We start from the raw sequence: 70168 nt of genomic DNA on the forward strand, positions 1-70168 counted from the left end.
TAATTTTACTTCGGTGTTTCAGTTTATTTAAAACCTAAAATAAAGAAATTGAAATGTTTACAGTAAATACATTTAATTTAGGTTTATTGTTACTTTTAGTGGTTCTATGACATTCAATACTTCAGTTTAATAAGTCACTTTTAATATTCAGTGTAAATCAGTCCCAAGCGTCACTGATAAGTTGACTTGAATACCATTTCAGATCATAAACCACAGATGGGTGAAAACATAGCTGGTGTCTAAAAGGATGCAGCACAGACCACTGCAGCGCAGAACCAATGTTCCTGTGAATAAATGCAAAAACATGCAAAAACTTTACATTGACACATCAAATAGCATGAAAAGAGCACAAAAATAATATAATCTGACATAGAAGTCCAATCACGAATGTATCAAAATACTTTAAAAAAATATACAGAACAACTTTCTTCAGGGTTTAAGTTTGGAATCAGATTATTGTGACTGGTTGAGTTGACATCGTAGCTCCAGCAGGTGGCGGTGTGGATTCATACTGCGAGCAAAGCTGCTGCGACCAGTAGAAGAAGGAGGCGGAAGAGGAAAGATGGCGGAGCGCAGCAGCCGGGACATGACAACATGCGCATGTAAAGGCATCAGGACGTGTTTAATCTGCGAGAGCTTCAAGGAGGCGGTTCAGCCGGCGTCGTGTGAACCAAAGGTATCAGATGTGACTGAGAAGTGTGTTTTATATGTCCGTTTTCAGCTGTTTATGAGCACAGCCTTTTACGAAGCGACTCTGGGCGAGCTACGGAAGCTCTGATGGGACAGTTCGTTCTCATGTTGACAGTCGGCATTGCACATGATATTTTGATATGTATGTTCATTAAAATTCCTCTTTACTAAACCATTATAAAACGTGTAGTGCTGTGAATGAGAGTGAGCAATAGGAAAACATACATAAAATAAGGAAAAAGAGCAACAGGAAAGATATTCCACCTAATGATATTGCTGATATGATATTTATTAACAGGGTATGTTGAGAACTACACGTCCGAAGACAGGAGTACAATTATAAACTAGAGTCCTTTAAAAAGTATTACTTCACACAACATTGTCAGCATTTTATTTTTTTGTTTACATTTATTCATTTCTGAATCTGCTGTTGTTCTTCTGGCTGTTTCAGCACATTATTGTTGTGGCTTTTGAGGATTATTGTTTCGTGCGTGCGTGTGTGTGTGTGTGTGTGTGTGTGTGTGTGTGTGTGTGTGTGTGTGTGTGTGTGTGTGTGTGTGTGTGTGTGTGTGTGTGTGTGTGTGTGTGTGTGTGTGTTTTCTATGAAGAAGGTGCATCATTTTGTCTACGATCCTGAAACAAGACTTGCCTCCAGCGACCATGACCAGGCCGCGTCCTTTCTCTTTCCTGGTGTCTTTTTATGGGACAACTTCATCACAGAGGAGGAAGAGAATGAGCTGATCAGCTGGATGGACCGGGAGGTGTGGAATCCGTCGCAGTCTGGTCGAAGGAAACAGGTCAGACCAAACATATAGCATCATTTTTAGACTGGAAAATTCTAATTTGTTGTCACAGGAAGGATTTTGGATAGCGCCCTCTGCTGTCAGCTGTGAGCTCACTGAGCCTTCTGTCCATCCAGCCTCTTATTATTATTATTATTATTATAGGAAAAACACAGGGACAGTCACGGACTCTCAGCTTTAGAATCAGCACCTGCGTTGGACAAATGAAGGAATGTGCCAAAGTGCACACAGTTATCCCTCAGTGCAGTCGGCTCGCTCTTTGTTGGGAAAAACACTTTTGCCTGGATTGATTGTGGACTGATGAATCAAAAGGCAACAGACAATCTGTTTCAGCAGCAGAAGCATGTACGCTCATGTCAGTAACATCGAGGAGAATCTCAGACCGTTTATTGACCCCTTAAAAATCATACACATATCAGAAATTTCAATGAATGCAGATAAAAGAAATATTGAATTTTTAACTGAATAGTTATGAACTGAAGTTTATATGTCAATATTGATCGCTGGTCTCTGATGTCGTTTCAGGATTTTGGTCCGAAGGTGAACTTTAAGAAAAGAAAAGTGCGTTTGGGAAGCTTCAGCGGGCTCCCCGCTTTGAGCCGGGCCCTGGTAGTGAGGATGCAGCGCGAGCCGAGCCTGGCGGGCTTCGAGCCGGTGGAGCAGTGTAACCTGGACTACCACCCGGAGCGAGGCGCGGCCATCGAGCCGCACCTGGACGACTCCTGGCTGTGGGGGGAGCGTCTGGTCACCGTCAACATGCTGTCCGACACCACGCTCACCATGTCGCTCCCCGCCGAGGGGGAGGGAGCGGGGGAGGGGGAGGTCCGCGTCGCCGTTCGCCTGCCTCGCAGGTGTTTGGTCATGCTGCACGGTGAGGCGCGGCACCGGTGGAAACACGCCATTCACAGGGAGGACATTCAGCGGCGCAGGGTGTGCAGCACCTACAGGGAGCTGTCTGCAGAGTTCCTCCCTGGAGGGGGGCAGGCCCAGCTGGGCACCCAGCTGCTGGACATCGCTTCGGGCTTTAATGGGACTCCGGTGTGAAGGCTCAGCCGGGGGGTCAGCCCGGCGCTCTGGAGGCTGGAGTATTCACTGATGCCTTGCTTCACCATAAGCCTCCAGAGCTACAAACTTTAAAAGATCTCTTTTTAGATAAAAATAACAGTATTTAACACTATTTTCTCAATAAAATTCTTTCAGTGGAGATTTGATGAAGCTGAAGATCTCATTCGTTTCAGCTCTTGTCTTGATTCCAAACCTTTTTCTTTTGCCGTTGGCGACCTGCTGCACCAGCTGATCCACAGCCCCCCTAAAACTAAAACACTCCTCGCTTCCTCGCTGTCTCACACCATAAAGTAAAAAAACTGATTGTTCATAAAGCTTCACTTCACTGTTTGCAGACACTTTTACAACAGAGTCACTGCTTGTGATTAATAATTAACTGGCAGCTGTTGAGGTGTGAGAACTGTGCTGATCGGACTGTCACTTTAACTGTCTTCTGCTCTCTTTAAATATGCACTTCTGTAATTTGTAGTTGCTCAGGTTTAAAAGTCTTTCTGCTAAGTATTTAAAAAAGTGAACCATTCTCTTCCTGTGTGACTTTCTGGCTGCATCACTCCTTTCAGTGTCAGCACTGCACTGAGAGAGATACAGTGGCCACCACCATCGGTCGACCATGATCGATCAGATCCAAGGCACAGGCAGCGCCTTTACTTTGATTTCAACAGCACTTTTACCTAGTCATGTTAATAACATGTTGCAAAATACTCCTCCAGTTGTTGTTGGTGTTTAGGTTTTTTTTTTTGGGTTGTTTATAATAAAAAAAAAATGACAATGAAAATTAAATTGCAAAGGAGTGCATCCTTATATTTGAGGAATGTGGAATTGTGATTGAAAGCCACAAAATTTTCCATTGTCGAAAATCTGTCTTCACTACTGACAGGATTTGCTCTAAAAATCCTTTTTTTATACCCAGTATTCTACTAACATCTTGCCAATTGGCTAAAATAAGAAAAAAAAAACACTATTCCTGCTTGATATTTTAGTCCCATAAATTTTAAATTCATCAATACATTTTCACCATAATGACAAAATGCCTCTGCTTTCCTGTAAATAAAATGTTTTAAGTGATTGCATCCTTTATTTACAGATTTGAACAGAAAACGGTGACTTTTATTGTCACGGCCTCTCACTTCCGGTTAGGAGCTTTTACTGTGAAGGCGGCAGCCGGACATCCGGTTCCGCTTGCACTCAACCTGTTTGTTTTTCCTCCCTGTGAGGCTCATTAAGTGTCTCCCAAAAGCTCCGGGAGGGCTGCTGAGAACCGTCCCCGGGAGGAGTGAGGCGGCTTCGGCTCCAGGAACACCGAGTACGTCCCGTCGTCGCTTTTTTCCGGTCGGTTAAAACAGCGGAGAGGCTTTTTTTTTTTTTCTTGTCATGTCGCTCGCTAGCTTAGCCGCCGCTGCGACGTCCAGTTTTCACACAGCAGCCTTTTTGTTCAGACGCTCTGTTAACTCCGCTCTGTCCGTCCAGACCGCGTTCAGACACCCGTCCGGAACCCCGTGTGCTTGTCCATTCACCGGCCGCTCTCTCTGTGTGTCGCCCCCCCGCTCCTCGCCTCCAGCTCCGGGGCTAACCCCCGGTCACCGACCGACTTAATGGCCGGAAATCCGAGGAGGGGCGCCGGTCTGATCGGCCTGATGAAGGACGCCTTTCAGCCCCACCAGCAGCCTCTGCAGCCGCACCAGCCCGCCGTGGTTGACAAGAAGATGGTGGAGAAATGCTGGAAGCTCATGGATAAGGTACTGACCCTGTTCCTTCACGTGAACCAGCTGAACGGGGCTCTCTGCTCTTTTGCAAAACCTTGAACAGGTGCAGATGAAGCTAGTGGTTCTGCACTCCAAGCAGTGACACATTCAGATGCTCCTCCGCCGGTCCCCACCAGTGATCCCCAATATCTTTTAATACGTCATTAATATGTGATGTGTTCTTCCATGCAGTTCATGAATCAGCTATAACCTTACCAGCCTTTATTCTTTTAATCTGCAATGTCCCTCCCCATTTTACACAATGCTGAAGATCCCTGTATTGATCATGATATGCTGAGCATGTTTACCTAATGGTTTTCGTGTGTGTGTGTGTGTGTGTGTGTGTGTACACACTGATGATGGTGCACAAACCTGCTCCAGTGTTTTTAAAGCGTTCCGATCGCTGCGTCTGCCAGAGATTGTCTTGTGATTGCCACGGTGACACACTCTTTGTCCAGAAGAGGAGACATGTCAGACAGCTCTATAAAAATGTACATTTGCCTGATTGTGGATTTGTTAGACTCCTGGAATAGATCAGTGCCCCCGATGCTTCATCTAATTGGGATCGTTCCCAGTGAATTGGGTCACATTCGTGTCCCTGGGAGGACACTCTATATTTAGTGTGAGAGATCAGAAAAGCCGTGCATTAGAAAACGCTCCGGTCAGTGTGTTTTCTCCTCCGCAGTCGGTTTTAACGGAGACAGGCGTGACGGAGCGAAGAGATGGAGAGACAAGAGCTCACGACATATTAAATCAGAGGTGCTGTGGCTAGAAGAGAGGCGGCATCAGATAAAGAGTGCAATATAACCGCGGCGTGATGGAGCATGCCGAGATGAGGCTGCCTGCTGCGCACCTGTAATATCCGTCCCAGTGTCATATAGAACATGACGGTCAGTCCAGCTTTTCAATCTAAATCCAACAGTGGTGGTTCTGTGTGTACCGGTACTTTTCGCTCATACACTTCTCACATAATCTCTTATTAAATGATGCATACATTATGAAATGCATGTGATCATTGGTTAAGTCATGTCAATACTGTTCAAGGGCTGCCACAGCTAACATCCTCCACCACCTCCTCACCCTAACCCTCATTCTCTGCTGCCACATCAGAGCCACCTCCCTGTCCTCCTCCCTTCTATCCTGAAGCCCCCTCCCAGCTCGCCCTGTCCTCCCGCCTGACCGCTGGTCCATTATCTCTCCTCAGCACACCTCTAAACCATCTCAACCTGGCTTCTGTCGGTCAGTCTGAAGATCGGTTCCACTTTAGCCGTCCTTCTGTGTCCATTTTTAATCTCGCCCAGCCTGCGGCCTCTCAAAGAGGATCTCGGCATCTTCGTCCTCCAGCAGAGAAGCATGTCAGCAGTCCTCAGATGTTCAGGAAGGAGTGTGTGAACTAAAAGCTTTTCCACCTGCTTTCTTCTGACTCTGGGAACATTTAGCAAACCTCTTTCCGAGGACCTCAGAAAAAAATAAATCAGTCTTTATGCTCGAGAGCATTCAAAGCTTCACAGAAGTGGGTCATCTGCAGGACGATGGTAGGAGAAGTTGGAATGTTCCATGGTCTGAGCTGCAGGGAGCGTGGAGATGTGAAATAAGAGGCTCCAGGATGGAGCTTTGAGGAACCTCACAAGGGATTTTCATTCGCTCAGATTAAATTTTTTTTAATCAGTTTAATGCAGCGCGAGAAATTCCCGGACCAGTCTTTTGGGGAAGTATGTTGTTGACAGCAGCACTCTGTTCCAGCAACACGTGAACTCCAGACGTGTCTCTGCTCATGTACATCCTGACACTCTGCCAAGAATTTGAAAACATTTGTTTTCTGTGGTTTTAAGCGACTTCTGCAACAGCAACTCCTACATTTACACAGTTAGAAATAAGCAGAGTAAATCCACTTTATTCCAGCAAAACCTGCTCCTGGACGTCAGGTGGGATCAAACTAGAGCAGAGTGTCGCTGTGTGTGTGTGAAGCTTTAAACGAGCCTTCGGGCTGTAAACCACAGCCGGAGCCGTCGCAGTAAAGTTAATACCGCTGCTGTTCGTCTGATAAACCACTTCTCAGAAGCATGAGTTACAATAACCAGTAAAGTTGTGATGATTCTGTTATAGTGGATATGTTCTCCGTCTGCTCGTCAGCCTCCGGTTTACCGGTCGCTCGGTGTGTTGTTTGAAGGACGGACTCGGTTTTCTGGTGTCTGGAAGCTCAGAATGGGCCGACGGTTTTTTTGAGTGGCCTCTGAAGAAGTACGACTTTCACTTCCTGTGAGGAGATCTATTATTAAAGCCGTGTCGCACAGCGTGGAAGAGCCTCTATTCTGAGCATGGCTTATGAAGCAGTTTATACTGATGATCATTTTCTTATCTTTCCGGCCCCAACCAGAGCAGCCGGGATCAGTAGTCCCAGTCTAAACGGAGTGTAGGTGACGGTGACGAGCGGCCACATTCATCACCGATCCTCCATAATCACACCTGCACCGTCTGACCCGTTGTTGTGAAATGTGTGAGGCATTGTTAATCCCGAGGGTGAGAGTGTTTTTGGATTAACGCCCTGCCGTGCGGCGGCACCTCGGCAGTGTGTGGCCTCCGCCGGGGCTCAGCTGACGCTTATCTGCTGTCCTGCCACCTTGCCAGCCGTTCTGAGTGTTCTGTGGTTTTGTTTCTTGCTTCCCGTCCAGGTGGTGCGTCTGTGCCAGAACCCGAAGGTGGCGCTGAAGAACAGCCCGCCCTACATCCTGGACCTGCTGCCCGACACCTACCAGCACCTGCGCACCATCCTGTCCAGGTACGAGGGCAAGATGGAGATCCTGGGCGAGAACGAGTACTTCCGGGTCGTCGTGGAGAACCTGACCAACAAGACCAAGCAGACCATGAGCCTGTTCAAGGAGGCCAAGGAGCGGATGTACGAGGAGAACTCGCAGCCCAGGTAGAGTCCAGAGCGCCTCTCTCTCGCCCTCTCTCTCTCTCGCCCTCTCTCTCTCTCGCCCTCTTTCTCAGCGGCGTCAGGCATCTCAGAGTGTGTTTGATCAGGAACTGATTAAGCTGTTGCAGAGCGGCCCACTTCCTCTGTTTCTCAGAAAGTCCTTACGAGGCGAAAGCTCTTCCTTTTGACGCACCGATTGTAATCAGGAGCTTCCTCATTCGCTGCTCTGCATCGTCAAAGAGGCGCCAGATCACTGTTCAATCTTCCAGATCAAATCTCTGGACGAAGCCTGGCGCTGCAGCTTGAGAACCCCCTCAGGTTCGGTAGAAAGGCGGCGTCCTGGAGGGCCTGTGGCGCCGGCTCTGACCGTCCGAGCCTCACTCCTCCACTCCTGTGTTCTGTCTCTCAGGCGGAACCTCACCAAGCTCTCCCTGATCTTCAGTCACATGCTGGCAGAGCTGAAGGCCATCTTCCCCAACGGCCTGTTTCAGGGCGACAACTTCAGGATCACCAAAGCTGACGCCGCAGAATTTTGGAGAAGGTCGTTCGGGGACAAGTGAGTTTCAGCGTCGGTGCAAACTGAGCACAACACGTGGCATCAGAGTGAAAACACACACTGACACAAACTCCGCCTTGTGTCCAGGACCATCGTGCCGTGGCGGACGTTCCGTCAGGCCCTCCACGAGTTCCACCCCATCAGCTCGGGCCTGGAGGCCATGGCCCTGAAGTCCACCATCGACCTCACCTGCAACGACTACATCTCCGTGTTCGAGTTCGACATCTTCACCCGCCTCTTCCAGGTGAGCCCGGAGCGCCGCCGACACGGGACCGGCGTCACCGACCCGTTCACACCCCAGCCGCAGCGCGACTGGAGCCAGAAGATCAAATACAGCGTTTCTTTTAACAAACCTGGCAATTCTTCTCTGTGTGTGTGTCTGTGTGTGTGTCTGTGTGTGTCTGTGTGTGTGTCTGTGTGTGTCTGTGTGTGTCTGTGTGTGTGTGTGTGTAGCCTTGGTCGTCTCTCTTGAGGAACTGGAACAGCCTGGCCGTCACACACCCGGGCTACATGGCCTTCCTGACCTACGACGAGGTCAAAGCTCGACTTCACAGGTTCATCCACAAACCTGGAAGGTGAGACGCACGCCACGCACGCACGCGCACACACACACACAGTTTGACTGACCCCCACCCGTCCTCCCTCTCAGCTACATCTTCAGGCTGAGCTGCACCCGGCTGGGCCAGTGGGCCATCGGCTACGTGACGGCGGACGGGAACATCCTGCAGACCATCCCCCACAACAAGCCGCTGTTCCAGGCGCTCATCGACGGCTACAGGGAGGGATTGTGAGTCCAGTATCAGCACACTGCTCACACACACACACGTCACGCAGAGCTTCAGTCCGACGCTGCCGTTACACACCGCCGCCTCCAGGTCGGACACACACACACGCACGCACAGGTCGCAACAGGGCTATTGATCTGTGTCCTCTTTACAGAGTGAGCTTGTCGTCCAGAGGTCATTTATGCTTATTTAACTTTTACTTTCTGTTGGAAATCTTCGTGTTTTAACTTGATTTAATTTACATTTTTATCCAGAAAACTTCTCTGCTTCTGCTTTTCATCACACACCACACCCGGTGATATGAAAACGAACTACACCCAACACTGCTGTCGCGATGTGAAGCCTTTTGTTTGGCTGGATTTGTGTGTTTTTCTATCTTTACATGAAGGTCTATTTGTTCTCCCTTGCTTTATTGATTGGTGTTGATGAACCTCCTGCTGCAGCATCAAGATAAGACCCTGTTTATGGAGCGTTTCCAGTGAAAACACGTTTTTTTTATTCTTATTTCAGAAAAAAAAAAGTCACATTGAAACGTTTTGAACACTAAAGAAATGAGGGAAACGGTGTGTTTGTCCTGTCGAGCCACTAGTGGGCGCTGTCTTCACCTGTAATCTTTCTGCATGTTTTGGTCCAGTCGGACCTCGTTTCCACGGCGGCCAGGAGCCACTGAGAACGCTGTGTGTGGAATTCTGGGAGAAAACACAACTTTCTGACTTGGTAGTTTTACCGTTGACAGCCACTCGCTTTAATATTTACATCGTATAGTTCTCTTATTTCACAGCACAAACGGCACCCTCTAGTGGCCCGTCATGAGAACTACATCGCTTTCTTGCGTTTCTGCTTAACAGACAGAATGTATAAACGTGAATCGGCGTGTTTTCTCTGGAACGCTGTCCCCTCGCCGCCACACGGGGGCAGCAGCAGCTGATGGAGCTGGCCTCACCGCTGTGTTCTCTCCTAGCTACCTGTTCCCCGACGGCCGCGCCCAGAACCCGGACCTGACGGGGCTGTGCGAGCCGTCGCCGCAGGACCACATCAAAGTCACGCAGGTCGGCGCTCTTCCCGCTCAGCCAGCCTGGGCAGCGTGTCGGAGTGGATCCAGCTGTTCACGCCTCCTGCTTCCTCTGTCTAACTCCACCCCTCCGCCCGTCCTCCCTGCAGGAGCAGTACGAGCTGTACTGCGAGATGGGCTCCACCTTCCAGCTCTGCAAGATCTGCGCCGAGAACGACAAGGACGTGAAGATCGAGCCGTGCAGACACCTGATGTGCACCTCGTGTCTGACCGCCTGGCAGGTGACGGCCTCCGCCGCCGATGGTTCTCTTCATGTCTCTTCATGTTCTGTCTGAAGTTGGGGCTGTCATTAGAGAACCAGCAGCTCCCTCTAGTGGCATCGCAGCGACGTTCACTTCTACGGCTCAGTTCCTACTGAAGGCACTGAAACCTGCTGGGATTATGAGACGCTCCCTGTGTTTCGGGTGTGTGTGTGCGTGTGTGTCTCAGGAGTCGGAGGGTCAGGGCTGCCCGTTCTGCCGCTGTGAGATCAAAGGCACGGAGCCCATCGTGGTGGACCCCTTCCACCCGAAGGCGGGCGGCGCCTCCTTCGCCGGGTTCCAGGCAGCGGGCAGAGCGGAGGCGGCGGGCGGCGAGGAGGACGAGGACGAGCGGCTGGAGGACCAGAGCCTGGTCATGAGCAGGCTGGCCTGCTCCAAGGTCGGTTCCCGTCGCCGCGCGGCGCCCGTTACCCGTTCTGACGGCCGGGGTCACTGACTGTCTGGGCGGTGCAGGTGGAGCGGCCCCCGTCTCCGGTGTCCCAGCTGCCCCCGGTGCCCCCGCGGCTCGACCTGCTGCAGCAGAGGGCGTCCGGCTCCCAGGGCGCCGCGGCCAAGGTGAGCGGGACGGGAGGCTCCCCGGGTTTGAGGGTGGAGGTCTGGATCTCCGTCCTCTGCTCTGCTTCCTCGCAGATGGGCGCCACGCACCGGGACAAGCCGCTGCCGCTGCCCCCCGCCCTGAGGGAGCTGCCCCCGCCCCCGCCCCCGGAGCGCCCCTCGCTGGCCGGCCCGGACTCCCGGCTCCAGAGGAGGCCGCTGCCCTCCACCCCCGACCAGCCCGCCTGGGCCTCCAACTACATGGTGCCGCGCCCCCCCACCAAGGCCCCGGGGGGTCCCGGGGGCCCCGCGGCCCCGGCCTCCAGCCCGCAGGGCAACGGGGCCGTCGGGGACCCGGCCAAGCCGCAGGCGGCCACCAACGCCATCTACTGCCTGGCTGCGAGGTACGGGGCGGGGAGGGGGCGGGGAGGGGGCGGGGCTGGGACCCCCGGCGCCGCTGGGCTCCTCTGACCCGTCGCCTTGTGACCGGCAGGTCTCTGTCGGCGTCCGCGGAGAAGGCGCCGTCCGACTGCGAGGAGAACGAGTACATGAGCCCCACCTCGCTGCCGGCCCCCGGCGGCCCCTGGGCCGGCACGGGCGCCGCGGTGCCGCCGCCGCCACCGGGGGGCCACCCGGACACCAGGTAGGCCCCGCCCCCTCACCTCTGACCTCTGTCTGCTGAGCCGAGCCGTTTGGAGCCGCAGCGCCTCAGGAAGACGTCCGAGTTCAGATTAAGGCGCCACCATTAATCGATTTTGAACCGTAACCGACTTTTTGGGTTAAGACCATGTTAAAAACGCTGATATCGTTCGTGAACGAGTTCGGCTTTTCACATGAACGCGTCCTTTTTGGAGCCTCTAGGCCACCGTAGTTTCTCCGGCCCGTCTCATCACGTCATAACAGAAGTGTGTGCTGCCTTCGCTCAGCGTCTGGTAACCAACAACAACAAGCATGGCTGCTGCCGGAGAAGTTACGTTTGCTCAGGGAAGTGAAGTTTTAGGCTGAGTTCATACCGACTTGGGCATCCAGATCGACCTCGGACCTCCTCAAAGCGGCCCCGGCTCCACCCAAAAGTAGATCAACCCAATGTGAAAAAGGTGTTCACACTGTGGCTCCCGGCTCGACCGTGGGCCGCTACGTCAGGTCGAGCCAAATACCTTCGGTGTGACACAGTTTCTGCTGTTCATTGATTTTTGTTCAGGTAAGGCCAGAGGGAAACTGACTGCAGCATGTTACCTGAACCTGCCTGCCTCCCTCACCTGACCGGCTGGCTGACAAACTAACTGACTGAGATTTATTTTACGTTGCAGGGAATTTTTCTTTTGCAAAAAGTGACTTTATTCATTCTATTTTTTGTTTAAAGTAAGAACAGGGACCTGGAGTGTGTTAAGATGAGGCGCTCTTAATCCCAGGGGATTCTTGTTTATTTGCAACAGAATTAAGTTGACTGGCAATAAGGATGCATATTTGAGACTGATTGTTCACTTTGGATTTTATATTTGACAGTTTTGCACTATTCAGTCAGTAACGTGACCAGGGACCAGGGATTTGTTGAATCCAAACAGAGAAAATAAGGTTCAGTAAAAGACATTCAAAGTACTTTATTCACTTTTTTTTTTTTTACAAAAATTCGTAATCGTAATGGAAAAATCGGGTTTAAGAGAAAATAATCGGGATTATATTTTTAGGCACAATGGAGCAGCCCTGCTGCAGACCCTCAATGTCTCTGTAGTGGTTTCACCTGTGAGCCGCTGGAGCTGTGGAAGTATCGACGACCAATGTTTGATCAGTTTTACCCGTTTTTACACTTTTGACTTCTAGTTATTTCTCGTTTTTAGTTTTTTACTGTGAGAATTTTTCAGCTTTGTGGTTATTGGAAGTGTTATTCCTCTTAGGTATGTTTGATTCTGTTCTTCCCTTTTTCACACCGATTGGAGACATTTTAGCATTTTTTGGGGCATTTTTGCCATTTTAGTTTGAACCGTATTACCTGCTTCTACCTTCTGTCAGCCATTTTTAACCATGAGAAATTAATTATTTTGTAAAAAGTACAAGAAAAATAAACGTTTTTTTTTTAAATACATTAAATTTTCTGAAAGCTGTTAGAGCAGCTCAAGGAAGTCACCTATTTGAAGCATTAATTTTTTTCATCCAGTAGGAGGCGCCACAGTCTCATCCAGCTCCTGGCCTCAGACTCTTCCTCCTTGGTTTTTTTCCTGTTTGAATAATTGAGGGGCTGTAGTGGCGAGGAGACGAAGGCGGCTGGTTCAAAGCCCGGAGAAGTGATGAAATGCAGAATAAAAATACATCTGAGCTCCAGCGAGCCGCGATCCGGAGCGCTCTGCAGACCCGAGTCATTCCTGTGCGATGTGGAGCAGCGCTGAGCAGGGCGTGTTTAGATCTGGGTCTGTAGTGAATAGTTACAGGACCACTTCCTGTCTGCTGACCACTTCCTGTCTGGGCCCACAGCGAGGCGGGGGACAGTGACTCGGAGGACCCCCAGGTGTACGAGTCCATGTGTAACATCCAGAGCCAGGCCGCCTCCTCGGACACCGCGCAGGCCTCGGATTACGGTAACGCTCCTCCACACCGGGGGTGTCCAACATGAAGCCCGTGGGCCCAAACGGGCCTGCAGGACGCTCGACTTCGGCCCGCCAAGCAAACGGCGAGGATTCAAACTGAGCTGTGTTTTTCAGACCACCCTCCCCCTCCTCTGGCGGCGGCGGCCTCTCAGGACAGGCAGGAGGACGCCATCCTGGAGGACGTGTACGAATACGACTGTCCCAGACCGGCGGCCCCCCCGGCCCCCACCAGGAGGACGCTGTCCGACATGAGCGGCCCGTCGGCAGCCTTCAGCGGCCTCAGCGTGGACGCGGCGCTGGACTCCAGTGAGTACGCCTCGTCCTGACCGGCGGACGAGTCCAGATGGTCAGCCGTCTCAGGGCGGACGCAGGCCACACTCAGATGTCCTCCAGCGTGGACACGACCAGCCGCATCCAAGCAGCTCTTGGCAGAGATTCCCCCAAACGTTCCAAGGAAGGAGGAAAAAAAAGGGAAACGTGGTTTTGGCATCAAAAAACAGCTAAAGTAACAGATTGGAGAGAAATGTAGAAACGGTTTCAGAGGCGAGTCGAGGCCCCGATTCAGCCGGTTCTCCAGAGGTTCCCCCCCTGACTCCGCTGTCCTCTGCTTCCAGGTCTGTTTGTGGCGGGCGTCGACCCCGAGCGCCCCCCCAAGCCCCTCCCCCGTCGAGCCAACTCGGACCGCCGGCCCCGGCCCCTGAACCGGGACCTCTCCGCCCCGCTGCCGGAGCTGCCGGGCCCCTCCTCCCCCGTGCTCCCCCCTCACCCCCCGCCGGCCCCCCTGGTTGCCGCCGCCGCCACCGCCGGGGGGAGCCCCGCCCTGAACGGCGAGATCGAGTGCCTGATGTCTCAGGGCTACTCCATCCAGGACATCCAGAAGGCGCTGATGATCGCCCAGAACAACCTGGAGACGGCCAAGAACATCCTGCGAGAGTTCGTGTCCATCCCGCCGGCGCCGCACATCGCCACATAGTCGCTCCAGCCCGGCTCCGCGGCACGCCCCCCCGCGGGGGCCCCGGTGTCCAGGTCATACCACCACAGCCACAGTCAGCAGAGCGAACAGCGGCCGGCAGGAGTTGGCGTTGGTCCGTCTCCTGCCTGATATGACCTGAACGCCAGGAGAGCCAGAAGCCCCCCCCCCCCCCCCGGCTCCTGTCCCCGCCGCTGCTGTGCAGCCGCCCCACCCCCGGTGCTTTTATCAGCTTCTCGCTAAACCTGGCGGCGTCGGGAAACGTAGCTTCGGGAGCCGGCGGGCCGAGCGGCGCTCTGTGAACGTGGAGTGGACAGCGTGGCAGCGTCTCCTCCAGTGAAATAACCAGTTTGATGTTTAACGTGTCGTGCCGTGTGTCAGACTAACATGAACTAACGTTTCATCAGGAGGCGCGCTCTCTCTCTCTCTCTCTCTCTCTCTCGATGTCTCTCTCTTTTCCGCCGGCTCAGACGGGAGGTCAGTCAGACTGGAGGGACGGGCGCTGAGACGGAGGCGGGACTCGGACTCAGGTACTCACTAACCCGGGACGCCGCAGACGCGCTCCACTGAGCGTCTCGGGTTTCAGCCTCTCAGCAGCTCCTCAGCTGGAAACCCAGAGTTAGAATGAACACATGAACGGAGCTCTGAGGGACCGCGGGACGGGCGGAGTCCCTCCAGTCCGCCGGAACGGAGGGTCGGCCAGTTAAAGGACGGGCGAGACTAACGGTCGGTCGTCCTCCCGGTCCGCGCCGCCGCCTGATGACTCCTGCAGTAGTAAACGTGCCTTCTGTCCATCAAAACCAAAACGCAGCTCTGACCTTCCCTCTGTCAGAAAGGTCAAGGGTCAGGTCACCGGTTAGCTGAACGTGACTCCCGGATTCCTTCAGAGGAGCTAGAAGCTCCCGGCGTTAAATGGATTCCGGTTTACTCCACTAACGACGCTCATGCTGATACTAATGTGTTTACAGCAGGAGTCGGACTGAATGCTGGGAGACGCGGCTCGTCTTCACTCGTCTGGAGTTTCCTGACCGCCGTAGCTTCTCTAACACCCCGGAAACACCCGCTCTCACACACCCTTCCCCTGACCGGACACTGGGCCGCTCAGTCCGCCGTGGCAGGTTCACTTCCTGAGCACTTTAGCGGCCGGTGGGCGTGGCCAGAGCGGCGAGCCGGCTCGGCGTCGCCAGCGCGTGGTGAAAACAGAGCCGAGCGGCCGGTAGACGTGGCCTCAGGTTCCCGTTTCCGCAGCTTTAACCCCCCATCCCGAACCCAAAGCCGAGGCTTCGTCTCAGAGCCGAGTGGACGCTCCTCTTCCTCTTCCTCCACTTTAATCTCATTAACTTGCCTTTTTTCCAGCAGGAACTTGCCTACTACTAAAAAAAACAACTTGTCTCCATTGCTTTGTTGTTGCCAGTGTAGATATGATTTATTTATTGTCTTTTTAATATCCTCTGCATTCATTGTGTTGCCATGTTTTCATGCCTAAGCCATTAAGATTTTTAATTAAACAGTATTTTCTTTAACGTCTGGCCCGCCTTGCTTCCTTCCTTCACGTTCGGGAGCGTCGCCTCCACCTGTGAGCGGAGGCAGGGCGGAGCGCCGGTACCGGCTGGATCCTGCGCCGCTTCCTGTCCGCTCACCGTCACACCAACTCAACACTCAAACTTTTTTTTTTCTCTTTTTTTATTTGGCATTATTTTCTTGCAAAAAATATATAAAAAAAAAAAATGCAAGCATTCAAGAATCACATGTACAGGACTTAATTTACACACATTTAGAAAAGAACCGAACGTAACAGCAGTGTTTGGAGCCGCCTTCTCACAGTCTGGGAGGAAAATGGCGCCCAGCATGGAGCAGGTTCATGACGGAGTCCGACCTGACCTCAAAACCTCAACAGTACTCCTGAGGAAGGAAAAACCAAACCACTGGCTGCCACGTTCACGCTGCAAGTCATCGGGGCAACGTCGCAGTCAACAATATTCACAGAGTGGCCCTGAACGCAGCGTCCCAGTGTCCCTTTGGCCTGATCGGTCTGAAGAAACGGCAGCGAGGAGCTGGACAGAATCAGTGGAAATGCAGTAAAACTGAGGCGCAGGTTGTGGAAAAGCAGTGATACGCTGACGATACAATATTAAATGTTTCAGGCGTCTCACAAAGACTTCAGTCCCAAAACAGATTAAGACTTTCACCCTGAAGGTTTCTCTCAAAAACATTTTAAGACATGGGAAACTTTTATTTACAACAAAGAAAAGGAAAAAAAAAACATTTGGAATTTCTGAATGTGTAATTTTTTTGTCTAATGTAGCTGTTGATGAGAATATAAGGATGAAGCCTTCTTCTTTTCTTAGGTGTTTTGGAAGTTGAAGTCCTCGCTGCATTTATTTTTAAAAATAGAAAGAACCTCAAACATGAACAAGTCTTTTTGTTCTAACGAGTGGAAACACTGGGACGCTTCAGGAGGAACAGTAGAAACAGAAAACAGCAAAAAAACCAGTAAAATCAAATTCAGTGTATGATGCATTCTCACAGAAAACAAACGGGCACAGCAGAACGCCGAGCCGGTTCGGGACCGGTCGGGACCGGTCGGGACCGGTCGGGACCGGTCGGGACCGGTCGGGACCGGCACCGAGCCACACAGCAGGTGGCAGGAGGCGGAGACGGCGTTCACACCGAGCCTCTTCCCGTCCTGAACACCGGTCACCACCAAACGAACATCTGAGTGCCAGAATATCTTAAATAACAAAATATATATAATATTTACACTTTCATTTGGAAAAAAAAAACCAAAAGAAGGAATGAGGGCCGCCGTGCCTCGCTGACCGACGGGAACAAAACCAAGAGGAACATTCACTCAATGCGAGATACACGTCTGTACAGTGTGTGTGTGTGTGTGTGTGTGTGTGTGTGTGTGTTTAAACTGGTGAATACTGCTGGGGGAGTCCAGGACCCCCTGCAGCTCTCAGATCAGTGAGCTGACTGCTGGCTTCATGCGTCCTGCTGGAGGAGAGGAGGAAGAGGAGGGTGGGCTTCTTCACTGCAGGGACAGAGGGGGACACACACACACACACACACACACACTGTCAGAGACACTGAAGACCTCCTGAGGACAGGAACGGGGCGGCCGCCTCTCACCTGGTCGCTGGAGGCCTTCTGGTCTCCGTTGACGGCCTTCAGCAGCACGGCCTCCTCCTTCTGGCCGCCGCTCTTCATCTCCACCACGATGTCGTCTTTGGCGCTCTTCTCTTTGGTGCTGCTGACAGAAAACACCACCTTCACCCGTCTGCTGGGATTCTCGCCGCCGCAGCGTGATTTTAAGAACCAGAGCCATGCCGCAGGTGGGACGAGGGCGAGACTCACATCTCCTGCTTCCCGGAGCGTCCGCAGGGGATCTTTCCCTTCTTGTGCAGGAAGTAGACGACGCTGCCGAGGAAGGCGAGCAGCAGCAGGCACAGGATGATGACCACGATGATCACCCCACTGCCCTCAGCTGCACGGAGACGGGAGGAGAGGCGGTTCAAATTTACAGTTTCCCCTGAATGCACCACGAAGTGAATCAACCTGAGTACACCTTTGTGAAGAAAACCTGAGAACAGCTGAAAGTGTGTAAACAGATAAATAACTGCAAATGAGGAAAGAAATTGTGACAGAAATGTGAGTTTGTTTCATTAGAACAGAACAGAATGTGACTGCAGGGGGTATCGGGTCCAATAAATCCATGAATGATGAAGCTTTCTGACGGTGCTCTGTGAAAATGGTGGAAAGATATGAATCACAAAAGAGACCGTTGCTTCAACAGGCGACAGCTTCATCTAGTCTTCCTGATATCGAGCAGCGTCGCCATGATGGTAAGAAACCACGGAAGAGATGGTTTCTGATGAAAAACAACGGAGTTCTCAGCCGGAGATCTGAAGATATGAAGCTCCGCTTCCTGTGACTTCAAATTCATCTTCAGGCCCGTTTCACGTGAAAACAGGAAGCTCTGCTGTGTTCCAGAACAACAACGATGTTCAGAGCCTGAAAACCTGGAAACCTGGAAACGCTGCTCCTGGTCCCAAGTCCCCGAAAACAGTCCCAGTAGACCGACTAGACCCAGGATTTCCTAAGACTCCCAGTCCAGACTCTCCTGGTCCTGGTCCTGGTCCAGACTCTCCTGTTGTCTGCAGTGTGTGTGTGTGTGTGTGTGTTTGTGTGTGACTTCACTATAAAGACAGACAGCGCCCACTACTGGCTGAACAGGAAAACGTGTCGTCTGAAGCATTTCTGAAAACCGTGGAGAGAAGCGGAGTTGATGAAAGTCGGAGGGTTCGGTGTTCTCAGTGTGAAGAACTCCAGCCTGTAATTACATCAGCTACTGCCCCTCGCGCTGGAAGCTCTGCGTTCTTCACCACAGGCCGCCTTTTCCCTTCAGGCCTGTAAAGACGCGACGACCCGAAGTGACGCTGACGGTGGAGCCGGAGAATTGCCCCATAACAACAACACGAACAATGCTTCTCTGTAAATAAGAGCAGATTTCCCTGGAATGTAAAACCCACAGCAGCGAGTCATAGAGCGCCGTAAAACAGCCCTGAACAAACAGCCGTTCCAGGCTGCTGCGCTCTGAAATGTGCTGCTGTTAGGGTTTTCTGCCCATATCAAAGAGAATATCTGAGGCTCCCAGAGGCCACAGCCAGAGATCTCCCAGAGAACCGCCGGCTCTGAGAGAGGAAAGATACATAATGGATGAACTCCTCCAACCCTGCATCCACACAACACACCAGAGGAGAGCGAGGGAGTCTGAGAACGGAGGAGGAGGAGGAGGAGGAGGAGGAGGAAGAGGAGGACGACAGAGGCGTCTTTAACTGGAGGAGGCGGGCGGACAAATCATCTTACCAGGAGAGAAGGGAGCGGGAGTGGTGACTCTGGGAACTGTGGACAAGTAGAACAAGACTTAGAGAGGAGCAGGGCTGGGAACACACACACACACACACACACACACACACACACACACACACACACACACACACACACACACACACACACACACACACACACACACACACACACACACACACACACACACACACACACACACACAGCTTTCCCTGGAGGGTTTTTTCATCCACGGCTTCACTTTCCTCAGATCTCATGCTGCACCCAGAATGCCGTTTTGTTTTTCATACATTTCAGCGTTCATGGTAAATGTGTGAACTCTGAATTATAATTAGGTTCATGAATGTGTCTGCAGATTTGCTGACTTCTATCAGAATCCCCGTCCGTCTGAGGTTCCCAACCGGCTGCGATGTTCCAGATGTGAGACGGACTTCACTATTTCCTTTAAGTGGCAGTGGCTGTGAGGTGGAGGCTGGTCTGGTTTTCAGGGTCAGCTCTCAGCTCAGGCTTTACAACGCTGCTGGATGATAGAACCAACCAGGAAGTAGATGATGAACTGACAGTAGCGTGTTCTGACTGTGAAGACATCGAGATATTTCACTTTTTGGTATTTCCTGTTATTCTATTGTAAAAACAAGAACCTCTTTTCCAAATATGAACCAGCAGAGTGAATGGATGATGGATGGATGGATGGATGGATGGATGGATGGACGTGTCTTGATAAAGCTCTGCTCTTCCCAGTCCTGTTCCGCTGACACTTGTTGCTCATCTTATGGTTTCTATTTGTCTTCACATGGCTGCATTCTCTAAAACCTCCTTCATGAAATAAACATCAGTTCAAACCTGCTTTACTAGTTGCAGTAACCCACTGGAGGCTGGAAATGAAAACACGGATGCTGAAACGTCACTGATGGATTCTACAGCTGAAGCCTTCAGATTTAAGGACAGATTCACTTCCAGGAGCTAAACAGCTTCAGTTGGACTCTTCTAGCCTCTAGATGCACAGAAGGTCTATAAAACATGTTCGTCTGTTGTAGTTTAATCCTTTTCATTTATTCATTCGCTGTGGTCTCTTTGGAAACATTGGACGGCTTCTGTCAAATGTTCATTTGTGACTGAAGTGTTCTTCCTGAGGAGCACATTCGTTGAATTTTCAACGTTGAAGTTTCATTAGAGAATGTTTATGGGTGCATCTCTGATCAGGATACGACCCAGAGTACAGACTGACTGACTGTCAGGGTGTGGCAGCTCCCAGGATGCAGCGCTGCTTTACTGAAGAATGAAGGAAGCCTATGAGGGGATTTAGTGGAAGAAACTCATTTCAGCTTCAAAAGCAAAGTAAGTTCTTTATAATTCTACTACAGCAGAGAGCAACCCCCCGCCCCCCCGACACACACACACACACACGCACATCTTTACTCTTCAACAAATCCCTTAATTAAGCAGCAGCCAAATATTGTGCGACGCTTCGTCACACTGGAAGGAAAACCGCAATTAAAACGGCCGAAAGATGAAAGAAAGAAGGAGCGGCGCCGCTCTTTAACCGAACAGGGAGCAAATATTAGAGATGTGAGAGCATCCAGGGCGTAATGAGATTCCACTGTGTGTGTGTGTGTGTGTGTGTGTGTGTGTGCGCTCACTGGCTTTGATGCTGAAGGCCTTGACTTCGGCGCCCATGCTGTTGGAGGCGTTGCAGAGCGCGCTGACGTCCGCCGTCACCCTGACCGACACCACGCTGTGAGCCATGCGCTCGCTGGCCCTGCTCACCACCTCGTACCAGTTCTGCAGAGAAGAGAGTCGGACTCAAGATGCTGAAGGTACCACAAGCGGCCCCTGCAGCCTTTTCGCCATGATGCTTCCTCCACCGTGATGACAGTTTTCATACAACCATCCTTTAAATAATTAAAGTGAAAAAATTCATGAAAAAAAAGAGGAAAACTCACTAAAACCAACTACAACAGCAATAAATTGTCGTAAAATGAGTCTAAACTGTGACGTTTGTTCACATGCTCTGCAGGTCTGGGTTGTTTTTATGGGTGGAAAATGGAGAAATCGGCTCTTTTGGTCATGAAGTTTGCAGACGGCTGCATTATTCATTCACTAAACCTGAAAAATAAGCTCAGAGTTCATAAATGAACACGTTTCATGAGAAAGAGGACCAGAGAGAATCGTCTGATTCAGGATTTTCACGGTCATCCCCTGAACGGGGTTGAGTGTGTTTTCTGACCACGCTCTTTGTTCACGCTGCACAACTCCGGAGTGCTCTTTGCTTTTGTTGGAAATGAGGTGAAGTTCGTCCAAAAACTTCCCCGCAGCCGTCCGTCCAGCTCCGCCAAGAAATATGTCTGGAGCTCCTGATGAAACCAGCAGTTAAAACACAGGCCTGGCAGAGGGCCGGAGCCCGGACATACATGTAGAGGACCAACACCGAAGATCTGCTCCGCAGAAAACCACAGCTGCTCTCAGCGGCTCCGCCAACACAAACCTCCAGTTCGGGGGAAAAACAGTCTGTGTCCGGGAGCTGCAGGGACCGGGGGGCCTGCAGGGACCGGGGAGACTGCAGGGACCGGGGGGCCTGCAGGGACCGAAGGGGTCTGCAGGGACCGGGGGGCCTGCAGGGACCTGCAGGGACCGGGGAGCTGCAGGGACCGGGGGAGCTGCAGGGACCGGGGGGCCTGCAGGGACCGGGGGGTCTACAGGGACCGGGGGGCCTGCAGGGACCGGGGGGCCTGCAGGGACCTGGACTCTGCGATCCGCTGCTCACAGTCCGTCCAGACAGAACCGCAGAGCTCCGCTTCACAGCTGGGCTTTCAGGAACATAATGTAGTCCACTTTAGAGCCTCAGGAGGGGATGATCTACTAGGATCTACTGGGATCCATCAGGATGTACCAGGATCCACAGTGATCTACCAGGATCTACTGGGATCCATCAGGATGTACCAGGATCCATCGGGATCCACAGTGATCTACCAGGACCTACCGAGATCCACAGTGATCTACCAGGATCCATCAGGGTTCAGAATAATCTACCATGATCAACTGGGATCCATTAGAATCTACCAGGAACTGCAATGATCTACCAGGACCTAACTGGATCCAAGCGGATCTATCAGAATTCCATGAAGATCTACCAGGATCTATGATGGTCTATCAGGATCCATGATGATCTACCAGACCCAATGGGATCTGATGATCTACCAGGATCAACCGGGATCCTCACTGATCTACCAGGACCTACCAAGATCCACAGTGATCTACCGGGATCTACTGGATCTGTGATGATCTACCGGTACCTGTGATGATCCATCAGGATCTACAGCGATCTACTGGGATCCAAAAGGATCTGCCACAATCCATGAGAATCCATGAGGATCTACCAGGATCTACTTTTTCATCCTACAGTCTTCTGCACTGAACCGTTTCCTCCTAGTCATGCGTCAGGATTTAAACACTAATTTCTGCAGAATTGGGTTTAAGAAGTGTTTGGATCCAAGCCGCCAGTCGAGCAGCGATGTTGCTTCAAATCCTTAAACCGAGTGTTTGAAGGTGAACCGACCCTGAGGAGGGATGAAGGGGAGCGAGAGAGGCGCCATTTTTTTGTCCAACAGGTGTTAGTTGCTTATGTTTGACGCCTGATATGACAAGTTGAGAATATTATTTGAGGCTATTATATTTCTCTAAAAGCTGATTTTCTCCCTAACACTAAGGTAAACATGGCTCTGAGGCCGGAGAGGCTTCAAACAGACACACAGTGTTTTCAGACTGCAGGGATCCGGGGTAGAGGGGGGATGTGGGGGGATGTGGGGGATGTGGGGGGGGGGGGGGGGTACCTGGCTGCCCACGATGTTCCAGGAGATGCTGGGCAGGGGATGGCCCAGAGCCTCGCAGCTCAGGTTGACCATCCTGCCGGTGGCCTCCTCCAGCTGCACCTCGTCCTCGGGGCCCACCAGCTGCGGCCCCCCCTGGACGATGATGTGGACGGCGCCGCTGGTGCGCAGGGCGGGCAGCGACGGCACGCTCACCTCGCACTCGTACTCGCCGCTGGTGTCGTAGGAGGCGTCGTGCAGGTGCAGCGTGTTGCCCTGACCCACCTGCTCGCCGTCCTGCACAGAAACACACCCTCAGCGCCCGGAGCCCCTGACCCCTGACCTCTGACCTCCTCCACTGAGCCCCGGACGGGACGCACCTTCAGCCACACCGTGGACGTCTTCAGGGAGGACAGGGCGTTGCAGGTGGCGGTCAGATCCTCTCCTTTCTGCATGACCTCGGAGTCTCGGGGCACCACCACGGCCGGGTCCAGGTCTGAACAGGGACCCAGAGCGCTAACGGTTAGCATGCGGCGAGCCGGCCGACGGAGCCCTGTCTGCCGCCGGGCGGAGGTTCCTCACAGTGCACGGTCAGCTGCACTTCTCCCTTCACGTCCGGCTGTCCGTCCGAGTCCAGCGGGCGGCACTGGTAGATGCCGCTGTCTTTCCGGGACACCGCCGGCAGGATCAGGACGTCGCCGCGGCTCTCCAGGGTCACGCTGGGCTCCTGGAAGCACCACAGCGCCGCCACACCGTCAGCGCTCAGACAAGCGAGGGCGCCGAGCGGGCGTCAGGACGACACAGAGCAGAGACACGAGCTGCGCCGCCTCGCAGTCCGCGGGGTCAAGGGTCAAGAGACGACGGAGAAAACCTCAAAATTCAACGCTTAGCAGGTCGTTTATGACGGGAAACATTTAACAAACTAAATATGTGTGTTCTGTCCGAGTCCGTGTGTGAGCAGCCATCAGCTGACTTCCTGGACTGTCGTGACACACACAGTGTGTGTGTGAGGCCCGTCAGTGTGGCCCCCGGTCCCAGACCCGGGCCTGGACCTGCAGGGTCAGAGCTGACAGGGTCCTCGGAGACGCCGCACACTCATGTCTGCATATGAAAAACATTCCCGGCCTGTCTCCCACGTCCCCCCCCCCCCCCGCCTGTCGACCCCCCCCCTCCCCACCCGCCGGGCCAACAGAAAGCCTCTGATTCTTACTTGTTCTCTGGTGAAGATGAAGGGCGGCGGGGGGCTGCCGTCGCCCTGGCAACGCAGCTCCACCATGTCCCCCTCTTTGACCAGACCCTGGGGGGACTCCTTCCACAACTCCACCATGGTGGTGGGGTCTACACACACACACACACACACACACACACACACACACACACACACACACACACACACACACACACACACACACACACACACACACACACACACACACACACACACACACACACACACACACACACAGCGAGCTGTTAAAGTCACTTCAGGCTGACAGCTCAGACTGAGTCTCCCTGTTTGGAAAACACAACGAACCACATTTCATGTGTGAGAAACTCTCATGATTGTTCTCAACTGAGAACTGTGTCAGTGTTTCAGACAATTAAAAAAAAAAAAAAGTCCCTTCTGTCGTTTAAGAAGCTGGAACTCTCTGGAACTCCGTTTCAGTCAAAGAGTTTTAACAGCAGCTCATCAAAATCCAGAAACAACATTCAAACACTGTAACCTGCAACTTCAGGCTCTTTCTGGTCAAACCTGGAATTCTGGCCCAGAAAATATACATAACTTTGTTTGGAAATTATCCAACAGAACTGACTGAACGCAGTAGCATACAGTATAACTCCTCTTTAACTGAATCCAGCCTGTACCGACTCCAGATCATATCACGTATTGACTCTCTAAACATAATCTGTGTTCCTCCTCAAGCTCCACGCTGATCATTTTTCCATGGAAAGGAAAAAACTAAACAAAAAAAAAAACAAACATTAAAAACCCTTAAATGGTAATCTTAAGCTTTCAACGAAAAAAATTCTAGAATTTCCCCCTGGGATTAATAAAGTATTTTCTATTGTATCTATTCTGTTATTTAAAAATAGATAATTAAAGAAGAACATTTTGAAAAGAATGAACAGAATAATGAATTTGGTTTCTGGTAAATATCAAACAATAACAGTAAAAATCCTGAATTTGTGTAAAATCTCCTCCAGAGACTAAACCGGACTTGACCTCCGGTTCGAGGTCAGAAAGTGAGCCGAAGTGGACAGAAAGTTCGGCGCTGAGCCTCCCACCGGCTTTTCTCACATCTGAAGAGCTTTTCGGTGGATGCGCTGCGCTTGGGTGGGCGTCTCATGAATATTCCACTGACGGCCGCTAAGTTTGACCACATGAGCATCTGTTCCAGCCCACTGGAAAATAAACCAACACGCCGGCTCACAACACGGCGCCGCGCTGCTCGGATGGGAGGAAAAATGGATGTAATGAGCCTGAAAGGTCGAGTTCAACTCATAATGAAAGCAAACAGGATGCAAATGGACGATTTGCCTGAAAAATATTGAACTGCTGTTGAAAATCTTCCCGGCGTGTGAGAATCCTGCTAAGAACGCTGAAAACAATGAGTCGTTACAGCCACTGTCACCTCCGAAGCCACCAGGTCTGTGAGAGAAAAGACTCCAAAACAAAAAGGAAAGTCATTTTAGAAACAAAATGTTTTCCTAATTTTCCCCCGTCGAGCTTCCCCGACTTCACTGCTGATAAGAAACAACACAATTAAACATTTCCAGGACGACGAGTTTGGAATAACAATGTTCAGAAAGGAAGCGATGGCGTCTGAAACACTCGTCACTCCTGTCACGGCTTCCTGGCAGACTCACAGTGAACGGTGACGTTGACGCTGTGGGACTCGATGGTCCTGATGGCTCGGGGCACGAAGAAGCTGACCTCGCAGGAGAAATGGGCGTCTTTGTCTTCTTTGGCCACCCTGTACTCCAGAGTGCTCTGGACGGAGAAGAACCCGCTGGACTCTCGGGTGACCAGGATCAACACGTTCACCTCTGGAGAGACAGGACGGACGCTTGAGCTGCTCTGACGGCTTCCGCTTCTCAGTAAAACCTTCGCGGAACCAAGTCTGCAACCAGCGGCTCTACAGCGGCTCTGCAGCCTGTCTACAGCGGCGCCACCAAGCTGTCACAAAGTAATATGGTTAAATTTGTTTTCATTCACACACCAGAGTCATTTTCAAAAGGACTCTGATTTCTTACCTAAAAAGGAGCTTTAAAGAAAATGCACATCACCTGCTGAAAACAAAAAACCCTGACATGACTGTGATTTCTTAAAGAAAAAAGAAACACTTAAATATGGGAAAAAAACAGTCAGAACTGCTTAAAAATGTAAGGAAATATTTCTCATATTAAACTGTAACTGAAACTTCCTAAACACAACATTTAGTTTTGTAAAGTCTAGATGAACTTCAGAAGCTGTGTTCGCTTTATTTTGAAGGATAATGTGTTTTGCGGCTCCAGTGGAATTCTATCTGGTTATGTAAAGGCTCGAGAACGGTCCTAAATGTTTGCAGGTCGCTGGCTGAGAACTTGAGCAGATCTTTTCTTCACTGTTATTTCATCAGGTGTGTGTCTGCAGCGGCTTTTGTCTTCTTGATTTTGGTCCCTCTGATATTATATTATTATTATTATATTATCATTATATAATTATATCTAACATATATCTGTTAATACTGTACATATGTCTGTATATATCTGTCCTGAGTGCTTATTTCACTGATATCTGTTATTATACTGTACATATTGTTTTTACTTTCTCTTGTATGGTTGGCTTTGTATTTTTCTATTTTTCTTTCCACGTTCTTTCTGCTGCTGCAACCCCATGTGGGACAAACAAAGGACTGTCAGACAATGTCTGTCCTGCTGCCACCAGGTTGAAATAATGAATCAATGTCTCAATCTAATGCAGCAGCACTGTGTCTGATCGGACACACACACACACACACACACACACACACACACACACACACACACACACACACACACACACACTCACGTCCCGGCGCCGACGCCAGCGGCTGGCTGTTCCTGTACCAGGTGATGTTGGGCTTGGGGAAGCCGTTTCGAGCCTCACACGAGGCGACCTGGACGGAGTCACACGGACAAATCTGTATTAATCTGGATACTTACCCGGGTAATCCAGATTAATGTGATTTGTTGATCCGAGCGTCTCGGGTTAAGTGGATCTACCTTTGACGGCATCTCATTGGTCACCGATATCCCTGAGGCGACGCCCTCGATCACCGGCGCCTGCGGAGCGGCTGGAAGGGAGCAGAGCGAGCCTTTGAGCGGCGTGCGTGGGACGCCGTCTCTTCGGCGCGTCTCTCGGCGTCCTTACCGAACACCCGGAGGTGGGTCCTGCCCTCGGAGTTCCCGGCGGACAGCCCGTTGACCTGGCAGAAGAACTCCCTCTCGTCGGACAGCCGGACGTCCCGGACCAGCAGCCGGGTGCCGCGCTGGTCGGACGTCACCTCGATGCGGCCGCTGTAGTCCGTGGCTCCGTCCACCATCTGCTGACCGCCGTCGCCGTAGAAGATCCGCGTCCGGGAGGCGTTCTGCTCACCTCTCTGCAGGCGGGAAGGGGGGGGGGGTTTCAATAAATGCAGCTTGACCACATTCACCCGTCTGCCGTGGTTATCCTGACACAGGAGGTCCTGGAGCCTCACACTGCTGAGTTGGGGAATCAGAATTGACGGCGCGCCTTGCACGCCATCAGCGCCGGACCGGTGCAGCAGTACTCACCACAAACCACTGGATTATGACGAAGCTGGGCTTGCTGTCGGTGTCGGTGAAGCTGTACTGGCAGGGGATCTCCGCCGAGTCGCCCAGGTACACCTCCACACTCTCATGCATGTTCAGCTCCACCTTGGCCCGCACTGGAAAACACACACACACACACACACACACACACACACAGATGAGCTGCAGGTGCAGACGTAGAGTGTCTGCACGCGGTCCCTGCTCCAGCTCCTAACCCTACTCTCACGGCTCTTGGCGAGCCGGCTGCCCCGGCGCCCGGCGCCCGGCCGCCGTGTGAGCAGAACAGAAGAAAGGGCTTCTTGTCCACATGGCGGCGTTTCCAACCCCCCCCCCCCCCCCCCCCCCCCACCCCCGCCCCCGCCCGGCCGACTGTAGCCACAGAACCACGTCTTGGCCGGAGAGCCGGTTCCCTCGGCACCGTCGAGGGAATGCGAGCGCGGGAAGGCCAGCCAGAGTGACACGGAGCTGCTGAGTCTTACAGCCAGGAGGGGTTTTTTTCAGCCATGTTGAATTTGGCTGCAGCTTCTATAGAGGCCCGCTCACTCCGCCACAAAGGGAAACAAGGATGGCACAAGAAAAGGCCCATTTTTCTCTCTTGAATGTGGCTTGGAGGTGTTGTGTGAAGGACACCCTCCTCCTCACTGGGATGCTCAATAAGATTCATTAGTCCAGCCTTGTTCGAGTTTGAAATGAGCCAGGCTGCCGGGCGGCTGGAGACTCTGTTGGTACCAATACACTTTGTTTTTGATCAAGAATGAACACGAAACACTTCAGTAGAAAACTGACCTGTCCTGATAACCTTTCACCTTTAATGTTCAAATTAAGAAGGCTAAATCTGCTTTTTTTCTGCTGGACTTATGTTTGAATTAACTCTAAATCTAGGCTCTAATGCAAAAAAATGTTGATATAATTATTGACTACAAGTTAATTCAGTCAGATTTATGCCTCAGTTCATAATTTCCACACCAGCATTGCAAGCGACAGACCACGGTGCATTTCTGTTTGGTTCTGACCTTTACTTGACCCAGAGAGAATTCCTGACCGAGCAAAAAGCAGGAGATGAAGGAGCGGGCCTGTTCTGCAGGGACAACTTGTTCTGATCGGCAGACCTCAGTGACCTTGGAGTCAGCGCCGGGCGGTGATAAGCTGGAGAACAGATTTCTCCACAGCAAATCAAATCTGATGATTATTAATACAAAAACAAGGAGAGGAGAACAGAAGGAAGAGTACAGGATCAAAGTGTCCTTTACGGTTTCCTGGATTAACGCCGCCAGACACCGAGGCCTCGTCCACATGACACTGTTTCCTGTCTGTTTCCAGACAGTTGTCATGTGAGTGCTGCTGGTTTCTCACTGCTGGTTGTCAATTAAGTAAAACCGTCAGCCGGAGCGACTCCTCCGTGCCCTCATATGCAATTTTTAGCGTTGGTTGAAGCAGACCAAGCATGAAAGGAGCTCTGAGGGTCCAGTTGCCACCCTGCCGCCCCCTTTCAGCACGCTGCTTTCCCCATTTCACAACTCATTTTCCCCTCCCTCCTCCTCCTCCTCCTCCTCCTCCGGCCGGGACTCTGCTCAGCCGACCATCCCTCCGAGACAACGGGCCTGCGATTGTTCCCCCACCTGGGTGGAGCAGCCCCCCCCCGCCGGCCTCACGCCACACCGCAGTCCGCCAGGAGGACGCTTTTCCATCACAAACAGAGGTTAGAGGCAGTTCACCGTGTTCTCAAGTCCTTGTTTACCGTGACAGAGGCGGTGCGCCGCGGCTTTCAGACCGCAGCCAGATTACGGCTTCTGGAGAGCAGAGACACAAGTCGGTGTAAAAAATGTTGTGTCTCTTCGGGGTCGTGCTGCTAACTTCTCAGGCTAATCGGATTAGCGGTGGGGGGTTGCTGCGGATTTGGCTCCCGGAGCCAACCTGGGGCCGCTCTTATCTGCTCCTGTTGTGACTTTATGTGGAACGGACTGCAGCACACACACACACACACACACACACACACACACACACACGATCCACGATCTGTGGACCCTGTCCGACGGCGTGGGGCTGTCTGCTGTCTGTATGTGGATGATACAGAGCTAATGCATTCACACACACACACACACACACACACACACACAGAGCAGTCCAGAATATTTGGACGTGTTGACAGGTTCGGCCTGCGACTGTCAGGACGGGGGAACAAAAGAAAGGCGGCGCCGAGTCAAAACACATGACTGTTAAATGTCAGATTAACTTCAGGGAAGGTCCGTTTGTTCCCGAGGGACTGCTTCAACTCCACCAAATTAAATAAATGAAATACAGTGTTTTATTTGGTTGAGCGCTCCCTCATTTGGAAACGACGCCCCATTTCCAAAATTTGCCTAAATTTCAGTTCAATTTTTGCCATGAATCAGTTTATCAGAGAAGACTGGAGATCACTTCTGTGCTGCTCATCTCTTCTTCTTTGTTTCCTTCTCCTTTGTGGTTCAGAGACAGTTTCAAAGCTGCCATCCTGCCAGTCATCACAGCAGGGAAGGGTATCTTTTGAAATATTCAAGCCCTTGTGCCAAAATAACCTGTTTCAGAGCCAAATCCCAGCCAATCCCAGCTGGAAGCTTGGAGTCCACCATTATGTGTCGCTCACAAAATTGCTGGTGGGATTTTCTTTAACTATTTTAGTTTTAGAAAAGCACCACTGCAACGAACAGGTGAACACGTCTCACTCATTCACAGCACAGTGTGCAAACAAAGCAACTGGCAAATCAATCATGTAACCAACCAACGAACCACAAAACCAACCAAACAATTAACAAATCAACAAACAAACCAATTACTCAACCAATCAAACAACAAATATATTACTTAACTGACCAACAGGCAACAAACCAACCAAAAACATAATTAAAACAATAAACAAACAATCCAAACAACGAATCAATTACTTTAATGAACCACAAACAGTCAACCAACCAACCAACCAATTACTTAATCAGCTGCCAACAATCAACAAACCAACCACCAGTCAATCACTCCACCAACCAACCAAACAAAAAAACACAATCCTCACATTGTTCTTTGTAATCTCTGATTAGAAATGTTCTATCTGGACTGCTGGTTTGAAATGAAGCCATTGATTTCCATGGTCTTCTCTTCTATACCTTCAAAAACCAGCAAGTACCCAGCTGTTCACCACTGAACATCTTGAAATGGCACGAATTCACACCAAACAGGAAACGGCTGCTTGAACTGATCCGTGGTGGAAAAGATGAAGTTCCTCAGACATGAGAGGACGGGCCGCTTCAGAGCCGATAGAGGTGTGATAGTTTATCCTGTGAAACATACAAGTTTCTGCAACTAAAGTGAACATGTTGGAGGGAAGGGGACGACAAGAAGAGAATAAAGAGGAGACAAATACAGTTTTGAGTTGAAAAAATAAACAATACAAAGCAGACAATAGCGCTCATAATGAGGGGCAGAGCAGCACAGCCTCGGTACTCTCACTGATTACGCGCCTGACACGCAGACAATGGCCTGAAATGCTAACTAGAGTAGCCGTCATGACCGGCCTCCCTGTTCCATTAAGGCTGTGGCTTAGGCCTCCGACAGACCAGGACTTCTGCCACCGATAAGAATCCAAATCACCTCTGACACGACTACCCGGCCTCATTTGCTCACGTTAATCCCTCACGAGGCTCCCGAGCCGTGAAATGAGGCTGAATGCTCCTGAAAACAGAAAGGAGTCCAGTAATAAATGTTCCGCTAAGCCTCATATTAAACTGGACACAGCAGGCTGATTTCCTGAGGACACGGAGAGAAAATAGAAAGATTTCCATTTGATGTGGGGAGGCGCTCCGAGGGCCAGTATCACACACCCCGCTCAGGAAACGGAACCATGCAGATTTTCAGAGAGGAAGAAGCTTCTGACTGCAGAAACCTGGAAGGAGACGAGCGACGGAAGACTTTCCTGGGACCTGAATGAAAGTTGTGAGCCGCCGCTGGAGGGTCCCGGGGAGCGGCAGGTGTTAAAAGCCGGCATGTAAGTGTGGATGACAGCGAGGAGGATTCTCAATGCGGGGCAATGATGTGGTGTTGAACACCTGGGGGACACTGTGCACCGCCTGACTTCAAAGACTACACACAAACACACACACACACACACACACACACACACAGAGAGGCAGGCAGGCCTACAGTACCGGCCGATGCAGCTGTGGCTTTCAGGAGCACAATCTGGCACAAATCTCCCAGCAGCCCGTTCCCAGGGCGACAGCAAAGTGTCCCACTTCTATTCCTTCTCACAGAGCGATAAGGAAGTGCTGCAAATCTCCTCAAAGCCACCGCTTTGTACCTCTCTGTCCCCCCGACGCCCCCGTTTGGGGCAGCAGAGCAGATCACAGCCTGGGGTCACGACCTTAGAGGGTCCTCTCGGCCGGCGCTCAGGTGGATTCTCTCTTTTCACTTGAAAAGTCGTGCAAACCAATGTTTCCAAAGGACCTGATTCTGTCCAGAAGGCGACGGTTGTTCTGTTTTCCATCTTCAGAGGGAAAGGCTTCCGAGGTTTTTTTAATTTTAGAACCGCTGTGTGAGATTGCAAACGCATGATTTATTCAGAGGTTGGGTGTGCGCTGTGCGATGGAGCTGCCTCTGCACTCGTCTTCCTCCCCCGACTGCCCGGATCGCAGGCCGCTCTCAGGCCCCGGGGCGTCTGAACTTCACTTTCAAGTGGTCAAACGCTGTCTGATCACACAGCCCACTGTCTGATCACACAGCCCACTGTCTGATCACACAGCCCACTGTCTGATCACACAGCCCACTGTCTGATCACACAGCCCACTGTCTGATCACACAGCCCACTGTCTGATCACACAGCACACTGTCTGATCACACAGCCCACTGTCTGATCACACAGCCCACTGCTTCACTGCTTTAATACAACGTGGAAACGGCCTCCTGGTTGTGAACCAGCGCTGACGTTCTGGCTCTGAACTGAAGCCCTCTGACTGGATTTATCTTCCACATGGTCTAATTTACCTGATCGCTTCTATTGAGACAAGAATGAAGGAGTACGTTTGGAAATAACCCAATAATTCTTCCCTCCAGTGATTTCAGAGCCCAAAGAGGCCAAAGCACTGGAAAAACACGCAAACTCAAAGAACGGATGGGGAATCAAACCAGAGGATAAAACAGAGCGAAGCACTGCAGCTCGCTCCACTACACCACCTCATCAAGTGAAAACGCAAGACTTTCATTGTGTTTTTGGGTCTGTTTCCATGACAACGGCGCTCAGAGCCACTGAAAACGCAGCTGTTTGAAAACACGGAAACCTGGAAACAAGGGAAACGCAACTTTTCCTGCAATGCTGCTCCTGCGCACACACACACACACACACACACACACACACACACACACACACACACACACACACACACACACCTCAGCCATTCTGAACAGTTGTTCTCTTCGAGCCACTGGCGCTCCAACAGGCCAACTCCGTAATTTTCAGCACTGCCGCCATTTAAACGCAAAACTTCTCTGTCAGGAAAACAGGAGCGCGGTGTAAGGTCGTTACACAGCTGCGACATTAGACATGGATCACGTCCTCAATACTCTGCATGAAAAAGATAAAAAAGAGTAAAGAACCAGTCTGTCGTCTCACCAGATGTTTGCACTGATTGAATTTCCAGCAGGTTTTCTATTGGTTGCTGAACCGCTGAAGTGTGTCGGCCATTTTGAACTGCTTCAATCGTCACGAGTAAGTAAATATTCGCACGTCTGGCTTCGACAGGTGAGTCGAGTGAGTCATCCGCACCGCTCCGGCGCCTGAATGCCATCACCACGCTGGGTAAATGTCATTCGCTAATCAGGTGATGTTGATTGTTGACAGCTGGCGGCGTGCAGACGGAACCACGCCGCCGAGGCGGGGATGCTTCCCAAACTATTCCTGATGGTTTGGCCGCCGTTCTCCTCCTCCAGTCTCAAACAAAGACGTCTCCAACTCGGGCTTTTACAGAAGAACTTATCGTTCCCGCTGGTTAGCAACTTCTGCAGCAGCAGCATTAATGTTTCATCACGCCCCCCAGTGGGCGGGACGTCATTAAAGGAGCAACACAAATGTTTTATTTATGCTTGTATCTGATGTTCAGCAGCCACTGCGGCTTGTTCCTCGGCATCCACTCCCCATCAATGCCCCCCCGCCGGGCTGCCGGGCTCCGGCACGCAGGCTGCTCCGCTGACAGGATGGATAATTAAAGGTCAATAGGCTAAACGCTGTATGTACATCATGGGGGGGTTCATGGAGCAGCGGGGGGGGGGGGGGGGGGGGGGGGGGGGGGGGGGGGCTCCTCCACCAATCAGCACAACACAAACTGATCTGGAAAACAAGCAGAGACCAAGAGTTTCCTGGAAAGTCACAAAGCAGCAGGTGTTTGGTTATAAATTACTAGAAGTTCAACCCCACAGACGCCGGAGAGAGAGACCGACGCCACGGCCGCCACGGCCGCCCCGGCCGCAACCTGGCAACCGACAACACATCGGTCTGCGTCACTGCTCCATTTCCCAGACAGGAATTTAGAAATGATCGGTTCAACAGGTAAGAGGACGGTCGATCAAGAAAACACACAAACCACATCAGTGAGGGAAAACAGGTCGTGAGAACAAACACACACACACACACACACACACACACACACACACACACACACCTCTTCACCAACACACACACACACACACACAGACACACACACCTCTTCACCAACCCCAGCCTCGTCCGATAAGGTGTGGATATGTCGAAGCTCTCAGCCACTGACCGATGACCGGCGCAGGTCGAGCCTCCAGAGCGCTCCGGACCACACCGCCACTCCGCTCCAGCCTGTTTTCTCTCCATTTCAAACATAAACATCGATTCAAGGACACTTGATCTCATTTCCTTTCCCTTAAACAGACTCGTGGATTTTGGATAAAACAGTGACCTCAAGAATCTTTCTGCATTTAACGTGATGTTGGGTGAAAAAAAAAAAAAAACATGTTGGGGAAGAGCGACTCTGTAAACGACAGTGATTCGTTCTTGGTCTCATATTAAAGTGTGTGAAAGACGAGACCTTCAGGGAAGACGGGTCTGACTGCGGTTCAACTCCAGGCACAGGAGAGCTCTTCTCCAATCAAACTTCTGACGACGCCCGCCGCACCTTCAACAAAGGCCCTCTTATCCCGGCCGCCGCGGCCGCCGGCACGCCGCTGGACATCCCAGAGTTCCCAGCGAGGTGCCGGCCAGGCCAGCTCCTCCTGCACTCAGCTGCCTTCAGCTCCAGGAGCTGCTCGCTCTCCCAGTCGCCAAAAAGCCCCGTCAGGACGGCCCGGCAGACATAATCTGTTTCCTTTGGCTCAGACAGCGGCAGCCGCAGTGGACGGGGTTATTTGATACGGACAAGAAGAGCCAAACCGCCACGACGTGCTGGATTTATTTATAGAAGCAACAAGCAGCGGTCCAGAAGACGAAGACGCCTGGCAGGGCGAGCGTTCAAACTGCGGCTGCATCGCACCGCTTCGCTGTGGAAGCAGGAGCTGGTGGAGAAAGCCTCTGATCGAGGTCAGTGCTGCCGCCATAAGACGCCGCTGACCCAGTGACTCCGAGGACGCTGGGAAAGAAGGCTTCTCTTAATACATGCACTCCAAAATCACATCTCATATAAGCTCCTGCAGCTCAGGACGATCTCTCCGCAAGGCGAAAATCTGACTTGAAAGGCTGCAGCATTAAGAGGAAACTTCTTTTTTTCAACACTGCAGAGTGATTTTTCTTCCCTTTCTGCTTCCTGTAGCCACAGACTGGAAGTCTGTGGTCATTCTCAGCGTTGACTGATCACTGCCATTATTTCTACATTATCAGCAGGGTGTCGAACACATTGCAGTTCAGGAATCACAATGTCGACTAAAGCCATAAAATAACCTTTAAATGTGAGTTTTTCTTTGTTGCGGAGCAGAGTTTAGTGAAGGAAATGTCTAAACTTTCATTAAAAAAAAAAAAAAAACAATTCTGACGGAAAATGAGTCCAACTCAACATAAAGCAGAGTTTAATGATTCCTTCTGGTGCGTTCAGAAAACGTGGTCCAGCTGTTGCATTGTGGGACAGCTGTCTTCAGGTGAGGCGACGCCGCCGGTCAGAAACGGACCGACGGCATTAAAAACAGGTTAGAGAGGAAGGTTCTTCTGGGAGTCCGGTCAGAAGCAGATGGGCAGCTCTTATCTCCGGTCTGGAACTGAAATCTAGGAAAAGAGCTGAGGAGGTTTCAGCTGAATCCATAAATATTTACAGGAGTCTCCAGCACTACGAGCACGGACGCTTGGTTCTGTTCTGCATATCCAACCATGGAATCGTTTATGGAAACACGACGGGACGTTTCCCAGCCTCTCATTGTACGGCTCGGTTTTTACATGAAAATGTTGCACAATCAGCTTTTTTAGCGGTGATCACGAGCGACGCCTCCGTCTCAGGACAAACGCTCCCATTCTGCCTCGTATTTGTTTGAACTCTTTTTGTTTTGCACATCTGCGTCTGGTTTTCATGTCTATTAGCATCGAGCCGCAACAAAGGCCTGCCTGTGGATTGGCTCTGCTTTTATCCCGTCTAGCAGACATGAGGCGAGCTGTCGGGCGGCCGTGCCACACCCAATTCACCGGGATCAAAATGCTGAGGCTCAGCCCCCCCGCCCCCCGAATGCCCCCCGCTGAGAATCCTAATGCTCTCAAAGAGAATATAGGAGTGATCACAGGTGCACTGCTGTGTTAATGAGGAGGAAAGGCTACTCCCCATGCCCGGGCCGGCGCTCGCACCACCCCCTCACACACACACACACACACAAACACACACACACACACACACACGGTGATGATGGTTTTTGGACAGTGTTCAATAATGTCAATCTGTGGTTTTCACACCCTGAGGCCTGATTTCCACACAAACAGACAGCAGTGAGGACAGGTAACGCTCCAAATACTGAGAACAGCAGCTCCCAACCTGACAGAGGCTCGTTTGTTTGTTTGTTTGTTTGTTTGTTTTGCACCAGGACCGTAAAACTGGACTTGTAGTCTAAAGAAAACTCAACAATGAGTCCACAGGAAAGCCAAGAAACTGTCAACGCCACTGAAGATGTGGCTGCAGCGACAACGCTTGGAAGTCAACTGGAAACGTTTTGAAGATGAATAAATGGATAACACTGTTTCACTGCTTCAGCACACACACTGCCCTTCTGGAAGCCCTTTGGGGCTCATGTCGTTGTCCAGGGATGAGTGAAATGGTGGAATCGGACCACCAACCTCTGAGCAGCGGGACGTCCAAATCAGCCGAGCAGCAGCGGCTCCTCGGTTTGTGGTTTTTCGGCTGATCTGACAGTAAATCAGAGCTGCAGCTCAGGTAAGTCAGGTCCTCCTGGTCCCTCCTGTCAGCTCGTTGCATTCAGATTCTTTTAAAGAAACAGATGTTGGGGAGTTTTACTCCCTGTTTGCACAATGGCACTTTGAAGTAAAAACTCTAAACGGTTGTTGCGCTTTGAGAGTGTTCAGCACCACGGCTTTCAGCATTTTTGTCATTTCAGTGTAAATACAAAACGGTTCTGAAAACCGATGCTTTCCTTTGAAACGCTGGTGTTGCTTTCCTGTTCCTGCCAGGAGGTTTTAACCATTCAGGAAGAATCCTGTAAGCAGGATGTTAGACGAGCTGATTTTCAGTTCCCTGCCTTCAAGCTTCAGGATCTGAAAGACAATTTAGTTGTTTTGCTAAAAAAAGAAAAAAAAAAAAAAACAAGGCAGAAACTGAAGATGAGCAGGAAGAGCAGGATCTCTTAAAAACTCTACAGGTGTGTGTGCGTGTGTGTGTACTTGTGTGTGAGTGTGTGGGTAAATCAACAGTTCATTGTGTGTGGTCTCGTGATATTACCCCTCTCACCCCCCCGTTCTCACTCTGTCTTCAGTCCTTTCCACAAATCACTTGACAAATGTTCTGCCCCCACAGGTGTTGTTGTGTTGCCCCCCCCCCCCCCCCTCCGGCTCCCCCAGCTGCCCCCCCAGCTGCCCCCCCAGAATGGGAACGGGGGGCGACCCTCCTCTGTTATTCCCAGCTGTTTGTGCGGACGTGCAGCCCCCGCCCCAGCGGGACGCCATGCCGCCCCCCCACAGCAGCCGCTGCCCGGTGAACGGCGCTCTGCAGCGGCCTGAGCGCCGGAGCCTCGCTGTCTGGAGATGAAGATAAAGCCGCGCTGAGCCGCTCTCGCTTCGAACAATGCAGCCGCTCATGAGTCCAGCGCTCAGACCAGACTCAGACCAGACTCAGACCAGACTCAGACCAGACTCAGACCAGACTCAGACCAGACTCAGGGTCGTGTCCGATTCTCCCGGAGCTCCAGCAGGACGTGCGAGCTGCTTCCTGGAGGCCGGGTCGCTGTTTGGATGTGAAATACAAGTCAGGTTTGTTGTGAAAACAGGCGAGTTGTGGAGCCGTGGAACGTGTCGGCCAGGCCGTAGCGAAGGTGACTGTTGACATGCAAACACAGAGCCGGCCGGCCCGGGACCTGAACAAACAGGCCCCTCTGCCGAAACCCCCCCCCCGCCGCCACCGAAGCCCACCCAGCACCCCCGTCACTGATGAACCAGACCAAACAGGAGAAGCTGGATCGGAGCTCCAGATCTGCTCTTGTTCCTCAGTTTGCGCTTCCTGTCTGCGGCGGTCCTGACACGCTCCGACAGCTGGGCAGATGTGGCGATAGGCTCCCAGACGTGTTGGTACGCAGACCTCCTATCAGGCCTTTTCATCTCGCCGTCCCGCCTGCGTACTTCTTTCAAACCAGTTTTCAAAGACGGTGAATCTCTTCTGAAGACAGACTCTCACACATTACTGCTGGAAGGAAACGCTCTGGGATTCCTGGTAAACGCCGCTGTGGACCGGGAGTCGCGACACTCCGGAGGGAAACACTGTTCTTTCTGTCCCGTCGGCGGTACAGGTGCAGAACAACTGTTCCCCACAGCCGCGGTCGTCTCCATGGAAACAGAGTTCCAGCATTTTCAGAAAGTGTCATCTGGTCTTCAAGCCATCCAGATGATCAATAATCTGATGTGGTGGTTTGGTTTGAGCTGAAATGGTTAAAGTGACGTTTCACACGCTGCAATAATCCAGCCACGAGGTGATGAAGATGGATCAAAGTAAGGTCAGTTTCCCAGGGAAATGTTTCATGAATTCACTCCGCAACATTTTGAAGGACTGAACTCCATCCATTCATCATCTGAGCCCACTTCACGCAGACTCCAGCTCCCACAGAGCAGCCAGTACATCTACTGATAAGAGCAGAGGGCGGCGGAGAGGGGGGGGCTCCGGAAAAACAAAGGCCTTCTGTGGTGAGAAACCCGGGATCCGGCCGGAGCGCCGCAACACATTCCCGGCCAAGGTCTCACTCACGAGAAATGTTATCAGCTCCGGGAAGACAAAAGGCAGGGAGGCCGGGCGGGCGAGTCTTCATCTGCACTGCCTGGACTTTCTCAAGAAAAGGCTCAAGCAGGCGCGTTTCACACTGAAGACGAATTTTGAATGAAATCCTAGTTTATGGCCAAATAACAGTCTCTTAAATCACAACTTGGGAGCCTCAGCTCTCACTTTTCCTTCGCATTTCTGTCTGAGGAAAACGGCAAATAAACCCAATTCAGACAACAAATCCTTTAAAGATCCTGCTTCAGGATGGACCGCAGAACCGTCCTTGAGAAAAAAAGGTGAGAGAACCACTTTTTATGCTGAAACACGCATAAATAAACTCAGAGACAAGCGATGGGGGAAATCCTCGGCTCAGAACGCTCTCTTTGATAAGACGGTTGATCTTTTAACAGTGTCCAATATCAGGGCTGAGGAGTCGGGGAGGATTTGATATTTAAGCATCTCTTTATCCTCTCCCCCTTTTGAAATGTCAAGTTCAAAGATGGAGGCCAGCGGCCTTGATCTGTGAGCTAAGACGACCTGGAGAATTACCCGGCGAGCCTTGAAGCGCCGCTGCGTGACAGCGAGCCGCCCGGCGCTGCACCGCCGCCGTTATTAACTTTAAAATCTGTAAACAGGCGTTTGATGCCGGCTTCTCGTGCTCCGGTCAGATCTGCCTGATCAAATAAACGCTGTGTTTTCTCTCTCGTGAAATGTGCTCTGTGTGTGTGTGTGTGTGTGTGTGTGTGTGTGTGTGTGTGTGTGTGTGTGTGTGTGTGAGAGAGAGACTTTCCCAGGCAGCTCTTCTGATGTAACTCTCGCTCCTCAGGCTAATGAGGGCTTCCCGTCTGAGGGATTTCTGCAGTCCAACCAGGAAGCAGTGTGTTTCTGCTGATGAGGAGTGGAGGATGCGTCTCCGTCGGCACCTCAGACCAGGTGTTGGTGTCTGTGAAGGAAGTGCTGCCGAACAGCACGATGCCAGACACCTTCCAGAACAATCCGGACGAACATAACGACAGCTCTTCGCTTCAGAGCCTCGTGGAGCCGAGCTTCTCCAAAACCAGAAGCATGTTTGTTGTTTTCTGTGCAGTTTCCATTGAAATAAACAAAACGCTGGTGTGGAAATGTCAAACGTTCCTCCTGAATTTTTGTATAAACATCGTCTTTGTTCAGAGAACATTCACCTTTAAAACACTGGCTTCCAACTGCTGTAATAACAGCGCTGTGAGTTTGAAATGAACTTTAAACATGATATTTTCAGTCTTTCTAAGAACGTAAACAGACATTTTTCATCCTGAGGTCTGTAGTTTGCGTTCTGAGCGGACTGCCCTCTGACCGGTTGGTGTTCTACGCCGGCTGAGAAGCTTTTTCACCCTCAAAACCTTGACGACATCCTGGAAGCTCCGTTTTTAAATCAGTTTTCACTGTTGAGCTGGAGAGCGCGGCTGATCAAATGGCTGCAGTGAAGGCTTCTGGCAGGTGGCGGAGGGGGGCTCCCAGCATGGAAAGGACCAAAGAACACGGAGCCAATAGAAGCCAGGCGGCGGTAAGCAGAGCCGCATGAAGTTCCCAGAATCCAAGGCGAGCTGATTGAGTGAAGTTTGAAGAAGTTGGAAACTATCAGCTCTGCTTTCATCAGCGGAGAGTTTTCTGAGGTGAGGAACATCCGTCAGCGCTGCTCAGAGCATGACTGAAGCCCCATTTTACACCGACGGTCCCCGGAGAGCATGACGGAGGCGGCAGGTGCCCTGAAAAACCCCGAGTGCCGCCTCAGCCGGGACCCAAGGCTTCATATTTATTTCAAGACGCACTTCAATATAAGCGAGGCTGGGGAATTTGAAAGGCGTGATGGGAGGAGCGAGGTGGAGGGCTGAAAAGTCAGGACTGCCGCTTCTCTTCTGAGAGCTGCTTCAGAGTCAAATATCCAGCGGTGTGGAGCGACGTTATCAATCTTCAGGCCTAAATGAGACTCATTGATGACAGGCTGATGAAACTGAGGATTAATCACAAACATGCGGTGGCGCTCCGTTAAATCAAACTGCTGAATCGGTGGTGTTTAACGTCAACATCCGTCAGTAAGAGATCACAGTTAGAGGCCAGATCGGGACTGAATCCATCCAGAGAAGCTCAGTTTGAAATAAAACAAGCTGCTGAAGACAATCTGTACGCAAAGCATCTTTCCTTAAATCAGGTTGTTTTTATGCTGCGATCCAACAAAAAACCGAGCAGAATCTCAGACCGCGGCCCACGCCAGGCTCGGCCCTAAACGAGCGCCGCGGCGTCGATACATCCGTGTGTTCCTGGAGTCCGCTGGGCAGCAGATGCCAGGCCGGCTGGAGGCGCAGGAAGCCCACGGCGTCATGACTCCTCCGGCCCTGCAGGGGGCCTCTGCACAGTCACACCTTCTTCCTGCGCGCTCGCCGCTCATTAACCTTAACTTTAGTGCTGATTATGTTCGTGTATTTGAGCTGGCAGCTTGGACTCGTGTCTGCAGATGAGGATCATCTCCGACGGAGCAGAGTGTTCTGTCATTAGACGGAGGTCTGGATGGGGTCTGCTGCGTCGATATTTCTGCATAATAGATAAGTAAAGCCAGCTGCAACCTAAACATGGGGTTATAATCCCTGCGCCTCCAGGGTCTCCGAGCTTCGTACAGGAAGCTCCGACATGTGTGGCGTAGGGCTGCAACTATTACTCGAGTAACTCGAGTACCTCGAGTACAAAAAATGATCGAGGCAAAGTTTATACCTCGAGGCTTCGTTTAATTAACCTCACGTGGCGATGAGATGCGCGCGCACACGTGGAACGTGCACCACGTGACCCAAAATGTAGAGTACTCGATTACTCGAAGAAATAATCAACAGAGTACTCGATTCCAAAAATACTCGACAGTTGCAGCTCTAGAGCGGCGCTCTGCAGACCTTCGCTTCGCTCACATGGCGGTCAGACTTTTAGAGCTTTTCTCCTCCGATGAACAGACACAATGTTCCTGCAGATTGTAGCTGACAGTGCACGCTCCCGGGAGAAATCCGGACGACACTTCCACTTATGGAGGTCGGGGTCACTCCCACAGCAGGTCAAGCGGCTCGAACCAGTGCTCTCGGTGCGGGGGGGCGAGGAGTCTGCTGCCGTCATGTCGGGTCTGTCTGCCGAGCAGCTCCCCAGGAAACCAGTCGAACACAGAACAGCCCATAAACCCACAAACTCTTCACTGAGAAGGAACGTCTGTGGCCGGGCCTCTTTACGCAGCAGCAGCTCTAAACCTCCGTGGCATTTTGGGGGTCAGTTTACACACCGGCGCTCAGAATCAATCAAAACGCAACTTTTTCAGAACGGCTCCAACTTGGTCTCCACGCTTGTTTGGCAACCTGAGGAACTCACATACGATTGGCTCTGGAACCAGGAAGTAGTGACGGTCTAGCCCCGCCCATCGGAGTTGTTCTGACCAGTACCTCTCAGACTGAAAGGAAAAAACCTGACCAAGACTTTATTGATGGAGACGACAGACTGCTTAAAGGGAATGTTTCTTCAGTAACAGGCAAAATTTGGCAATGATTTTAATTGTTCTTAAAGAAATTTTCTTGCTTATTGCACCTTATGAAGACCCAAGGGAGTCATCAGAATAAAGTGTTAAAGCAAATCGTTTCACCAGCAGCGATCAATGTTAGTGTATGCAGAAGCTCAAACCCCGGCAGCAGCTGAGATGAACACAGCACAACATCTCTGTTTGGAGTCGAGCTTCCTAAATTAAATTGAATCTTTTCCAGCAACAAGTAATTAAAATGGGTTGAAACTACTTTGATTCTACTCTTATTGTTCGTTTTAGTGCAGGCGCAGTACTTAAGATAAATTACACAAAACAACTCAAACGGTCTCATTCCATGCAGGAATGTGCAAAAAAAGAAGGGGATTTGTGTCAACTCTGCTTCTCGCATCTCTGAGGAGGGATCGTGCCAACAGCTCCGCCACGGGCTTTATCTTCATGATCCCCAGCTGATCACAGATGGTGTTTCTGGGACTGTTCGGTCCAGTTCTGTGGGAGGCAGTCAGGATCGGTGTCAGCTCGGGGCCTCGACACGTCTTCATTCTCAAACCGCGGTGGTGGAAGACGCCCCCCGGGGCAGATTCCAGGCCTCCGAGCGGAGCCGAGGTGGATCACGTTACACCTTTCATCACACACGTCTTCAAAAGACACCCGATTGGCGATTGGTTGGCGGCCACTAAATTGCCTGAAAAGCCATCTCTGCGTCACGGCCCCACAATAAATCCTGTCTGCGCCGCGGACGTCGCCCTCCAGACTGATTCTTATCTGGAAACAAAAGGCCGGTATCTCAGTCCTCATCAGGATTCAAACAGACCCGGAGGGGATCGGCGAGGAGCTGCTAAACAACCGTCCCAAAAACCCGGAGCCATCTGAGCGCCGTGCAGGACCCGTCTCCGTTTGATGTCTCCACATTCACATTCAGCTCCCTGCCTCGTCCTCCTCCACACTTCGACCCGCTCAAGTGTGGAGTTAAAAAATACCAAGCACTAACGCTTCTGCATGAAAGCATCACTCTGACAGAAAACCGGATTCAGTCCGTCCCACATGACTCCGTCCTCCACGGAGGATAAAGTCTACATTCAGCCCCGTTTATACGACGGTCTTCTGGATGCTCAGAGTCACCGAAAACGCAACTTTTCGAAACCACTGCGACTCTGTCTCCTTGAAAACACAACTTTTCTGAAACACAGATCCCGTGCATGTGCACCGTAGTAAACAGTTCCCGAGCACAGGTGAGAGCAGATGAACAATGGCGGCAATGGCGGCCTCCAGCTTCCATTTCTTTCATTGTTTTCTTTGCTGCTTCTTCAATAAAATGAAAGAATTTATTGGTTTGTCAGAGAAATCGTCGACTCACTGCAGCTGAACTGCGACCCATCAGATTCGAACCATTACTAATGACTACTTTAACCTGTTTTAACTAGTTTACATACCAGTGATAACCAAATTGAAGGGCTATGAGGGCCATAAAACACATATAGTGAGATATGATATGCAAGTTCATGATATTTTTTCATTCAATATTGTAAATAGAACATATAGCTGGTTTAAATGTGGCTACAGTCATTAAACTTTGAAACAAGTACTACAAAATGCTCTTTTCAAAGAAGTTAGCCAGTTTTCCTCATGCTAAATCCTTCAAAATGCAGAAAACTGATGTTAAAACTGCAAAGTGGCAAAAATAAAACCACCGCAGTGAAATTCCAGCGTGCGATCAACAGTTGCTGTTGATTTTCTTCAGACGGTTTATTTTGGGTCGCTCCCCAGGGACACTTAAACAAAGAGATCTGCCCCGTGGGGAATGCGCCAAACAAACGCCCCAAAACCGCCGAGAGAACAACACCGCCAGACAGAGAGAGAAATAATTAGCCTGTGCAATGAATCAGCTGAGGGGGAGAAATGTGAGTCCAGTCTGGGCCTGGAACGCTGAGCCTCCGGGGCTGGGATGGCATTGTTCCTGCTCCACACACACACACACACACACACACACGCGCGCTTCATGGAGGTTTATTTCGCAAAGCGTGTTAAGTTCATGGTGAAGTTTGTTCTGAGAGGTTTCAGTCAGAGACAGCGGCTCTGTAACACTGAGCACATATCATTTAACAGTGAACTGATTCATTTCCACAGTTTGAGGAGGAACATGCCAGCAGCCCTCCGCGGCGCGCCGCTGTTCATTAGGAGGAGACAAACGCCGTGAAGGACTGTCTGCCTCGCCCCGAAGGTCCTCATGAATATTCATCAGCACATGCACACGCCCAGCGCCGGCGTGCGAGGCGTCTCCACCATCAAAGTGGGCCTGCGCCGGTTCGGTTCTCAGTTAACAGATGTGAACGCAGCTTCATGTGACGGGCAGCCGGCTGGCGCGGCGCCAGGCGTCGCCGGCGCTCTCCTCACATCTGGAGAGGCGGAATCAAGATGAACGCTACGGCTCGTTTCTCTAATTACAGTGAAATGAAAAATACATTTGACGTCGTATTTCTTTGTTTCCCGACTCCAAACTTTTAGCCAATATATGATTTTCTCTCAGCTGTGCATAGCCAGGCCCCTGTCAGGCTGCAACGTCCTGATAATACATCCAGAGGCTTCTCTCTGCACCAAGGCTGCATAACGCATCACTAATTCATCCTTAATGCATTCATCCTCAACATATCAACGTACACGGCCAATCGGATGCAAAGTGTAAAAACCAGGAGTCATGACTAAAAACGACCAATTCAACCAAAGACCGTCTCCCAAACAAGTATTATTGGACGACAACTGAACCAAATCATGAAAGAGTTCCTGTACAGTCCCTCTGAACTCCAGGCAGCTTTAACTTTGCCCTGTTTGTGGGGAAAAGGTTCCATAATGTCCCATGTCAGTGAGTGTTGGTCTCGTTCATCAGACCTGGAGAAGCAGCCTGGACGGCTGTCTCCTGTGCCGTCCTCCTGCTCGCTGCCATCACCCGTCTCTCCGGGAGCTCGGGTAGCCTCGGAGCTCCCGGCATGTCGGGAAAAGCCCGGCAGGACCTGCTCTACCTACGATTCAGTTACTCTCGTCATCGGTGGGCATGCCATCACTCTGCAACCCGACCCAGGAGGAACGCTAAATGTATTCCTGCAGACGCCGCAGGTAGTGTCCAGGTGACGCCCACACAAGGATCCAGCGGGATCCGACATTCCCGGGGACAATGAGGCGGCGTGAGGGGCAGCCTCCGGCCGGGGGTGGCAGGTCCTTTGTTCACCAGAGAAAAGCATCTGATATGGATTACAGGTGATGTGAGTGAAACCTCAAACCGCTGACATCCACCTGTGGTCACATTTCACACACGCCTCAACGCCTCGGGACGCAAGCCGGGAATCTGCTGTCCAGCCCGGTCTGGGTCCTTCTGAAGAAAACTCTGACCATCAGCCCTGCCGGGTCGGCCCGCTCCCATCCTGGGTCTCAGGAGCATCATGAGATTCCACGACAGTCTTCCCAGATAGATTATGATCAGGGACACGAGCCGGAACAGATCCCACACCAAACTGACGCCCTTTTCCACGGCCGCGTTTCAAATGAAAGCCTGGACGTCGTGATGAAAGCTGTGAAGGGGACCCGAGCCGGACTGGACTCCATGTTCTCCACCGGTTGGCTGAAAGTCGACGAAACGGGTGAAACAATGACGAGCTGTGTGGTTCCAGCGGGGAGGTAATCCACCGCCTCCATGCTGACGGCAGCCAGAGCGAGCGGGGTAAACACTCCGTCCCCTGCTCTGGAAAACAAGAAGCCTCAGACGTGGGGGGGGGCTGAGAGAGCCGTTTGGGGGGCACCACTCAGAAAAAGGCGGGAAATCAGGCACAGACTGCGGTGTTGGGTTTCTTTGAAACGTGAGCTCGCTGCACCCCCTCACACACACACACTCACTCACACACACCACAGCAGAATGCGCCGGGCGTCAGGTGTGTGCAGCTGCTGTTTGCTCACCAAAGACGGGAGGAAAGGTTTGTGAGCGAAGGCCATACTGGAGGTTCCTGTCTCTCCCTCTGCTCCTCGTGGGACTCCTGCCAAGGCCTGGACGGCGGCCCGGGAGAGTGCCATGTGTCCCGCAGATGGGCCTTCTAAATATGAAGGGACGTCGTGTACAGATGGCCAATTCCGCCCGGGCACAGTCGACAGACTAATGGCCAAATCTGCTTAAGACGAAACCACTTCCAGAGAGAGCTCCTCTTCAGACAAAGGCCTGGACGATCTCATCATATGTATTTACATGCGTGGGTCTGCACGGCCGAAATAACGACGGGAATTATAGAAAGTGGAATCAGATGTTGCTTTACTGCTGCTGCTGCTGCTGCTCTTAACACAAATGACTTTACGTGGCACCATGAGAGCACTTCAGCGCCAATAACGTCACAATATGACAACGCAGGCTGAGAGAGCTCAGTTCAACCGAAAAACAGACCTCAGTGCACTGAAATTCAGGTGAAATGCTTCATCTCGGTTCTATTACTGAGTTATACTGAAGCTCTTCTCACTTGGGCTGAATCGGTGAAACTTAATTTTAAGCCTCAGAGCTCAGGGCCGGTTTCAGCCCACGGGCCTTATGTTTGACACCCGCTGGTCTAACTCTACCTGCTGCATCTTAAAAACAGGGCGGTTTCTGACTGAATCTGGGTGTTTCTGCTTCACTTGTAGCCCTGAGCGACGCTCAGCAGCAGAACATGAATTCCTCTGTTTGGACAAACTTGGAGCTGGAAAACGCTCCAGCTCAGGTTCACAGTCATGCCGAACGTCGATATCAGACACTGCTGCACAGCACAAATAGAAATACAACCAGGACAAAAAAAAAAAAAAACACGCACACCCTCCTCGCTGCTTTTACAGAACTGCATGCAACATAATCAATGCTGCAAGCAGAGCAGCCAAATCCAATATGTGTGATCCGACGGAGAACCCGGCCTCCGAGCGGACTCCCACCACCGCTACACAAACAGAAAGCCTGCAATGTGGAGGACGCCTGCAGCATTTTTAGAAAGCGTGAAAACTGCAGCCGGGTGGCGGTGGTGGAGACATCACTGGAGTTTCCAGATCGGGCGGCGATGAAGAGTTTTGGCACAGCGCCATGGCGTTTCTCTCTGCTGTCCTGAGTTATTCACACCATTCCTCTTCTCCGCTCAGTTTGCTTAGAAAACGACGACTTCTCCGCCGTCTAATCTGGACTGCTCCACGGCGCTGAGCGATGTGCTTTGAATACCGCAGGAGTGAAGGATGTTCTGGGGCTTGAGCTCCAGAAAGGTAGTCGATAAGAGGAAGTCCCTCCCTGAGGACGGGGATCAGCCTGCAGAGCAGCTGCCGGTCGGTGGAGGCGTGGGGGTGAGTGTCAGCTCCGCTCTGATTCTCTCAGACACGTCTCGCATCTCCAGAGCCACGCCGGCTTTGAACTACAGGCTGGAACAACAGAGGCTGGAAAGTTTCCAGGAAACCTGCTTCTCGGACACGCCGAGGCGAAACGCGGCGGCGCCGGCGTTCACACGAAGCTTTACCTGTTTAAACGATGGCGGGAAACTGAAAACACAGCTAACAGGGACCTTTTTGAAAACACTCCGTCTCCATGTGAATGGGGGAAAACGCAACTTTTCTGAAACGCTTCCACTGCGCATGTGCACAGGTATTCTTCTACATGTGATCAGTAGACAGACAATAAGAACAGCACAACAATATGACTCCCGGTCCAGGTTCTCCTGGTCCTGGTCCTGGTCCTGGTTCCAGTCCAGGTTCTTCTGGACTTGGTAGTTTTAGAGTTGACAGTCACCGTAACAACAATCCAATGTTGTTCTGTCCATATGAATGTCTGAGTTCTCCCACTGTTAGTTTACAGTGTATTGTTAACAACAGCGCCAGCTCCTGGCCAAACATGCTGACAACATTTCAGCGTTTCTCCCCTGGAAAAACGTCTCTGGGGACATAATCTCCAGATTTTCCCTTAAACCATTTGCAGTCAGCAGTGCCGGGCACGTTGGGACAGGCAGCAGTCCACACTCAGTCAAAGAGTCTTCTCGACATTTAACAGCATGGATCCCATTAGAGGTCCTGAAGTGAAGTGAACACTGCTGAAAACAAGGCCCAAAGTATAAACGTCCACAGTAAATACAGTGTAATGCCACCAGCTACAGCGTGAATTAGCGTGGTTCCAGCGCTTCAGGGATCAAACGGCGCACTCTCTTTAATGAAAACAAAGCGGCGCTGCATCAGCTGACACGGCTGCCATGCCCGGCTATCACTCACACCCTAATCCCGCACCGACAACTGCAGCCAGCAGCTGCACGCTTCCTGCCGCATCCCGGACAAAGCCGGCGGCGCGGCAGGCATTCCCGGGCACCCGGCCCCCAGACGGATGACGGAAAGGTCAGGGAGCCCGGCCGGCCCGCTCCGGGATCCCCGGCGATACGCGGCGCCTCACGGGGACGGGGATTACTCATGAGACGATAAACCTGAAAAAACAGCTTTAATCTGGACGTGAGGAGAGAAGCTCCGGAACGTGTGGCGGCGCTGAAAACTCACATTTAAAGGCACGGGGTGATGGTCTGGTGGGTCTGGAGACGGTCTCCGTTACTAATCAACAGTCTGATGAATGACATGATGGTTCACAGTCTGATAACCGGAGGACTGGGGTGTTTGGGACCACATGAGAAGAGATCTGGATCATTTACACTTCAGCTCAGTCTGAAACAACACGACCTGTCTTCTGCCCGCCACCAGGAGGCGCTGCTGCTGCTCTGTCTCCTGAGGAGCTGCCCGGTGAGCCTGGAGGGGCCGAGGCGGGTCAGGAGCAGCTCCATCCCCTGATCGGACTGCCACAGACTCTTCAGAGCTGTAAGACCCCCGAGCCTCTGAAGGCACGGACGGATCGAGAGCTGCTTGGTTGAAGACATTCCATAAAGACAGACTGAAAGCAGCCGGTCCGCCGTGTCCGCTCTCTGTTCTGTAAATGTCACGGTGAAAGCTCAGATTTACTGCCGCCGCACTCTTCCCAGAGCGCTTTCTCATTCTTGTAACGCAGCGTGGCCATCATACTGATGAAGGCGGGACGGGGATCAATACGAGGCCCGCTCCCCCCGCCTCGGCACAGCCACATGCCGGGGTCTTCTGCCTCTCCGTCTCACTGCCATGCCGCAGAAATGCTTTTAGCCTCAGACCGCGTCCAAGCGAGCGGCCGTCAGGGCCCATTAGGGAGGAGGCCGGAGGGCCGGGGGTCTTCACCAGACCTAATCCCAAAACAGACAGCTTTGCTTCGTCTCTGGAGGAGGTCGAGGGGAGATGGGGATTACAGAGAGGTAACCCAATTAAGACAAGGCTGATGGAGAAATAAACAGGGAGTTAGGAGGAAAAAAAGGGGATCAGGTCCCACAGAGTGAGTGTTGTCCTGTTGTGAGGGACGAACCAAGAAGACAGAGGAGTAAGTTCTTCATTTCCTTTAAAACAGGCAGATTTAACGCTGCAGTAAATGTTACTGACGTTTGTTTGACAAACTACTGTAACTGAAGAGCAACACGATAACAGAGAGAGGACAACCACTGAACCATCAGGCTGATTCTGAACCAGTCAGTCCATCAATCCTGCTGTAAATCAATTACACCGACAAATCCCACAAACCCCTGAAACAACAGCACTGAGCGATGGACACGATGTGACAGAAATGACTAAACTCAGCACTAAATGACATTCAGGTTGTTGGTTTGACTCCCCTGACTGCCGATTCACACTGGTTACAACCAAAAAGCAGCATCACAGCCTGGATTACTGGACAATTATCCACTTCCAGCTCATCAACCGACCAGTTTCAGCTTTCATGTTGGGTTATGCAAAGTACAACGAGAGAACGCCTTAAGAACACAGACAATACCTGAAATTCAGCTTTGGAAGGAGGAAACGGCAAAACATCACAGCAGAGAGAGAAGAAAAGAGGAAGGGAGAGAAGAAAAGAGGAGAGGAGAGGAGAGCAGAGCAGAGGAGTCCATGCCGCTGCTGCTGCTGCTGCTGCTTTTCCAGTAAATCCTAAGTTTGCTGTTTATGAACTTCACCCCACCAAAAAACCCATCATGAAGATGCTTGCTTTCTACATCAGCCCAAAATAAGTCTGACTGACACAAACTGCTTGGGACTGACTCGACGCGCACTTTTACGCACAGAGCAGCGCACGCGCCAGCCCCTTTCAACCTGCGGTCTGCAGAAGTCTGTCTGCTGCTGCGGTTCACATCAACTCCTGCGGGCCTGCGTTTAAAGCTTTAATTACTTCTGCAGACCCTGTTGCAGCAAGGAACGGACATTTGCCTGCCGTTGCGCACGTGGTGCGTGCACACGCGCGTGCGCCCCCCACCTAATCAGCTGCGTCAATTAAAGGGTAATTAAGTAAAGCTTCGGAGGAAATATGAACGATAGAGACTGAAACAGGAGAGGAAAGGTGGAAAAGTGCTCGCGGTTGTGTCACTGGACACGAGTGAGGTTTAAAACCTGCATAATTAAGCGTTTACACGCGGGAGCGACCGTGCGTGATGCGGGAAAAAGCTGAAGAATCCCACATAGACGCCGCGCGCTCGCTCAAACTCCCGCGGTCAACTTTGTGAAAAGAGAGAAAAACAAAACAAAAAAAAAAACAAAAAAAAAAACGACGCGTGAAGTGTGCGTGAACTCACCGCAGCAGCCGAACAGGGAGACGCAGAGAAACAGCAGGGGAAGCGCTCCGTGCGCGAGAGAAGACATGTCTGCTCCTATCCGGTCCAAAAACCAACTGAGAGGGAGAGAGAGGGAGAGGGAGAGGGAGAGGAGGGGAGTGCAGGAGGGGGAGGGGGAGGGGAGGAGGAGGGGAGGAGGAGGGGGGGAGGGGGGAGGGCAGGAGAGGAGTTCAGGAGGGGGGGGGGGTGCACGAGGAAGGAGGAGGAGGAGGAGGAGGACAAGGAGCTGGTCCTCCTCCTCCTCTTCCTCCTCCTCCTCCTCCTGGGTGGGGGAGCAGTAAGAAGGCCGACCGATGAGGAGCACCCAGCTCTCCTAGCTCTGTTTTGTTTCCCTCTTCAGAAACTCCTCAAGGTCGCCGTGGAATCAAAGCCACCTTATCGCGGCCCGGCACGCCTGAACCCCCAGTGGCAGGGCCCGCCGGCCGGCGCCCAGACAGAACGCCGTCCGACCCATACAGGAGTCTGAAATTTAATTTGGTACTTCTACAGCAACTTCCGGGGCGTTTTATGGAAATCGACGCTAATGCTCCGTATCTGCAGCCGGCAGACGCTTCGCTCAGCATCCATAAGCTGCTTTGTCAGAGGGCCCGTTTACCCTAAATAAACTGTTAAAATGAGGCGGTCGTGCTCGTGTCGCGAAGCCGGGGAGATAACCGGGCGCTTTCCGCTCACACCCTGCTTAATGGGGTTCCTCTTCCTCTTTTATGTCCCAGTTGGCGGCGGAACTGGAACCTGGAGGCTGCATTTTCAAAACGAAGCTCCGCTTTCTGTATGAGTCCCTGATCTCCGGGTTAAATGTCGACTTTTGACTCACGGGAGGTCAAAGACACAGAGAGCGGAAGGCCGTCATGGGGATTCACTGCGGCGGCGTCACGCACCTGTTCTGCCAGATCAGGCATTCATCACCTGTTGGGTTTTTCCTCCAGACCAGGGGTGTTCAACCTGCGGCTCTGGAGCCACACGTGGCTCTTTAGTCCCTCTGTAGCGGCTCCATGAAGCCTTCGCGACGTGATACGTTAACTTATTTTTTAATTCGTGTACGATTCGTGACTCTTGGTTCAAAACGGATTCACTAAAGGTTCAAGTGAAATTGGGAAAAATAACAAAAACCACAAGAAATCGGGGAAAAAAAATGATAGAACAGCTTCAAACAACCTGAGGTGTCTCCAATTTCTAACATAAGAAAATGAAATATGGCAAGAAAGCTGCCTAAAAAGAGATACAATGACTAAAACAGCTAAAATCTCAAAAAAATCTTGAAAAGAACAAAACTGTGAAAATCAAGAGCAAAAATGGTTTTAATGTAATAAAATGTTCATTATTCTGAACTGTAGTTAAAACTTGATGAATGCGTCGTAAGCTCTAGTTTTTGTTTGTGAAACTTCCTGAGCTCATTTTAAAGGCTAAATGTTCTTTATGGCTCCAGAACAACTGGTCTTGTTGGAAAGTCACTGAAATGGTTGTTTTGGGCTAAAGGTCGCAGACCCCTGCTCCAGACCATTAGACGCCTGTTTCTTCACTGGGTTTCATCATGATGCATTTAAAATAGCAATTAAAAAAAACTTCCACCACCTGGTTTTCCTGCTGTTTGAAATCCAAGCTAGCTAGAAGCTACACGAAGCTACAAGAGAAAACCCATCAGAGACCTGTGGAACTGTGGAAAGTAGAGCTTCTTTCAGATTTTCAGTAGATTCCTGTTCTCAAAAAGCAGCCCGGTCAACATGTGAGTATCTTTCAGCAGAGAAAGTGCAGCTCATGGCGGCGGTCTGAGCTGGCGTTGGGGGAGGCGTGCACGCCGGCCCCCCTCCAGTAATGTGAGCGGGATTCGGGGTTACCTTGGCAGACAGCTGCAGCAGAAAGGCTTCCTCCGGCAGCTGTGGCCACGGCACGGGAATTAGACACGGAGAGGAAAGGCCTGTGGTCACACGACGCTTATAGCCCTCCTATAGCTCGGCGGCACTCCTCTGCACAGGGCGGCGCTCCGGCACGGAGACGGCAAGCCGTCGGGGTTTGGCTGAAGATCCGTTCAAGTTCTCTGACCCGGGGCTCGAACTGGGGACCGCTGTGAAGAGAGAGAGAGAGAGAGAGAGAGATAACCACTGTCTCACTGCACAAAACCCACACATGTGCGTTCACCTTTTCATTTTTCAAATCACAGTTAAAAAAAAAATAAAAAATCATCTGACACGGTGTAGTTGTCATGCCGGGCCACTAGTGGGAGCTGCTGGGTGTATTTGTGATGAATCCAGCCTCATGGCGCAGAGAGCACCCAGCAGAGGGTGTGCAGAAGAAGTGTTTACTCCGCCCTGGTGCAGCGGCGGCGTTTCAGAAAAGTTGCGCAAAGTTTTGAAAAAGTTGCGTTTCGATGGAAGGCAGCAGTTTTCTAAAGGCTCCTTCTCGGCAGCCGCTCTGGTTTTCGGGTGAGAGTCGTTCCGTCAGTGACACACGCTCCTAAACCGCCTGAGGACACAGACGGCGGGTTTATCTGGATTACACGGCTGTAGAGCTGTCGACGTTTGAGTGAGCGGTGCAGATGTGAGGCGACTGAGGAGTCCTGCGGGGGGCGCAGTGACGGACTGACGGACGGACGGGCGGGCGGCGCTCCTGCTGGCATCACATCCATTCTGCTTTTCGGTCAGCGTGTCTGCCAGAGGACGGGAATGTGTGTGAAAACTGGAGGAGATCTCCGGTCGTGGAAACAAAACGATGTTTGGATTCTGAGGAGGAAGCTTCTGTTTCTGAGAGCTGCTGAAGACAGACGGACCGCCGGGCCGCCACTTCAGCTCCAAACCCCGTCCGCCAAGCAGGAGCGAATCAAAATACACCCTGCAGCAGCAGCAGCGGCGGCAGCAGCAGCAGCAGCAGCAGCAGCAGCAGCACACATGTGCAGGGAGGGTATCTCACACCTCGTATCAGGGAGTGTTTGGTTTGGATCCAGGCCAGTTCTGCTGGCGGACCTCGTCTCTCACATGAAATCCATCCACCCTGTACTCAGCTCATGAGATGATCTTAGCCAGGCTTCTCCTGGAGGGGCTTTTCCCCTCACACACACACACACACACACACACACACACACACACACACACACACACTTTCTCCTTTGTTAAAATCCCCATCTCACCGCTGAGCAGCTGGATTCTGCCCCAGTTACTCCGCAGCTCAACAGTGGAGGGAAGAATCCTGCACGCACCTCGGTGTGAGCCGCTCTCTCCCTGCTTTAACTCCAGCAGCGTGCATGGTGGAGACGGACCTCCTCAGGAGGTGGCGCTGTACCAAAAACACACCTTTGCCATGAAGCGGCGTCTGTGGGTGAACCAGAGGTGGGACTGTTTGTCTCTCTCTGCAGGGATTTTTCTCCTGTCATTTCCCTCCAATCCAGCGCTGTCAAACCTACAGTCCAGGGGTCAAACGAAGTAGTAAGTAGGAAATATTTCAAAGATAAGATTGAATTTTGGAGTATCTATGATTCTGCCATCAGGGGGGGTTGGAAAAACATGCAGAATGAAACTGATTTTTTTGGTTGTAGTTGTTTAATTTTGTCAAAATATTGATGTTTTCCCCAACAGCACCTCAGTCAAGGAGAGTTTAAAGTTTAAATTCAGAGGTTATAGTTGCTCTCTTGTGCTGCCCACCCCTCTGAACTGCATGTGTTCGACCCCCCTCTCTGAAGCAAACACACAGATGTTTTCATCACCGGGACATTTTTGCAGCCATACACTCCGTCACACACACTTCTGAGTGATAGTTTTGTCTCTCACACCGACAGACCAGCTTCCTTTCCTGCGTTACTTCATTGAACCAGCAGAACGTTTGAGTAGTTTTCCCCACGTTGAGCAGCAGGTCCGTAATCTGTTGATTTTGAATCATGGGAGAAAGTCACACATCACTGACAACTGGGAGCCACAACAACAGCACTGATTATCTTTATAGATTATAATCTCAAATCACACCAAAAACACACTTTAAATCCAACGCCGGGCGATTCAAACTGAGTTCGTTTGATTTACAGCCACAAAAACTTGTGGAAGATTAAGATCCCATTCTGAAAACGAGCTCGTTGCCATGTTGAGCCACTAGGGGGGATGCTGGGTGTTTTTGTAAGGAAAGCTCTACTAATTTTGTTGATGAAAATGAAAAATATCAGTCAGACATATTTATCAAATCAAATTCAATAAAATCTAAAGGAAAGGTCAGAAATGTTCATCTCTTCTCCAACCGTCTCTGCAGAAATAATGAAAATGCATGTGCGGACATGCACTACGGAGACTCGCACTAAGAAGTCTGTCGTTTCAGTTTCATCCCTTCACAGTCTCAGTCTTCATGACTGACTTTATTTGAGATTTTACTGAGTTTTCATCCATGATCAAGACTTACTTATTGTTATTACAGTGACTGTCACCTCCAGAACTAGTAGGGCCGTGAGAACCGTGTTGTCTGAGCGGGTCTTCAGCTCCATGTGAGCGCTTCATGTTTTTCCTTTCCTCTCCTCTTGTGGTGTTTCTTCCCTCTGGACGTCGTGGTCTCGCCGTCGGCTCCTCAGAGGAGCGTGGACGGGACATGTGCTCCGTGACAGATGGCTCAGGCCACCACTCGGCTCTCACCTGCTACAGGAGAAGGAGCGTAACATGCCCCCCCCCCCCTCCAGATGACCCCCCACCTCCACCATTACTGCCGAAGCCCCGCCGCACCATGTGCTCACATAACTCAACTCCACTGCACGCTTCCAGCCGGGAGTTATCTCCAGCAGCCTCTCGGCTCTGCTGTTTTTAACTTTTTTACATGAACAGCATTTATTTACTAGGTTTTGTTGTAATGAACCTGTTCGTGTTGTTATCATCAGCATCTCTGCTGCAGGAGGCATTTTTAACTACATTCTCCCCAACAGCATGGCTTTGAGGCTGATGCTAGTTAGCTGGTTAGCTAGCTCTCAGGTCTCAATCGTGTGTTTTGTTCAGAAAATCCATGTTTGCTTTGATTTTCTAACAGTGTGCTTGATGCTTTGGGACGTGGCCAGATTGCAGCTTCCGGCGGACCGGTTTTGGCCCATGGGCCTCACTTTTGACAACCCTGTGTTATATAATTTGACAAGAAATGAAAGTCACTTCTGTTTATTTAGAGCAACATGAACTGACTCAGTGATTTCAGGAACCGATAACCTTGGAAAGAGAAGCAGGAATTCCTGAAAGATGCTGCTTGAAGCTCTGAGAATAGGCAGTAACAGAGTTAGCGCCGCTGCGGATTCTATTATATTACTTTAAAACTATATTTGTCTCTATAATTCTTGGTTTTCAGACATTAGGGGCCACATGAATGTATCACTGGCCCCTCAAGCTGAAGTCTGCTTTATACAAAGAGAGCAGAAATGAGGCAGAGTCGTGTGTGAAAGCGTCTTTGAAGTGGGCAGAAATCCCAGCCCTCGTCTGAAATCCTCCCTTCCCGTCAGGACGGGGAGAAACGATTCCCCGCTGTCCACTTCCTCCTCCTCCAAGTTTAAATCAGCTGTGCTTCTTCATTATATCTCCGTCAGCTACAGAGCAAAACCAGGGAAAAGGAGAGGTCGCGGGTCCGTGAATAAAACTCAGTGCTAAAGGGAACATCAGCAGACGCTCACCACTAGAAGAATGGAGTCAGAATTACAGGATTTATGTTTTAACACTCATCTAAATGGTTATTGCAGCGTCTTTAGTAACACATCAGTAACCTGACATCTGCTAACGCGAACATCTGATGAAAAACAGCAGGAAGTTAAAGAAAACATCAAACCACTTTTTCAACATCCTGACTTACTGTCGCTGTTATGACTCAAAGTTACATCAAAACCTCTGAATTCCAAACACTTTTTTACATTTTCCGCTTCATTCCACTGTGAATAAAAGTCCAGTTTTCACTTTTCACCAATACCAACTTCAATAATCATTTATCTTGAAGCCAGTGAATCAATAAATCATTCAATGCTTCTTATCAAAACAGGATAAGCTTTAATTATTATGTCAATTCATCACTGTAGAAGTTTCCACACAGCTACAAAGCAAATGGAGAAACACAAGGCCTGTGGACCAAAACTGGCCCTCAGGAGTCTCAAGTTCGGCCAAAGTGTAAAAATGTCAAACAAAACAATAAACAATGCGTTTTCACTTGAAGCGCTGTCGTGTCAACGGACCTGATGACCACAAGCGTGTCTTTAAAGATCCAGAAAGAAGCGCCTGTGTTTTAATATCAGCTTTAAACAGTCTTATCATCAGTTCTCATCGTCGCTGAGCGTAAACTGAAGCGATCGACTGCTCTGCTGCACTCAGATGTGTCATGTTAAGATTTAAAGCAAGTGTCAGTTACATGTTCTTTCCATCAGAGGGGTTCTTCACGGTTACGAGCGCTGCTCCAGGCTCTGAATGTATTCAGAACGACATGATTTCATGTCAAAAACCAAAGGAGCGGACGCCGTCTCGCTGTTTTATTCATGTCTTTTCTCCCTCGGTGGTTTTGACTTGTTCAGAGAAGGAAGGCAGTGAAAACTGTTCAAAAAGAAAAGTGTTTGAAGTGGTCCGGACGCTGTCGTCCTCCGTGCTCCCGGTGTGTGTGTGTGACCCGAAGCGAGGCCACACACTGGCCGCCGCGCTCTCACAGATTGGGGGCCGAGTGTTTCTCCACGGGAGTGCCAGACGGAGTCGAGGACCGGCGCTTTGAACAGAGCAGGCAGGAAGTGAGGAGGGAAGACGAATCCGTCCATCGACTGGAGAGAGAGAGAGAGGCGTAACCCGGAGCTTCAAGGACGCACGCTCCAAACTGAAGAGCAGATTTCAAAAACCTGTTTATGCCGACTGAGGAGATCCGGGGCTGTAATCACACTAACGAGCCTCCAGATGGGAACGGGAGGAGACCCACCACCCGGCTGCGAACCAGATCGACTGAACTGCTTTCAGGAAATAAAAGGTTACGTCTCACTGAAGCCTCCACAGATATCTGGCTGTTATTCAGGCTGAAAACGTTTGGAATTACCACACCGTACATCTTAAGTTAAACCTGAATAAAAGGATTTATCATCAAACACAAACTGACAGGAAGTACGGTAAGTGGAAATGATGAAAACTTCCTGTTGAGGCGACAATGCTTTGACGTCTGTTCACACTGAAACACTGAGAACGCCGTATTTTCCTGTAGAGCCACCAGTGTGTGATGCTTTTAAATCATGAAAACCAAAGGCAGAGAACAGAACCTCAACAGCGAATATTCACTTTTATTAGAGAAGCGAAGTTAAAATCAAGAGTGAGGATCGCACACCGCAGCAGCGGCGCTTCAGAAACGCTGTTTCCCTCGTTTCCACGGAGCCGGAATCCGACATTTTTCCAAACTTTGGGAGTCATTTTCATAAAGTTGTGTTTCATGCAGCATCATCGTGTCGACAGAGCCTCAGAACTCCACCAGGTCTTTACATTTCCATGTCGGCGGCCCCGAAGCGTCATCCTGGAGGAGGAGAGCGAACTCAACGCCAAAATAACGAAGACGGAAACAAAACCAATGAAACAGCTCAGGGACTTCCGGGTATGGCAGCAAACTAGACGGACGCACGTCTCCTACCTCCGCATACTTTTGCCAAGAATTCCCATGTAACTTATATCTTTGCAACTAAAAGATAAACAGCTGCCGCGCTAAAGACACACCCATGGCATCCGGACCTGGTAAAGTGAGTAAGGGTCGCGGTAAATCCTCTCAAGCGAAAATTGACTTCGGATCAACTAAAGGTAGCGGAGAAGCTAATGCTAACACTAGCATGGCAGACGCTAACGCAGATGTCGAAGGTGGTAGCCACGATCCAGTCCTCGAAGCCATTAAAGACCTAAAAGCTGACTTTTCCAACAGATTTGATGGAGTCCTAGCCGCAATAGAAGGAATAAAAACTGAGGTTGGCGAATGCAGGGAGCGCATTATTTCCGCCGAGACCCGCATCTCAAACACCGAGGACAAAGTAGCTAGCCTTCAAGCTAAAGTCTGCCACCTCGAACACAAGAACAGGGACATGGAAGACAAGGTATTGGACTTGGAAACTAGAGCGAGGAGAGCCAACCTGCGACTGGTGAACCTACCGGAGAAGGCGGAGGGTGGAAATGCCTGCTCCTTCCTGGAAACCTGGATCCCGGAGGCACTAGACATCCCTCTGCTCAAATCAAAGCAGTTTTTGGAGAGGGTTCCTCGTATCGGCCCGCGAGACGACCTCAACTCCCGTCCAAGAACTGTCATTATGAAATTCCTCAGCGACCGAGACAAAGTACTTGTGATGAATGCCATCAAAATAAAAAAGCAAGTCTTGTACGAGGATAAACCGGTCCGATTCTATCCCGACATTGCGGCTGGACTGCACAAAAAACAGAAGGAATTCGATCCAGTGAGACGTCAACTCCGTGAAATGGGGATAAGACACGGAATGCTACTACCACTACCGGCTACTACCGGAGGCTTTCATACGCCGGATACAGGAGGAGGAAAACACTGGATAAACAACAGCATGAAGAAGTAAGGGAAAAAAAAAAAAAAAAGAATGACACTGCACCAGTTTTTTTTTTAGTTTGTTTTGTTTTTAAACCCCCTAGTCTGACGCTAGGGGGGGTGGGACAAGACTCACTGGTGATCAGCAGCGAAGTGGCTGATTTATGAGACTTTATTTTTGTCCTGTGCTCTGTGAGGATATAACCTTGTTAGAATTTTCTGGTAATGCATGAATATAAAGAAAATGGTCTGTATTACATGAACAAGTTTTGTGAAATCAAAATGTACTACCTGGCATTTGTGGCGTAATATTTCCCCCCTGTTTTTTTTTTTTTTTTTTTTTTTTTTTACGGTTGGGGGTTTCTGATTTTTCTGAGCTCAGCAGGCCAATTTTAGTTTTGTTCTAAAGGGTAGCAAATGCAGGTCACATAAAAACTTTACTATATTTATGCCTGGTATGGAATTACTTTTTTGGGAAACCTGTTATCTCTTTTTCACCTTTTTAAAAGTGTGTGGAGGTGGAGATGTTTGTGTTCAAGATGAGGTTAAATTCTGTTCATTCCTCATTCCATGTGGAATGACTTATAGCAGTACCGAAGTGGGGAGTAGGGTGGGGGGAAAGTGGGTTGTAGAACCATGGGTTTATGTTCAGAGGAGGATGCAGTTAGCAGCATCTAGGGTGATTGTATTTCTGGTTGTTGAAAGGTACATTTACACACTTAATCATGGGAGCGCTATTCTTGATGAGCAGTTATGGCCAATATCTTAGAAATTAAGATGACATCTTGGAACTGTAGAGGGTTGTCAAAACTTAAAAAAATTAAACAGGTGATGGGAAGGTTAAAGGATATACAATCCAAAATTATTTTTCTTCAAGAGACGCACCATACTGTAAAAGAAAATTTAAAGATTAGGAGAAGTTGGAGGGGGCAGGTCTTTTCAGCACCGTTTACTTCCCAAGCAAAGGGGGGTCATGACTTTAATACACAAATCTATCCCTTTCAATGTCCATAAGGTGATTGCAGATAGGATGGGAAGGTATCTGATAATCCAGGGTACTCTCTTCACAGAACTTCTAAATTTAGTAAATATATATGCGCCAAATAAGGACGAACCAGACTTCTTTAATAATTTATTCTGTTCACTATCTGCACTTAAAGATATGTATATTTTAGCTGGTGACTTTAACTGTGCTCTCGACCCCAACGTAGATAGATCAACACATGTAGATAAATCTCACAGCAAGAGTAGAGAAATTATCATCCAGTTTATTAAAGAATTGAGTCTGAAGGACGTATGGAGAGACAGAAACCCAGGAGTTTCGTCATATTCTTGTTTCTCTGGCACGCATAACTCATACTCCCGAATTGACTACTTTCTGATATCTGTTAGCCTATTATATAAAGTGAAAGAATGCCATTATGGCAGTATAGTAATCTCAGACCATGCCCCAGTCAATCTGGTTTATGTAGATCCAGGCCTAATACGAGATCCACCTAAATGGAAATTCCAGCAAAAATGGCTAAAGTACCCAGATTTAATGCAGTGGTGGGCCGTCAGGGCCTGCAAAGCCTTCTCTGCTGGCCTAAAAATTATCTGAATTACAGACTGATGTAAATTATTATGATTATTTTGTCCATAAATAATTAATAAATGATTCCAAACGGTATGTTCCAGTTCCTTTCATAGTTTCCCCGTGGTTGCGCTGCTTCGACATGTTTTTTTCATATTAAATCATTTAACCAATCAGATTTTAGGCATCATCTGTTGCTAGGGTCAAAGAAATCTGCCCGAGGCCTTCGCTATCCGTTCCCGATGGCGCAGTGAAGTAAAGTGAAGCGTCAAACAGACAGCTGCTTCAACCAATCAGACAATTGCTTCAACCAATCAGACAGTTGCTTCAACCAATCAGATTTCGAGTTGGCGACTCAGCGCCTTCTAGCTTCTAACAACAGCAGATCCAGGCCCTCTGATTTACATTCACCAAGAGATACAGTAGGGGGCGGTATGCACCTAAGTTGTTGGTCGCCTACCTCAATTATTCCAAAGAAGAAGAAGAAGAACAAGACCTGAAGAGAAATAAAACTTACGCCAGAAATACCACAGGACAGCTGGACTTTCAGCCCTGGCTTTATGGAACTGAAACGCACGGATAATCTATATGACAGAGCAGTTGAACTCTTTTTGAGGAAGGAAAGGAGGATGTATTTTGTTTTCAAATAATCTGGATTTTGGTGAGTAAAATGTTCCTCTTTTCCTAAATAATATTGCTGTTTTATTAAGTTGTTGATGCTCATTGTATGTGCACAGATGTAGTAGGAGAATTGTGCACTTCAGCAAAGGCATTTATTGTGGCTGCACAAGTATCTATCTGCTGTGCAACAACTCTTTATGTGCATATCTGCATAATAAGATTTTTTTTTTGTAGACAAAATAGTTATTGAGAGGTGGATTGGTTCAGGCGGATCTGTTCTGAAGGCCGTAATGTGAAATGCACGGTCCGCCACTGATTTAATGGCATATCTAGAAACTCAAATTGATGATTATTGTAATGTCGGCGACGGTGAAATAAGGAGCGTTTTGATATTCCACAAATCCGACTTTATTACAGGAACACAAACACATCACCAATGGAGCTTCCTATGCCACAGCAATACCAAGAATCACTCAGGGTGGAACATGAACACAGAACCCGGCCAAAATAACACACTAAACGATGCATAACGTAATGTCACAAAACAACAACTTAAAAGCAATAACACAATTGAGTTTGAAACGAGGAAAACACCCCCCTCGAGAACATGTCCCATAATGCCTTTCGGCCATTCACCCCAGACCGCCGCTACATTATTTTACATTCAATACTTCAGAAACCTCCGCATCCATCAGATGGGAAGCATTCAAAGCTTTTATCAGGGGACAAATAATAAATTATACAAGTTCAATTACTAAAAAGGCCAAACAAAAATTGAGAACACTGGAATCAGAAATTAAAAAAACAGAGAATATGTACTTTACGAACCCCTGCCCAAAATTACATCAAAATCTATTGTTACTGAGATCACAATACAATGAAATTTCATCTTCAAAAGCCATAGCTAATTTGTTAAAACTTAAACAATCATTTTTTGACCAAGGAGAAAAATCTGGTAAAATCCTGGCTTGGCGCATAAAACAATTTCAATTAGAAAGATCGATTACAGAATTAAAAAATGATAAAGGAGAAGCAATCCATGACCCGGCAGCAATAAACCGCTCCTTCAGGGCATATTATGAAAAGTTATACAGCCCAGAGACTGAAGTTGATTACCTAGATCCAAGTACCCTCTCCTTTCTAGAAAATATAAACATTCCTACAATAGATGGGGAGGAAAGTACTGCACTGGGAGCAAATTTGACCTTGGAAGAGATCTAAGAGGCAATAAAGAATATGAAATCTGGAAAAGCTGCAGGGCCAGATGGTCTGCCAATTGATATTTATAAAAAATTTGTATTAAAACTCAGGCAACCCCTCTTGGAAATGTTTACTGAATCAATTCAAAATGGAATACTTCCTCCCACCTTAAGAGGGGCGTTAATTACACTCCTTCCAAAACCTGGAAAACCTCCTGATAGGTGTGAAAATTGGAGACCAATTAGTCTCTTAAATTCTGATTTAAAGATTCTATGTAAAATCTTAGCAAAGAGATTGGAGTGCCTATTACCTGCCATTATCAAGGAAGACCAAAACGGGTTCATGGTGGGACGCCAGGGCTTCCATAATGTAAGAAGGGTGTTAAATATTTTGCACGAACAGAGGGAGATGCGAGATACAGCTTTCTTGGCATTAGATGCCGAGAAAGCTTTTGACAGGGTTGAATGGCCGTATTTATATGAAGTGCTTAAACGCTTTGGTCTGGGGCAGGGATTTTGCAATTGGGCCAAACTTCTTTATAATCATTCTTATGCTGAAATAATCACTAACAGCATTATCTCACCACCAATAAAGATAGGAAGGGGCTGCAGACAAGGCTGCCCCTTGTCCCCCCTGTTATTTATTTTATCACTCGAACCTCTCGCTATTGCTATAAGGGATCATGTTGCAATCAGGGGGATAACCCTTGGAAGACTTGACCACCGGATAGCTCTTTATCCGGATGATGCCATTCTTTTTTTAAAAAAATTACAAACATCTATCCCAACTCTTCTAGACATAATTAAAAAATTTGGATCTATATCCGGCTACAAAATAAATAAATCAAAGTCCTCTATAATGCTTTTGAATTCTGAAGAGAGGTCAAACCCACCTAAATGCACTCGTCTATTTAGAAATGTGAATCATTTCACTTATCTTCGAATTGAAATTATGCCAAAACTGGAAGATGTCGTACCACGCAATTATACCCCAATTATTGAAAGTGTTTCTAAAACAGTGGAAAGATGGTCAAATCTCCAAATCTCACTGATTGGCAGAATTAATATATTAAAAATGAATGTGGTCCCCAAATTTCTGTATCTGTTTCAGAATATCCCCCTGCCACCCCCATCAGAGTTTTTCCCCAAAATTAAAAAACTTTTTAACAAATTCCTTTGGAACAATAGACATCCCAGACTTCGCTTGTCCCTCTTATATTTGCCTTTTGACAGAGGAGGGCTTAAGTGCCCTAACATGCTCTGGTATTACTGGGCAACCCAACTACGAACAATAATGTTTTACTATACCCCAGAAAATGCCCCTGCATGGAAATCTATTGAAATGCTGTCTCTTCAAGTGCCCCTCCCTTATTACTTATACTCTGACAAATACAACAAACTTACAAAGATAACGTACAACCCAATAGGGAAGAATATGATTCGTGTCTTGCATGCTACCCAAAGTTACTTAAAGGAAGCCTCATCCCTTTCTATATTCAGCCCAATCTAGGGCAACAATGACTTTGTTCCAGGCAGAAAAGATGGAGGCTTTAAATTATGGGCAGACAGGGGGGTGGGGTTAATGAAGGATGTCTATGGAAGGGATGGAAGACTCCTAACTTTTGAACAACTGGTTTCTAAATTTAATATTCCCCGTAAACATTTTTACAAATATCTGCAATTAAGAAATTTTATCAGATCCCGTCTAAGCAATTTCACACATATTCCCTTTATGTCTGTCTTGGAAACATTTCTAACTAAAGACCCTTACAACAGAGGTATAATTTCTGAAGCATATGACACGCTGATGGCATCTTCCTCTTAATCCGCTGATGCAAAACTTTTTGCTTGGAGAACTGACTTACAGGAGGAGGTAACCATGGAACAGTGGAAGAAAGCCTGTAAAGTAGCTCAAACACAGACATGTAATACACGTCTTAAAATACTTCAATTTAATTGGCTCATGAGAGTGTATATTACTCCAGAAAAAACTTAACAAATTCAACATTTATATCCCAGATCTCTGTAACAGATGTGGAGAAGATAAAGGCACTCTGATCCACTGTCTGTGGTTATGTCCAAAAATTAAAGAATTCTGGAGAGAAGTCAGCAATAAATTACAGGAGATTTTGCATTTAAAACTAGTGTTGGAGCCTAAACTTTTTATTTTGGGGTTATATCCTGAAGAACTCCACATTAATGGTTATGAAAAATTTTTCATAAACCTGGGAATACTCCAAGCAAAAAGAGTTATTGCTTTGTCGTGGAAAGAGATGGGCAAACCAAGCATAACAAAATGGCTTAAAGAATTGTGTGAATGTTTATCATTGGAAAAAATTACTTACATCTTAAAGGATAAACAGGATACTTTTGAAAGAGTTTGGGGTCACTTCATCAATTACATTATGAACAAGGATCTGTCTTATTTACTTAGAGAATCTGGGACGTCATAACCCTGTACGGTTTCACAACAATCCTGTATTTTGGCAGGGCTGCTCAGCCTCTGGAAGGACTCTCATGTACTCAAATGCTGATTTTGTAAATGTACCTTGTGGTTTGTTTGTTGGTTTATAAAATGTAAAATCTTAATAAAAATATTATTAAAAAAAAAAAAAAAAAAAAAAAAAAAGAAACAGCTCAGAGAGGTCAAGAGGGCAGGTCAGGACGGCGGTAACCGAGGCCGAACCCCAGCGGGCTGCGCTCCAGCAGCGGCGGATTGGCTGGAACTCCGCCCACACACACTCCTCTCTGATGAGATTACAGGTGGAGCAGCGAGGAGGGGCGCGCTTGTTTTGGTGGGCTGGTGGTGGAGGAGGATAACCGAGTTACCGGACCGCTGGATGCTTTCAGGGGAGGGGGTGAGTGACAGGGTTTGCCCTGAAGGAGACTGTCACGTTACCCGCCGACCTCGTTGCCTGAGATTGTTGCCATGGAAACCAGACGCCATAATGAACTAATGAATCACGGCGGCACACCTCGGCTCAGACCCGTGGGTGGGTCGTCGGGGGGGGGGACCAGCGTTTGGGGACCCAGGTGGCCAATTGTTCCCAAAAGCAGTGAATCAAAACGTGTTGTGGACGGCGGTTAATCAGCGGCAGACAGCCGGCCGCCGCTCGCTCCCCTCTCTGATTACATTAATAAGACATTCAGAGCTGCGCCGCCATTTTTCACTCACATAATGGAGACGCTGAGAGCACGTCTGAGTTCACTGTGCTGCTGTACAGCGCCACCATCAGGGCTGCAGCAGGCCTGCAGCGCCGCTCGCTGGCTGGTTTGTTTGTTTGCGTGATGAAGTGAGAGGAAGAGTCGGGTTGTGGTTATATACTGGACATCAGTGTTGAATATTCACAGAAGTTCTCAGGTTTTCTGAACAAAAATCAAATAATGATTGGAGCAAATGTGTAAATCTTTCTGACTTATCTGCTGAAATGTGCTGAAATGAAAGTGTGAAGAGAATATGTCAGTTATTTCTAAATGAAATCTGCTGAAAGCTTCATGAGCGATCTCACTGTTTGCAGATGATGCCATAAACACTGACAGAGAATTTGGGATACAGGTATCGATGTTGGTATCGGTACATCCGTCTTGAGCGTGTTGAAGTGTTGCCTTACTAAGTTTCTTACTGCTGATAGATCACGTGACCCGACTGACGGCTGTGGAGGCAGAGCGTCTCCTGTATCCACACCGGGAGGCGATGATGATGATCATGTTAAAGATGAGAGCAACTGGCCGATTGTCAGAGCTGGCAGCTCCTCCTGACTCTGACTGAGCTCCTGTAATAACCATCAGGCCCCCGCTGACTGGAAATGAAGTGAATACACTCACCGTGAGAGTATATTCATGAGACAGAGGCAGTGATCGCAGGTTGATACAGTCAGGAGGGTTTTCTGAGGCCTGGATTGGTGGCGAGAGCTGGACGAGTGTCTCTGAGCACAGAGGAGGATGTGAATCTGTCTCGCTGCATCACTACTACTCATATCAAACACTGTATGTCCCTGGTAGTGTCGATCTTACTCTTATTTCCCTCTTTTTAAGCAGGCTGTTGAAGTGATGCACCCGGGCAGCTGATAATAGGGCTTTAAACTCCCCCTCCTCCTTTCAGCCGTCTACGGCTTCACAGGCAAGCGAAACGAGCGCTCCTCTGCTGCTTTCTGAGGGAAAACTCCACTTCAGGACCGAGTTCTCCAAACCTGGTGACAGGCCTTCAACGTCTCGCAAACAAACCACTGGGAGACACCGTCTCTTCTTTATGTGCTGAGTGGGGGATCTTTGAAGACCATAAACACCCCCACCTCCACCCCCCACATGACTGACGGCCCCAAGTGGAGTCGCTCGCACCATTAACCTCAAACCATTAAATAATCTGCTCACATGAAGAGGTGGAGTGTGGAGCTGCCAGAGGTGCTGCAGCTCCTCGGGGTGGAGAGCCAGGGTGGGGGTCACGCTGCTCTTCATCCTCTATTGACGGGTGTCTCTGAACTCCTGGGATGAGCCGAGTCGGCGCCTCCTCCTGAGGCGGTCTGGGTGGTTTTACGGTTGTGCCGCGCTGCAGTTGGGTTTTTGTTGCCCTCTCCGTGTTTTCAGCAGACAGCTGTGACACTGCAGAGGTGGGTTTCTACAGAGCGCCGCGTCCTGCAGCTGCTGCCCGGACGTCCAGGCAGCGCCGGGTCACTCCACACTGGCTTTTAAATAGACACAGTTGGAATTATAACCCCATGAAACAGATTCACGCCTCGTACGCTTTCCCGAGTTTGTTTTTCTTCCACAACATTAAACAAGTGGTTCAGTGAACAGAACAGCGCCGCATTTCAACAAAGTTAAAATCTGTACGGAAATCCTCATTTCGAACTCAAAGAAACTTCTCCACGTCTCTGCTTCTGTGCCACGCTTACAGAACGATGTCTTCAAGGTCAAACAGAAAACGTTCACTGAAAACGCAGCTTCTTGAAAATGCCTTGACTCTGTCTCCAGTGAAACAGGTTGAAAACACAACTTTCTGAAACACTCCAGTGTCTCCATGGAAGTGAGTTGAAAATGCAACTTCTTGAAAATGTGCTCAGTCTCCATGGAAACGGGTTGACAGTGTTGCTACATTTTCAGGGATTTTGAAAATGGTCAAACTTTATGGAAACTGTTCTAAACTTTTCTCATGCAGGATCTTCCTAAGTCTGAACATGAAGCCGGAGTCCGAAGCAAAAAAAGAACCAAAACACCATGTGACTTCAGATGTCATGCTCCTCTGTCGTAACGAGTCAGTCCGGTAAAATGATCCAGTTTTCCTCCAGTATCGACACACATGTCCGCTGAGCTGCTGTGAATCCGGTGTTTGATGGAAACAGGCGCTCGGCCTCAGAAACCCCACAAAGACTTGATTCCTCCACTGACTGGTGAGGTTTTTCTGGAATAGGTTCAGACTTCCTGTAAAACTGCTGTAAAATGAGTCATAAAGTTTACCTTTTATCTCGCTGCAGTGTTTTTTTTTACTGGATTCATATTGATTGAATATTCATGTGTATTTTAATGTTTGCAGGTTTTTTTCCTGCAGAAACACTCACTGTATTTACTTTAGCATCGTTGCTCCGAATGTGTGTCTGCAGCTTTGTTTGATTTGGTTGTTTTCCTCGGCGTGGGAGCCACACCGCCGCAGGAGAGGGAAGCGGTAACCACGGTAACCTGGAAACGCGGTGACCAGCACGGCCCAACAATGACGGAGGCAAAAAAGCAACAATGACGGCTGGGGGGGGGCGGAGGATAAGACGCCTTTTCACTGCAAAACCAGGAACAAAGGCAATAAATCGGATGCAGCGAAGAAAAGCTCTCAGCCCGTCACTGGGCTCAGTGTGTGTGTGTGTGTGTGTGTGTGAGTGAGCGGTGTGTGTGTTTCAGTCTCTTCTTCTGGTCTCTACCTGCTGGAAGCTGTTCTGAGATCTGATTCATTCACATCATCGATTATTGTGCGACCTCCTCCACGCCCGCCGCGACCCCACGCCGGGGTCACGGCCTCCTTTAACGTCTCTGTGTGAGTGTGAGGGCAGCGTTACAGTCCACACACACACACACACACACACACACACACACACACACACACACACACACACACACACGGGGGGGGGGGGGGGGGGGGGGGGGGGGGTGCTGACTCTCCATTTTTCATATCTTCAAATTTCACAGTCTTTAGGCAAAGAGCGTGAAATTGAATTAAATTTTAATAAAGCGGGCGGCGCGGTGCCGTCCTGGCAGAGACGACTTTACTCTGAACAAAGGCTTTAATTCATCCGGGGGAAATTAAGCTGACAGGAAACAGAACGCAGCGGCGAAACGAGCGACGGCGAAGATGCAGGACGAGCCGACCAGGAGGCCCGGGCTTCGCTGGTGTTTCATGTCAAACACGTGTTCATCCTGTGGAGGCTGACCCCCCCCCCGCCCACTGGGACACTGGGACACTCAGGACAGAGTCCACTGACCTGCTGATAGAGACAGTGGAACGTCCGGTTCAACACTCAGCCCGTTTTCCTCCACAGTTCAGAGAAGCAGCAACGTTTCAGACGCCAGCGCTGGTGATGGCGTCCGTGAAGATCCCGCTGCACAAACACTGCAGTCGGTGGATGTTTGGTTTCTGGTTCCGGTGTTTTCTGTGGAGAAGCGTCGGCGCTTCGCTCTCGGCCTCAGGCTCTTCTGGGGGAATCTGCTCCCGGAGTAAAGAGAAAAGTGAGTCAGAACACAAATTAGGAATATGGATTACACAGTGAAACCCCCCCGACCCCCCCGACCCCCCGCTGTGTGTGTAATTGTACGGGGGGCAGGCGGCACCTGAGCGCCGTGGGGGTCCCTGGGTGTTTTTTTTTTTTTTACGGGGGCGTCGTCCTCAATCAGACGAAGGACAAAATGTGTCGAGATTAATTTGGTCTTGGCTCAAACCAAATTGGCCATCTGGCTCAGCAGAACACAGAGTGTGTGTAGGAGTGGACCTATTGACCCGCTTCATTGTTCACCCCGCGGGTCCCCCCCCCCCCCCATGGCCCCCCAGGGCCACACATTCCCTACATGTGGGTCAAGGTGAGGTGTAGTTGTGTTGTTGGGGTTTATTAATATCTACGACACACTTCGGGCTGCAGTGTGTCTGAAATGTGAAACATCCACCATCATCTGAAGGCAGGACCTCCCC

General features: G+C 50.0%; 3 protein-coding genes across 6 annotated transcripts; 2 read left to right on the top strand and 1 right to left on the bottom strand.

Annotated features, from left to right (window-relative positions):
• The first annotated feature begins 553 nt into the window (after nt 1–553).
• On the top strand, nt 554–3514 carry alkbh4 (alkB homolog 4, lysine demthylase). 2 transcript variants are annotated; one of them, XM_030101062.1, is made up of 3 exons: nt 554–676; nt 1411–1487; nt 2019–3514. In XM_030101062.1, the coding sequence occupies exons 2-3, from the start codon at nt 1440–1442 to the stop codon at nt 2535–2537; spliced, it is 567 nt and encodes a 188-aa protein (XP_029956922.1). In that variant the 5' UTR covers nt 554–676; nt 1411–1439; the 3' UTR covers nt 2538–3514. The 2 variants fall into 2 exon arrangements, with proteins under 2 accessions (XP_029956922.1, XP_029956921.1); XM_030101061.1 differs by having other exon boundaries at nt 555–676; nt 1299–1487.
• A 198-nt stretch (nt 3515–3712) lies between these two features.
• LOC115395254 (E3 ubiquitin-protein ligase CBL-like) lies at nt 3713–15499 on the top strand. 2 transcript variants are annotated; one of them, XM_030100699.1, is made up of 16 exons: nt 3713–3861; nt 4117–4294; nt 6973–7220; nt 7627–7773; nt 7861–8017; nt 8227–8348; nt 8423–8560; nt 9520–9607; nt 9720–9851; nt 10060–10269; nt 10344–10445; nt 10521–10828; nt 10918–11067; nt 12894–12997; nt 13121–13312; nt 13621–15499. In XM_030100699.1, exons 2-16 carry the CDS (start codon nt 4151–4153, stop codon nt 13977–13979), a joined length of 2601 nt encoding a protein of 866 aa, XP_029956559.1. In that variant the 5' UTR covers nt 3713–3861; nt 4117–4150; the 3' UTR covers nt 13980–15499. The 2 variants fall into 2 exon arrangements, with proteins under 2 accessions (XP_029956559.1, XP_029956560.1); XM_030100700.1 differs by having other exon boundaries at nt 3722–3861; nt 4026–4294.
• A 138-nt stretch (nt 15500–15637) lies between these two features.
• mcama (melanoma cell adhesion molecule a) lies at nt 15638–51171 on the bottom strand. Of its 2 annotated transcripts, none has more exons than XM_030100702.1 (15): nt 51091–51171; nt 27449–27582; nt 27045–27273; nt 26897–26967; nt 26703–26790; nt 25520–25699; nt 23862–23989; nt 23234–23378; nt 23032–23147; nt 22676–22948; nt 20486–20627; nt 18846–18881; nt 17334–17463; nt 17109–17226; nt 15638–17010 (listed from the first exon to the last, which is right to left on the bottom strand). In XM_030100702.1, exons 1-15 carry the CDS (start codon nt 51155–51157, stop codon nt 17008–17010), a joined length of 1860 nt encoding a protein of 619 aa, XP_029956562.1. In that variant the 5' UTR covers nt 51158–51171; the 3' UTR covers nt 15638–17007. The 2 variants fall into 2 exon arrangements, with proteins under 2 accessions (XP_029956562.1, XP_029956561.1); XM_030100701.1 differs by having other exon boundaries at nt 17109–17229.
• Nucleotides 51172–70168: the final 18997 nt, after the last annotated feature.

This window comes from Salarias fasciatus, chromosome 10 (genome assembly GCF_902148845.1).
Source record: "Salarias fasciatus chromosome 10, fSalaFa1.1, whole genome shotgun sequence".
In the NCBI taxonomy this organism is placed as follows: Eukaryota; Metazoa; Chordata; class Actinopteri; order Blenniiformes; family Blenniidae; genus Salarias; species Salarias fasciatus.

Bases quoted from the DNA above. Each gene is read 5' to 3' on its own strand.
- alkbh4 (XM_030101061.1), top strand. From the start codon at position 563: ATGGCGGAGCGCAGCAGCCGGGACATGACAACATGCGCATGTAAAGGC. The intron at 677-1,298 runs GTATCAGATGTG...TTTTCTATGAAG, and splicing joins CGGCGTCGTGTGAACCAAAG to AAGGTGCATCATTTTGTCTA. The intron at 1,488-2,018 runs GTCAGACCAAAC...ATGTCGTTTCAG, and splicing joins AGTCTGGTCGAAGGAAACAG to GATTTTGGTCCGAAGGTGAA.
- LOC115395254 (XM_030100699.1), top strand. From the start codon at position 4,151: ATGGCCGGAAATCCGAGGAGGGGCGCCGGTCTGATCGGCCTGATGAAG. The intron at 11,068-12,893 runs GTAGGCCCCGCC...CTGGGCCCACAG, and splicing joins GGGGGCCACCCGGACACCAG to CGAGGCGGGGGACAGTGACT. The intron at 13,313-13,620 runs GTGAGTACGCCT...CTCTGCTTCCAG, and splicing joins GGACGCGGCGCTGGACTCCA to GTCTGTTTGTGGCGGGCGTC.
- mcama (XM_030100701.1), bottom strand. From the start codon at position 51,157: ATGTCTTCTCTCGCGCACGGAGCGCTTCCCCTGCTGTTTCTCTGCGTC. The intron at 22,949-23,031 runs GTGCGTCCCGTC...GTTTCTGTGCAG, and splicing joins CGTCCACGGTGTGGCTGAAG to GACGGCGAGCAGGTGGGTCA. The intron at 17,230-17,333 runs GTGAGTCTCGCC...GTTTTCTGTCAG, and splicing joins CGCTCCGGGAAGCAGGAGAT to CAGCACCAAAGAGAAGAGCG.